General features: G+C 51.7%; 2 protein-coding genes across 13 annotated transcripts in view; one reads left to right on the forward strand and one right to left on the reverse strand.

Moving 5' to 3' along the window:
• Positions 1-12384, reverse strand: part of SPRY3 (sprouty RTK signaling antagonist 3) — a 23100-nt gene extending 10716 nt beyond the window's left edge. The window contains exons 1-3 of one of the 4 annotated variants that reach the window (XM_009690226.2): positions 12282-12384; positions 6518-7479; positions 1-5158 (exon numbers count right to left, since the gene is read on the reverse strand). The exon at positions 1-5158 is cut by the window's left edge and continues 61 nt beyond it. In XM_009690226.2, coding sequence (XP_009688521.1) covers positions 5153-5158; positions 6518-7432 — 921 coding nt within the window. In that variant the 5' untranslated portion in view covers positions 7433-7479; positions 12282-12384 and the 3' untranslated portion in view covers positions 1-5152. Of the gene's footprint in view, positions 7480-11875; positions 11946-12281 lie in introns of those variants that run through there. The other 3 variants (XM_068957036.1, XM_068957037.1, XM_009690217.2) reach the window with 3 other exon arrangements.
• A 26330-nt stretch (positions 12385-38714) lies between these two features.
• Positions 38715-60744, forward strand: TMLHE (trimethyllysine hydroxylase, epsilon). Of its 9 annotated transcripts, none has more exons than XM_068956695.1 (8): positions 38715-38808; positions 46735-46920; positions 48524-48700; positions 49502-49781; positions 50877-50996; positions 54744-54980; positions 56519-56657; positions 57819-60744. In XM_068956695.1, exons 1-8 carry the CDS (start codon positions 38739-38741, stop codon positions 57948-57950), a joined length of 1341 nt encoding a protein of 446 aa, XP_068812796.1. In that variant the 5' UTR covers positions 38715-38738; the 3' UTR covers positions 57951-60744. The 9 variants fall into 9 exon arrangements, with proteins under 9 accessions (XP_068812796.1, XP_068812801.1, XP_068812794.1 ...); XM_068956693.1 differs by lacking the exon at positions 38715-38808 and adding an exon at positions 38939-39230; XM_068956697.1 differs by lacking the exon at positions 38715-38808 and adding an exon at positions 39151-39230 and having other exon boundaries at positions 46739-46920.
• The last annotated feature ends 204 nt before the right edge of the window (positions 60745-60948 follow it).

Genomic DNA, 60948 nt, shown 5'->3' on the forward strand with positions numbered 1-60948 from the left:
TAGAATTACTTCTTTCATTTCAGCAGTGGTTCAGTAACAGTTATTAGCTTTGCAAAAGAAGAAAATCAAACAGAAGAGGGTGCACTAAAATAAATAGGTTATTTTTTTCTTATCTTTAAAATAAACTTTTCAAATAAATACTTTGTTTTGTTTTTCTTTTTTTTGTTTGTTTGTTTTTTTTCCCCCCTTAAACGTTACAAGAGTATTGTCAAAAAACAGCCATCAGGTTATAAACATGTATTATACCTTATAGAAAGGAACCCAGATAAAGACAGCCGGGGAGAGATCTCTTTATACACTGTACAGAATGCCTTTGTACCAACTAAATGGAGAATTAGATGCTTCGGTTCGTGGTATGAGACTCTCCTTTGAAGCCAAGAGGATCCATCTTCTAAGGAGAACTTTGTGCTAAGGACACCTGGGGAGACAGGAGGCTGCAGCAGCCACTGCCTGTCCAGAGTATCACAAAGGCCTGAGGGAACCATTGAGCAAAGGAAGGGTACAGAGGAAAGAGAGGAAGGGGGAAAGGGACTCCTCCAGAGCAGAGCAGCAGCATGGGAAAGGAGTGGGCTGGCTGTGCCTGGTCCAGGAATGATCACACACCTCTTGGCTACTGCCATAGTTGGGACAGAGACGCAAGAAATCTCCTCTCCCAAGGAGCAGGCCCGCTCACCAGGGAGGGGTTTGGTCCTGCTCCCACTGAAAACATCAAGGGTGTTGCAGTAAGATTCAGCAAGAGAGAAACCCAGGCCTCTGTCCTCACACCCTGGGCTCCTGCACACTGATCCTGCTTCCCTTTGCTTGGCATTCATACACTTGCTGATTTCACATGGGCCACAAAGAGGCATTGTTCTCTTCCCATCCCTCCAATATCCCTCCTAACTACAGTCCCTTTGCAAGGGGACCTTTCAGCCTCTCTGGCTAATGCCCTAAGTGGATTCTTCTGTGACTTTTACCCCAAGTAGGACAAAAAAAATCTCGCGTGGGCAAGCTCCAAGCCTGCAGTCTGGGAACAAAGAGCAGTTACTAAAAGGAGAAGCAGTTTACAAGAGATCTCAATGTTTATTGAGAAATATCCCAAAGCAGATTGAGCCAGATGGAGATTATAGCTCTGATTCTGCCCACATGGAACGGATCCCAACCAACGTCCTCCAACTGCATGCGAGTATCCAGCAGGTATGGGCTCTATATGCTCTTTGAAGGAGGCAAGCCTGAACTGGATGCAATTAAAGACTGAGAATGGACTTCAAGATGGGGTGTGGGTACATCCCTTCTCAACTTTCTTCACCTGCTGACCCAGAAAAGTCTGACTTTCCAATATCTGCCCACACCTCAGCCTTTCCAGGCTTAGCCAGCCTGGGCACACCCAAGGGCCAGAGATACAGAATGAACTAACAAAGCAGTGCTGACAACATCAGGTTTGGGGCATGGTGTGCTCATCCTTTGTTCCTTCCACTCATGTAAACCCTGCAGTGGATCCTCTCACCCCTCCACTCATCCCTCTCTATCGCGCTAAAGCGGCTCTTCACAAGCTGTTATTTTGTGCTTTGGCATATATTGGCCAATGGCACTTCCCTCAGGTCTTTGAATTCACATGTAGAGATGGGGAAGAGCCAACTCAATAGGATTTTATGGGAATCTGAGCGTAAAATCCCAAGGACCCCCCCCCCCCAAAAAAAACCAAAAACAAACAAAAAAACAACCAACTAACTACTCTCTGAGGTACTTGGCTGGAAGTGGGTGCTTCGATGCAAGGCACCGAGGATCATCAGGGAGGGGTGGCAGCCCGAGCAGCAACTCAAGGGCCCAGAGGACAGCTTCTGCCTTTCCACTGGGAATGCTGGGGGTGTTGGGATGGGAGGGAGACTCCAGCTGGGTCCCCAGTGCTCCCTCCTAGCCAGGGCTGGGACTGATCATGCACTTGCCCGCAGGAAGGAGAGAACTGGGGCCAAGGGAAGCCCTGACACAAAGCAGGAGCCAGCAGGAGCTCTTGTGTGGATAGGGCTGCACACCTCTCACATATCTTGCCCTCCAGGTCTCCATTAGACTTCTGCTAGGAAGAAAAGAGCAGGTTCTTGAATGGGGAGCAGAGCAAGGGGAGTTCAGGACCTGCTCTGTAGCTCCTGCCCTGTGTCCTGCTCCTTTGGCACCTGAGTCTCTCATTTCCTAAGTTTGCCCTAAAGCCCTTCATGCTTCCTGGCAAAGGGGCCCATGACCAGCACTGGCACACAAAACAGAGATATGTCCTCTCGCAAAGCATATCTGTCCTAGTCAAATCACAAGGGCACAGGGAAAACAGAGAATTCAGCATGTGACTCTCCAAAAACAAAATGAAAAAAGACACGTTGGGACAGAGATAAACCCAAACTGCTAGGACAAGCAGCTGCAAACAAACATCTGGAGCAGATGTCATCTGACTCATTGCAGGGTGGGGCAGGAAAGGGGCTCATAACCCCAACCAAAACTGAAGTCCTATCTAAAGGGAAACCAAACTATCTGACAGCCAGAGATGGGGAGGGAGCAGGAAGGACTGGAGCAGGAGGGAGCAGGACTCATCTGGTCTGAAGACATTGAGGAAAGCACAGAGAGCCTGAACCATGGCCTGCCTGACACCACATATGCTCAGGGAACTAGACCAACTAGACCTGGCCTCCTTTGGAAAACTTTTGGCAAATTCCAATCTGTCTTCTCTGCTGAGCCTAAATAACGGGAGCCAGCTGAGGCCCCTCCAGGAATGGGAAGCAGTTAACGTTCTGTGAAGCCACCTGCCTCCGTGAACAGTGTAGGGACCAGACAGCTCTAAACTGCTCTAGCCCCCGCAACAACCAGGCCTGGACATGATCTACATTTTACCCTCAACGCAGTCAAACCAAAGCCCTGCACCGAACTCCTCTGCACTGATCAGGGGCTATCTCCTGCTCCAGTTTCCTTCTGTGTCCCCTATTTTACAAAACATATTGCACAGGTTTGTCACTTCTTTGAGATGAGACATTCAAGAGACCTGGCCAGACTCCTCAGCCCTGCACCTAGGCTGTGGCATGATTTGCCATTAGCAACGGGACTTCCGCACTGACCCAGAAAAAGCCTATTAGACAGAAGGCTATTGGCAGGCATCCTGGCCTCCCACCAGTTATGGGAGGCAAATATGCTGCAATAGTAGTGCAGGACTCCACCTCACCGTGCTAGTGCCAAGCGAAACTTGCTGTAAGGATCTGATATGTGGACAGTGATGTTCTCATCCTACAGCTCCAGCACTTGGGGGAGGTCACCCTGTATGTGCATGACTTAGGAGGCCATGAAAATGATGAGACTTCATATGTTGAGTCATTCCACCATCAGGAGAGGAAGCAACGAATTGCAAAGATACAGAGGTGGTAACTAAATTTACAAGTAGGATTCATTTAGAAAGGCGGAAAAAAAAAATCAAAGTAGAGCAAGTTGGAAAATTCTGTTCATTAGTTTTCTTTAAAAAGTTTCAATGATCTATTTCACATTCTCATTGAAGTAAACTAGTTCCTCAAATCCTCAATGAAAAAAGGATCATCTCCCCTAAAAAGTTTGTTAGGAAGAAGGAGTTTAACTAGCACCAATAGAAAAGTGAACTGAGTGTTCAAAAAGAAGGATACCTCTTGGTGGAAGTCTCTCCCCCCAGACATCACTTGAAAATAGGAAGCCAAGCAATTATTGGCATATGGGTTAATATGCTTGCAATATATTTTATAATTGATGCCACAGAGACATGGACAGATCTTATGGGGGTACGCACACTTATACCTACAGGAAATGCTCTGAGGAGGTCAATGCCTTAAAACCCAAACGATTTCAGAGTCCAGAACTGGCCTCAGAGGACCTAAAAACTTCATGGGCACGGGCCTCTCCCTCCTTAATGCCAGGGAGTATTCAATATAACCCAGAGCATCATCCTGAATTCTCCACAGCTTATGGAAACAGGCTCTGCCTTTGGTCAGAGAAAGTATCTTTCAACAACCTCCCTCACACCCTAAGTGAAGTCGGTGTCAGGACTTTAGTCATGCAAGTAACACACACCAGACACAAGCTTCACGCCAGGGATGAGGTTCATCTCCCCTTCCTCAGGGAACTAAGAGCTCAACATTTTGATCTCTTACAGTCAAGGGAGACAGGCACCATCAGAAGATAATTTATCCCTTGTACTTTCAAATGGGATATACCACACTCTGGAACTGCCTTTCTCTGCAACAGAGGGAGCTTGGATCACCCCATATTTCTGGATAGCAAATGTTAAAAAAGAGGAATCCCAGTGTGATAGCTTAACTCCTGCCCCACCCCAGAGCCAGCGCTGAATCCTACCCACTCTCTGCAAAGCGAAAGCCTACTAGGACAATCTGTAAAACCTCCCTTTCCCTTTCTCCCAACTACCTAGGAAATAAAGATCTAGGATTATCAATAAAGAGACTGAGAAATCATCATCCAGCATGTGCAAGCATACCAGGAAGCCGAACCTTTCATCTGGCACCATTCACAGCAGTATCATGAATATTATTAGTAATAGTCCTAGCCATCCTAAAGTTATATTTATATATACAAAAATAGATCCACAGAATTCTACATAAAGAGGTGGCTGAGTGTATGCAATGGACAAGCCTTGGATGGCAGGGTCTTGGAAGAAGCTGAGGGACATGTTGCATATATTTCTCCAGGGGAACCGTTCGCTTCCCTCCGCACACACACCTGCACTCCAACGTCTCGGAAGAAGGCCAGGCAGGCAGGGCCAAGCACTAGAAAATCAGCCTGGCTCTAAATTCCCCAGGCCAATGTCAGGCGGATGTCAGCAGGGGTCACAGCTGAGACTTGGCATCACATGTTTGCAAGCAGAGATGGGGCTGGGTCTAGCTCCAGGAACTGCTCCCTCCAACTCCCTCCCAACTACAGGGACTAGGTTTGGCTTATTATAGTCACAGCAAGTAAACCATGAAGCACTGACCCAGATTCAGGTTTCCTTCTGGTCTGCAGATGGCCCAGCCTGAGGGGTTGGTTCAGACCCATCTCCAGTTTGCAGCAGGTGGCCACCCTTGCAGAATACCCTCAGCAATGCAGCAGGATTTGCCAGCTGGTGTGACGCTGGTGTTGGTGTGACATGCCAATGGGCCAAAACTAGGTGAGGATTCAGAGGCTACCTCTGTGGGGAGGAAAGTTCAAGTTTGCATTTGTTAGACACTTCCTTCTGCTCTGTTTCCCTCATCCCAAAGCAGAAGCCTCAGAAGTCCCTGCTGGGGAATCCCCCAGGATTGTTGTTAAATGACAAGGAAAGCAGTGTGAGTGGTCAATCGCAGACGGTTCAGTTCGAATTTTTTAAAGTGAATTCAGTGCTGGTGGAAAGTACCAGATCAGCAGGTCTCTACAGATTTAGAGAAGAGATTGGCAGAACTAAGCCCTATTCCTGCCCCCTCGGTGTACCTCACCCTGTCCTGGAAGGAGAATTCTGTGAGGGGAGAAAGGAAGACAAGCATCTCAGCCTGCTCTGCTCTTGGGGCTTGAGCACAGAGCGGCCAGGGTGGGCACTGGTGCCTGCAGCGTCCACTCCACGGAACGGAGCCTCCCAGCTTTGCATGATGCAGCCAGGCAGCAGCACTGCCCCTCACTCACAGCCCTCTGAGCGTGCAACGAGAGCTCTTTGGACGTAGCCCTTTAGCACTGCACCTCAAGGCATTACAAATTGAATGGCAATTTCAAAGCAAATTCTTGTTCTCAGCCAATTCCCCGAGGGGACCTTTCCCTTGCTGCAGCCGGGTAGAAGAGAGAGCGGGCCAGGCTGCTTCCAATACCTGCCCCTTCCTATGCCAGAAGGTTTCTAAAGCTTTCCACATCTTCCCTTTCTTTTTCAGACAGAAAAATAAAAAGTCACTTCATTTTGAAGCTCACTTGCTTCTCCCAGTGACTTCCAACTGCCATTCAGCAGGACTCTGCAGCATCCCAACCCCTCTGGGAAAGCAAACCTGCCACAGTGGGAGAGGAGACTCTCAGAGAGGCCACACAGGAAAAGTGCCAGAGAGAAAGAGAAAAGCCATGTTCCAGTTCCTGGAGGGCTCTCGTGTGGGGATGCACGAACCCACCTCTTCCCCCTTCCAGAAAGGCCCAGACCATACTGGAGGACAGGGATAGCTTCTAAGGCCTTCCGAGGTCAGAGTCCTGAGGTCTCCCCTCCTCCCTCCAGAATGCCCTTCCCCACATAGCTATGACTGGAGAAGGCATCCAGAGCTTGCTCTGCCTGTTACAGTCCCTTGTCGGCATGTGCAAAAACATCACCTCCCGCGTGCCACCAGCTCGGTCACTGCAGTGAGCTCTCCTTGCCTCTGAGCAGCTTTCGTGCTCCTGGGAAGCCGAGGGACCCATAGTTCATTTGTCTCATTCCCAGAAAGTGGTGATGGGCAGGGGGGAGAGTTGCAGAGCAGAGGGAGCCAAAGGAGGAGGGGGAAGGAAGGGAAAGGAGGAGGAGAAAGAGAAGTAAAGCCTGCTTCTCCTCCCGGGAAGGTCATACCGGCTTATCCAGCGTCTTGGGGAAGGGTGTGCCACTGGAGGAGGAGATTTTTCTGCAGACTGTGTTGGTGTGGTTCTGGCAGCGGCAGCCAGGTCGTTTCAGGCCATCATAACCCCGCTGGCAAAGTTTGAGGCACCCCAGGGTAGGAAAGTAGCAGCAGAGGCAGGGCATGAGGAGAGAGAGGAAGCTCATGGCAGCCCAGCGGGCACAGCAGGATCCCGGCCCACAGGAGCAGGGGTCGTCAGCACAGGTATCCTCATCGTCAGTGGAGCAGTGGTAGAAGAGACCCTTGACGCAGCAAAGGCAAGTCCCATAATCGAGGAGGCTCTCTGGGGAGCAGAGGCAGCGCTGGTTGCAAAGCCAGCAGGAGGGTAGGCTGCGGGCAGCTGTGCAGCGGGCACATTTGCACCTCCCACACTCCTCGCAAATGAAGAGGTGCCCTGTGTGGAGGGTTGGCTTCTCCACCACCCCCTTCAGCGGCGATTCCTCTGGCTTCAGCTCACCAGCTCTGGGCTGCGTGCGGATGAGGGAGTGTCCAGAGTGGGAAGGTGTGAGGCTGCTCAGGAGCCGCTGGTCCGAGGCAGTGGTGCTTTGGGACACGGAGCTGGCCGTGCTGGAATGGCTCATGTGCTGCTGCAAAGGTGGCATCTGGTGCTGTTGGCTGTGGCTGCGGTGCAGGTCCTGGAAGGTGGAAGACAGCAGGCGGTCCTGAGACCACTCCTGCTTGTGTGGTGTCTGTGACAGGGATGGATTGGAGTGAGCTTGCTGGAAGCAAACAGCCGGTCTCTCCACGTAGTTGTTGCTGGCACGGATGGAGCGGATTTGGTCAATGGACAGGACCTGTTGGAAGTCCTCAGCAGGTGGGTCCATTGTCTCGTCACAACTGAGTTCAGCCGCACTGGAAGAAAGCTGCATTTCCAGGAGTAAGGAGACTCTGTGGCATCAGGGCACATCTAAAAATCCTAAAGGATGAGGCAGGAAGACAGAGAAAGCATTTGTTACTATTTGATCCATCCATACAAATCAGGAAGTGAAGGTTGCCTGGAGAGCTACTCCAAGCAGCTAACAAGGTTAGTTATTTCCAGTAGCCATATTCAAGGTACTTCTGAGCCTGAAAAGACTTTGGCTGGTCATTTCCAAAAGACAAAGTCCATAAGATCTGTCCCTTGAAACAGGTGGACACAGCATCTCCCTGTGTTGTTGAGCTTTACATGTCCCTCCACAGAAGGCTTTCCTAGCTTCTTTCAAGCACTGATGGGACTTGTCTGACCACCTTCCCTCTCTTTCCTTATGGGAAGTGCCAGCCCTCTCTAGAGGAAGGGAAACTTGAGGCTGTGACTTATCCAGAGTTCAGCGACAGAGTCAGGAACAGGATATCCCCCAGAGCAGGAGGGAGGCTTCCCAACGCACCCAGTACAGGCCCCTAGTGCCATACACTATATTTGCCGGGGCTGAATTTCAGGGACATGGGGAAGGAGGTGAACATTTAATTTCAGGCAGCATCAGCAACAAACCACAACTAATAAGATGTGTGTTTGGCCGAGAACAGGCCCACAGATCTCCATCTCTGAGTCCTGGCAATTTCCACTGCAGTACCCAGGGTTTTCCCACTCGCAATCTAGTGACAGCCCAGGAGCCAATTTACCCCCTTCACAAACACTCTGAGAAAGGCAGGTTTCTTTTTAACCCCAACATAAATACATGGTGAAGCAAGGAAAGCAGATTTAGCAGCAGGCAAGCCCTGTATTGCTTCTTGCACAGAGGTTGCCATGATGTTTGCTTTTGTTGTTTTCAGGAAATGGGACTTCCTGAGTCGACAGCACTGGGAACAGTGACCACTTTTTCAGGAGTGGAGGTTAGCACCCTTGGAGGGCCGTGAGCTAGTGCAGGGAGGAGTCCCTGTGTCCAGCCACTCTTTTGGCAGACGACCACCAGCAGGCTTAACCTCACAGCATCAGCAACACTGCCAAAACCTCGGGCCTTCAGACCTTGCCACCGGAGTCTGAGTGAAACCTCTGTGGGGCTGGCCCTAGGTGAGGAAAGGAGGATCACAGGACTGGATCTGTCTGCCTCTCCACAGTGGATCCAGATCTGAGCCCTTATGAGGGAAGAGGAGAGAGAAACTTCCCACTTCAGCTACATGCAAAATGAAGCTATGAATAGTAGCATAGAAGCACACAGAGAATGGAAGCCATTAGTTTCATGCCAGACACCAGCAATGTAGCTGGGAAGAGTTTTTCCCCAGCATTTCGAGCCCTGATTTCAATATGGGGTACATATCTTTTGTGGACAGCCAACTTTCTCAGGACAAAGCCATTCTCCTCCAGCAGATCAGATGTGTGATCCATAAGTGATTCAGCTATTGTCACATTGCCCAGGCCCACAGGAAGAATCTGTTTCAATAAGAAGCTCCACACCATCATTATACATGGTCAGCAGGCCAGGTGGCCAGCAGTGGCAGAGGCTTTCAAGTAGGTGAGGGGCCACAGGTAGAATCTGCTCATGCAGCAAAGAGAGGCAGAGGGAAGATTGATTTTCATTAGCTAGGCTGACCTTGAAGAGCAGGGTAAAGCAAAGGCAACTTATTTTGACTGTTAAAGCAAGATCTGACCTGTCCCATCCCCCTCCTCAGAAAGAACAGGCAACTGATCTGATCATATTTGACTTTTTCTTTGCATGGGGCCCACCTGCCTCCCCCTCCAAGTGATCGCAAGAGAGATGCTTACCCCATCCAAGAAGACACAGGCAATGAATACGTTGTTCTCCCAGTGTGCCCATGACTGGCTTGGGAACCAATTTATTTAACAGAAACAGCAAGGTGAGCTAGGAAGGCACAGGTGTCCAAGACAAGCTTTTTTGAGAACATTGCTGGGATGGGAACGGGCCGCAGAGGAAAGCACGCTCTCGTCAGCAGTTACCTGCAGGCCCTGAGCTCCACATACAGAAAGCTCTTACAAAAGCACAGACTGGTGAACTAGAGTCCTCTGGACCCCTGAAGAGATATAACATGTACCTGCAGCTAGGGCAGAAAGCCAGGGAGCAACCTCAGTGGGCTCCCATGTCTCACAGGACCCAGATCCCATTTATCAATTCTAGGGGAGGATGCCGATTTACACTCACTGTGGTAGGAGCTTCTCATATCTGGGTTTCTGTCCCCTCTAACCTGTTCTTTGGGAGTTGGCAGCGCACAGACTTTTGGACTCTGCCAACGAGACTTGGGGCTCTGGGAAAGTTCCCACGTGGGGCCTGAACATAGTTGCGACCCAAAGGGAGAGACCTGGACAGCAGAGGGTACCACTGCAATGGAGTCAGTGGAATTTGGAGGTTAAGCGCATCCAAAGGGCGGGCCCAGTACAGCTATACCCACCACTCTGTGCAAGACTAGGACAAGGCACTCAGGAGAGACAGAGAGACCTGTGAGATCAGACCATGCTCAGGTGGTAGCAATGGGACCTGGGACACTGGGATGAGTGAGGTCCTAGGGACAGCAGGCAGATGGAGGAGCTGGGAATCAGGCCATGAAGTACGTTGCAACATGCACACTTAGGATTTGAGATCTAGCTTTGGACCCAGCATCCTGGGCAAGAAAGCCCACTCCAGAGGACTGAACTAGGACCTATGTGCTCCTAAACCCACAATCCCCAGACATAGGGCTCAGGCTCCAACGCAGACTCACTGGCCAGGGGGCAAAGATGCCCCTCTGGGACCTGAGCGGATGTTAGCCAGTGTGGTCACCAGGAGGCGGAGGATCTGGCAAGCGCTGGGAGCACTGAGACCCAGGCAGCCCAGCAGGATGGAGGAGAAGGGGGACTGAATGACCAGAGCCATCCACAGGTAAAAGTGCGTGGAAGAGCCAGCTTCAAGCATAGGTAGCGGGACCAGTGCGCAGGGGGCCAGGGCCTGGCACCAGGACTGGGCTGGCTCTGCCCGTGCCCGCCACCGTGCCCGTGCCTTCCTCCCACACCCAGCCCGCCCTGCTCGAGCCGGGTCGCGACGCCATCCGGCACAAGCGAGCCCGACCCCGGGGCTGCCGCCAGTCCCTTCCCCCGGGCTGTCCATCCGTCCGTCCTCAAGCCACACTGGTGGCCACACTGGCCTCGCCGCCTGGCTGCTCTCTCCCCGCCTACCTGGCCGAGATGCTGCCGGGAGCCTTCCAGGGGGGACCGGGGCAGTGTGTCCCCAGCCTCCTCCTCCTCCTCCTCCTCCTCACACCCTCCCAGCAAGGCAGGCATGCCAGCCCCGGAAACTGGGCGAGCTTTATGGCCGGCAGCAGCACCAAACATATAAAGTTTGTGTGATAATGGGCCAGAGGAGGGATCGTAAAAGCAAATGATTTACAGGCGCGTTCTGCGCTGGAGGTGGCTGTGAGCCGGGAGCGGTCTTCATAGAGTGTACAGGTGGGAGAAAAGGGCTTTTCGCCTGCGATCCCCTCGGAGGGGCACCCCCCCCCCCCATCACCCCCAGCACCTTGCCCTGCTCTCCCCGGCTGCCGGTGGCTGGAGCAGCCCCAGCCTCTCTCCGGGCTGCGCTGCCGGTCGCGGAGGACGGGCGTCTCTGGGGTGCAGGCGGGAGGGGACAGTGGGATGGAGCCGCAGAGGAAGCCTGATACTCCAGCCCAGCTCTGCCTGCAGCCCACGCGTGGTCCTGATTCCCCAGCTTTCCGTGCACACAGCCCACCCGTGTCCAGATCCGCTCTCGGCAGCCCCCAGCCCCGCAGTTCACCCAGCCCACGTGTGTCCAGGATCGCTAGCGCCGACGCACGCACCGACCACGCGTGACTAGTGGCCGGGGCCGGATCTGGAGGTTCCTAGCCCTGCCGACCACATAGCCCACGTGTGTCGCGGATCCCCAGCCCCACCGCACACACAGCCCTCATACGGCCCGGATTTGGCCCCAAGCCCTGCCATGCACCCAGCCCGTTCGTGTCCAGAGCCCTCTAGCCCCACTGCACACACAGCCCACGCGTGGCTCGGATCTGGCCCACAGCCGTGCCGTGCACACAGCCCACGTGGGGCCTGGATGCGGCCCCCAGCCCCTCCGTGCACATAGCCCACGCGTGTCCAGGACCTCCCAGCCCCCCACCGCGTTCACAGTCCAGGCGTGTCCCCGATGCCCCGGTACTGCAGTGCACGCATCTCACGCGTGTCCAAAAGCCCCCTCTCCGACCACGCACGGAGCCCACGCGTGTCCAGGACCCGCAGTCCCGCGGCGCACACAATGCCCCGCACGGCCAGGTCCCCCGGTGCCGCCGCACACAGAGCCCGCGCGCGTCCCAGCCACGCAGTCCCACGCGTGCCCCCCATCCGGTCCGCGGCCCCCTCTCCGCCCGGCCGCCCCGGCCGCGTCGGGCGAACTCACCGCGCCGCCGCCGCCGCCGCCGCCGCCGCCGCCGGTCCATCCGCCCGGGGCCAGCAGGACGCCGCGGGCGCGGGGCGCGGACGCAGCCCGGCCCCGGCGCTGGGGGGGCTGCCTAGGGGCCGGCGGCCGGCATGGGTGCGCGGCGCCGCCCGCTCGCCCTGCCCCTCAGCCGGGCCGTGCGCGGGGCCCGGGGGCCGGGGCCGAGCCGCCCGCGGGGGCAGCGAGGCAGAGCCCGGGAGGGCTGCCCAGCTCCGGTTTGTGAATGCAGGCTCGTCCCTGGCGCTCCTTGTGAATGGGGGCAGCGTGGAGGATGGGAGGGAGGGAGGGATTTATTGCTGCCCGTTAGCATCTCTCTCTCCCTCTCTCTGCCGCTTGCCTTCCCGGAGCTGTAGCTCTTAATGCTTACCTAAGTGGCGTCATCCAGCTGAAATTGAATCGGCCCATTAGCAGTCCCCATAGAGCCCTGTGCATCCGCTCCCCAGATAATGACTGCAACAGAGCCGAGAGCAGCGCCGAGGCTGCAGGATGCAGGAGGCACTATTTAAACGTTTCCGTCTGCCTCGGGCTCTGCTCCCCCCCGTGCCCACCATGACAGCCCGCCCTGGGACCCCACCGCCCGCTGCATCGCAGCCTTCCCCGGCCCTCGGGGACATCCATCGTGCCTGGCCACGCTGCCTGCTGCCGGCCCCAGGTGCAGGGCCCGCGCTGCTTCCGCATCGCTGGCCCCACAGGTATAATCTGATCCCATTGGTGCAAATGGGTTCAGTTCGGTCTGTCACCGTGTGCAAGTTGTGTCAGAAGAGCATCGGATTTGGCCGCCAAGTCTAGGTCTAGTATCGACTATCAACCTGCCCTGTCACCTTGCACAAATCATTTAATCTCCCTGCTGTAAAATGGGCAGAGACACACCTTCTGCCATTTCACACCTCTGTCCAGCTTGCCTCTTCCTGGGAGATCTTAGGAAACGTCTGGATGTCATCTGCTTTTTATAATACCAAAAAGTCCAAACTAATCTGAAACTCTGGGGCTCCTGTAACAGATGCTTGGAGCAGAGAGGCTGGAAAGGGGCTCTGCACTTTTCTGTACCGAAATCACCAGACTGGCAATACACACACGGAGCTAATCCACACGCTCCCCATTCTGCCGGAAACCAGAAACTCAGGCTCAAGGCTGGAACAGCACCTAGACCATCCATCCCTCTAACATCTCCCGTGTCCCGTGCAACGCTAGAATCACTGTGCGCTCCCTCCTTGTGCTGCTTTCTCTAGGCAACAGCAGATCTGCTCCGGAGCACTGAGAACCCTTGTGATACTCCCTCGGCCTCATCTTAAACAAAGTGGAACCCAGATTAATAAGCCCAAAGACACATGACCTCTCTTTGCTGACACTGGATGTGTGCTATGGAGCCTGCGGGAGCTGCCAGCCTCACCTCACTCCTCCTCTCGATCCCTCCGGAGTTCGTCACCCATTCTTTCCTGCAGCATTTGCTGGATGATCAAAGCAACGTTATCAGCTTGGGGGAGGGTGGTGGTGGTGGTGGGGGGAAGGCTGAGAGCCAGTCTCTGAGAAGTTAGACTGAAGCCACCAAGCCCTCAAACATCCCAGCCAAGCAGCTATCCACATGGGAACAGCTTGCAGCCACTTTCTCCCCAGGCTGGATTGGAAACGTGCTACGGAAAAGCTCCACAGAGCCTTGCCAATCTGCTGAGCCACCCATTCCCTCTTAAACAGACCCCATTTCGACTTTCCCTTTCTCCAGGCACTCCCCCCAGGGCAGGTTGCTGTCCGATGTCCAGGCTTTGCGTGGGCGTTCGCATTCCTGTCATTCGCTGCCGATGTGGTGAGGACATAACGTGCCAGGGCAGTGCAGAGCATGGGGGTCTGGGTGCGTGAGGGCAGGCAGAAAAGGGAATAGAAGGAGCCCGAATAAGGGGGATGAAACCAGCTCTACTGCTTGCTGCCCTAACTGATAGGCATAAACCAGTTTGATCCCACTGACCTCAGGGGCTCCCTTCCGGTTCATGCCATCAGCAGATCTGGAGTCCTCTCCAGCAGTGAGCAGTGACTCTATTCCCTTCCCTCAGGCTATCAGCATGGAAGGAACAACCCCAGCTTCTAGCCAGCATTGTCCAGCTCAGCCTTTCTAAGCTCAATTTAGGTATTTCTACACCTTCAAGGGAACCCTCCAGAGATGTGCTCGAAGGGTTTTCTTCCAGAGGCACTAGCTCCTGGCAGCAGCCCTCAGCTTAGGATACAGCTCAGAGCCATCCAGCCTTAACTCTGCACCTCTCTGTGCTCTGATCAGCCCCTCCTCTTCTCCACCAAAATGCACATCGCTTTGAGCTGGGTTTTTTTAAAGGCACAGAAAGGAATTAGTTGCCCAGTTCCTAGCTGCTGCCAGCTGGCTATGAGCACCTGACTCCTAAAAGCACATGCGAGTCCTCCGTTTCTCTCAGCCAAAATCTATCACTCCCACCTTGAGGTACCGGTGATTCAGACTTCCCTCCGCTGGTTCACAGCATCTCTACTGCAGCCTGCTTTGCGCTCAGCTAAGGCTGCTTTACTCCTCGCGCTCCCGACGAGGGAGGGCCAAAAGGCATGAATGCACAGATACCGAGACAAGTGGGAGGGTGAGAAGAGAAGGGAGAATAGCAACCTCCTGGTGAGTTATTGACCGCAGCATCTCTGAAGAGGAAGGCTGGGAACCAGAATGAATTTGCAAAGCAGAAATGTTTAAAGACACTGTCAAAGGAAGGGTCTGGGACAGAGCCTCCAGCAGTTTTTATGATTTTTTTGCTACAGGAAAATGGATCTGGTCCCTCAACCCTGCAGCAACATCAATATGAGCCATACTGGAGGATGGTGTGAGACTCCTAAGATAATACCTCCCTTCTCTCCCCATACGTGGTTTCTGGTAGCGAGTGCCTGCCCCAGAACAAGGGGTTTGACATCCCTCCTGCAGTGCTATCCTGACAGCTCACACTGTCCCCAGTGTCGCTGCTATTTCTGTTAGTCCTCAGCCGCTACCTGTGACAACTAGCTCAAGTCTGATCACAGCTCCTGTTAACTGGCATTTTGGATTGGTTTTACTCCTCCTCTCACTTTGAATCTGCCACCTTTTAATCCCTGGAACACCCTTAGGGTCCTGTCCTAAGAGATGGGGACAGAGGCAGCTCCCAGGAGCCCCATTCTCTGCTCTGACTTTAGAGGCTTTCAGCATGTCGCCTCCCATGACAGCTGATGCCACCAAGGACCTGGACAATGAGACATATTTCTGTGAGAAGCACTTTTCTTGTTGCTAACACCAACTGAATGCGCTCTGAGAGTCTTAGTCACCTGTTGCAGATATCCACTCTGGGGGAGCCCTCATCCTCGTCATTCTCAGTAAATCACTCATAATTTCTCATTGTTTTCCCTTTCTACTTCTCCTGCAGATCCCCAACATCACAAAAAGGTGGGGAGTTAATTGTCTTCCTTCCCCTCCTCAAAAAAGTGTTTCCAGAGATATACACGCGCACGCACACACACACACACAAACGTTAACACAAACAAAATAGCTAAATCTGGAGCCTGAAGTACTTAGTTACAAATTTCCATTTTAAAATAACAAGGATAGCCTGGCGCTCTTTGCTAGACACGCTGTCCATCCACCTCCAAGTCTAACCATCTCTGATTCTGCCTTTGCAGACAGTCTAACAATTAACCACTGTGAATCAGTCCGGAAGCAGGCGGTGGAGAGGAGTATATCCCAGAGCAAGGCTGAAGATGTCTGATCTTTCCTGATGCTATTAGCCAAGTTCGGGCACAGGGGGAGGGAAAATTCATCTTCAGTTAAAGACGATGCAAGAGAAAAAAGGGGGATAAAGAGAACATATGATTCCCCTGATTAAATCAGCCAGAATCAATGAGGTGCTGGTGCCGTCTAATTTTTAGATTCACAGATTTTAGGGCCAGAAGGGACCATGATGTTCATCTAGCCTGACAGTCTGTATTATGTAAAAGCCACTTGAAGCCAGACAGTGCCACTAGCTTTTTAGAAGCAACAGCAAGCACTGGCGAAGTTATTAAAAGACTGTGATTCTCCTCGGGTGGAAGGCAAGTGTGGCCAGCTCCCACAAACACACGCTTTGGTAAAGAGCAGGCCAGGTACATCCACCCTAATGGGCACAAGCTGAACAGACAGCAGTTCTGGCGGAAAAAGAGACATAATTTCCCGTTTATATCATGCAGTTCCTTTGCCCCGCAAACAGGGATAAGCAAGCAGAAGAAAAGCCCTTTTTTGTGTATTTTCCTTTTGAACCTTCCCTAGCATCCCTGGAAAGAAAACACTGTGCAAGCATTCTGGCCCAGAGACCTCTCTTGGCTGCTTTACTGTAAAACCCCACTCTGCTAACATCGTTTGCATTGATGCAGTTTCATGGCAATTGGAGCTGACTGGCCATGAGAGCCAGATCCTGAGCTCCTTATTCAGCCTGCAACATGAAGGTGTAGTCATTGACTGCAATGTGAGTTTTTCTCTGAAGATGGAGCCAGGCAGCATAAAACATCAATAAAGAGCTCAGGATGTGTCCCTTTAATGAGCTGAGATTGTAACACACTGATGGAGTTTGCCAGAAGCTGCCCATTCTGTTAGGAGGAGTAGATCCTGCTGGAAAAGTGTTAAGTGGGTCCTGCTGACTCATTGATGCAGATGGCTCCATCCCCACGCGGATGGCGGCGAGGCAGGAGGTGCTGGCTCAGGGGAGAGCAGCTAGCGCAGGGGCTGAGCGAAGCAGACGGAGGAGCCCTGGCAGCACCCGAGCGGGGCTAAGCTGGGTACCCTGTGCATGTAAACACAGCCAGGGGCTGAATGCAAAAGGAGCTGTATTTTCCCCCTGCCCGTTTGGGTATATTAAGCACCTGGCCCAAAGCTTTGCCCAAAGCTCAAGGGTGTCCTGGTACTCTCCTGCATACAAGCATCAACAGGCTCCATGTGGGGGCTGTTCTTCTACAGAAAACGTATTTAGCGCTACAAGGTCCCCTACCAAAACTCACATTGCCTCCCAGCAGAGAAACCAAGGTGCGGAGCAAAGACATGACTTGAACAGCAAATGCCAAGCTAAATGTGCAGTGCAGAGACCCTCACCCCTAGACTCCTCAAACACCTAATCAGCCAGGCCCCCAGCTTGCATGCAAGTACCATGGGGTAGGGAAAGCCAGAAGGTGAGTTGGTGATACGGATAGAGATATTAGGAGACCTGTATGTACAAGTGTCTGCTGCCGAGAAATTATCTCCGTCTTCCAGTTCCTTGGCACCGTGGCCAGGACTGGCATATGCCTGGGCATGCATTCTGCTCAAAGCGTGGGCGGCCAGCTCAGGAATTGAAGTCATTGCACCGTATCAGCCTGCTGGCTGTGTGGGGGCCTCCTTTCGGCAGATGAAGAACGCAGAACTGAAGTTAGCCAGCAGCAGGCGGACTCCCTCACCCCGCCATGCCAAGAGCCCTCACGCCTGCTGCAGGGGATCCACTGCTGGCAGTGAGGGAAGAGATTTGCTCATTCCTCCCCAGAGCTTTCGAGCCACCAATCCAGAAGCCTCACGGATGTTAGTCTGCGAGGAAAGATGAGCAGCCACAGCTGTCCTCAAAGAGAAAAGTGGGACAGCCAGGATGAGGGACTCAGGACTGTCCCAGAAGGTGCTGTCACCTCTAGAAAGAGGCTCTCCTTAGTAAGCGGTGCTCCTCACATCAAGCAGGCTTGAGGTCTATGTGGAATGCCATAGGTGGGCGCCCCCCGTGCTGATGTCCAGCACCTAGCCGCTTTCTACTGCTCTAGTTCACTGGAACACCCAGTCCCCCAGCCAGGTGACTTCCCTGCAGCAGCCCTGCCGGACACTCTGCTCTCTGCTAGCACCCAGAATATCAGCACTGTGTGTTTCCCCATCCAACACCCATTGCCAGACCCAATGGGGAATGAAGTGCACAAGGACTGCCCCTCTGATCCATCTCCTCACAGCCTCCACTGATCCCCAGGTCTCTAATGTGCTCTTCCTGCCCCTATACACCCTCTGCTAGCCCGTGCAATTCTGGTTCCTCTTGACAGACCTGACCTTGCATCCTTAGGACACGTGCTCTTCATCTGACCTGTCTCTGTGGGGCACATTCAACCCCTGGCTCCCCGGCGCACAATGTTCCCATGACAGTGTCTTTTCTATGCCCACGTGGCCATGCCCACAGTGCCAGCTCTTTCCCTGGCTCCTAAGCCCTGCACTCCCTGTGATGCCTCTCCACCATCCTGATCTTTTCCAGGAGCAGTCACCGCCTGCTTTTTCATGTCTCCTGACTTTCCAAAGATCCACTGCATGTATCAGGCAACCTGCCTGCAGATGCACAGAGATAGCCAGATGTGCTCAGCTCTCTGCATGCATGCTGTGGAGCTGGTCCATGCAGCCATCAGCAGATCTTCCACTTTTTGCTCCCCACCAAGCCCAGAGCAGCACCGAGCTTCCCGAGCACCTGACTTGAGCCTCTGCCCCTTGCCTGATTAATACCCTTCCCGCTCCAAATCAAGTCCTCTCTTGCCCAATTAGGCAAGATTCATTCCCCAGTTACAGTGGTGGGGGGGACAGTTTTCCCCAATTTCTGTGCTTTCAGCACTTTGAGTTCCAGTTTCAATGTCACTTTAACTTGAGTGCGTGTGTGTGTAGAGGAGAAAGGCTTGGTATTAAATTGCCAATCTGGTCACATGTTGCCTTAGATTTGGCCGTAGCTAAGCAGCACCACCCCCGCATTCACTTTTTTGGCTGGTGACTCCTCTGCTCGGCGTAAAGCAGAGCCGGTGAAGAATAGGAGAAACTGGAGGGGGAAAAAAAAAAAAGGCGAGTCATTGTGAATGTCAGGAGCTCCTCAGCTGCGGGTGTGACAACGATCCTCCCCCTCCAAACTCGCTCCGGGTGAGAGCCAAAGAGAGAGGATTTCATGAGGATCTGGTAGCAAGCTATTTTCAGAGCTGACATCCTACCCATTGCTAAAAATAGCTGGTCCCCTCCACACAAACCAGGGTTTCTTTTCTGTTAAACTTTAATAAACCTCAGCAATGCTCAGACCTTGCTTTCTCCCCACACTTTGCTCCCTTGCTCGCTCCACTCTTCTTTCATCCATTTCTTTGCCCCTCATTTCCCTCTGCCCAGGTTTTCTCTCCATTTTCCTCCCACCCCACAGCCCTCTCTCCTGGTCGCCTCTGCTAGCTCCCAGGGAACAGAGCGGAGATATCGCCGCTGCAGGGCTGGGGGGAGAAGAGGGCTCTGGCAGGGCTGGCAACAGGGGGACACCCAGGCTGAGTGCCCTGCACTGCAGTCCTGACAACCGGTCAAAGTGCCTCGCACCTAGGGTTGGCCCACGGCCTGCCTAGTCCAGGAGAGGGTCTCTGGCCCTCCCGGTCATGGGACTCAGCACCTTCCAGAGCAGGCAGCCAAGAGAAGCAGCAAGGGCAGCTGCCACTCTCACATCCTGCTCAAAAGTAATGTCTTATGGGGTCTTCAGGAGGCAGGGCGGACAACAAGGACTTCAGACCTGACTTTGCACTGCCTGTGCTGTCCCCAGCATGAGCTGGGGCTACTGTCCCCAGCTGATCTGCTGCCAGGCAAAAAGCAAGGAGCCTCAAGCCTCCTTCCAGGAACTGGGCAGCTTGGCACCGCTCCCAGAAGCTTGCCCAAGCACCCCGAAAGGAGGCACCGGCTGCAGCTCCCCAGAAGGGTGCAATAGCATAGCTGGAGCCCAGGACAGAGCCAGCCCAGCCTGCACCCCCACCGAGCAGCCCTGCCATGCTGCACCCCACACGGCAAGTCTCTGCCACCAAATCAGGGCAGAAGTTGCAGGTAGGACCTTTGCTTTGGTCTATGGCGCTCCCAGCTCCTAGTTGGGGGTCCTGGTCTCGGAGATGCAAAGCTGGCTGCACCGAGCGGGATGTGCACACGTGCCGGGGGCGTCAATAGGGTGAAGGAGGCAGGGGCCTGGGCTCCGCATCAGGCATATGGAGGTGAGAGCACCTGGCCATAGACATCGGGGAACTGGCCAGCGATAGCAAACAGCCCACTCATCCCCCTGCAGCCTTACTGGTGCTCAGGGAGCCAAGGGCACCCAGCTGGGCCTGTCGCTGAAGGTTAACAGTGGGAAGTTCTGCCCACCCATAGAGACTGGAGCCAGCGTTCAGCCGCAGTCACCTCTAAGAGGACTCCTAAAAACAACACCTAGCCTAAAAAACTTGCACCTCCCTAAGGCGCTCGGAGTCACTGCTGCTGGCCCTCGTCTCTCTGGGAACTGTTCATAATTCCCTACCTTCATTAGTACTGCTACCTTGGAGGTATTTATAGCAAGCAAACCTATACCCACCTCCAGTCTTTTTTAAAGACAATACAAATTTAACTCTTTCCGATGTTCTTCCTCCTTGTAACTCCAACCCAGCCCGGCAGTCCAAATCCCCACTGCTGAAGTCCAAGTTGGGCATAACCAAACTGCGGAGCCTTTCTCCATTTGGTGCATATGCCCTCCCTGGCTCATTGTCACATCTTCTGCCTCTCTTTGGCCCTCAGCAGAGGACACAGCCGATCTGGGCTCCATCACTCCTGTGACGGAGCAGCAGCTTAGTGAACAGCCACCTGTTCCAGCTGAGGAGGACTGGAAGGGCTGGACGCTATCACTACCATGCCATGGGCATGCTTTGGGCTTCATACGGAGCTTGTCAGCAAACATACAGCAGTAGAAAACCTGAACATGGAAGTACTTAAGGTGGGGGTGAGGTGTTCATTGGATTTGGGTCCCTTTAAAATTGCTCTCATTTGGCATGCAAGCAGGGAAATCTCTGTGTGACTGTACTGGAAGACTTCACTGCCTTAGGGGGGAACATTGGATAACCCCATAACTGGCTGAACATAAACATAGGGCCTGCTCGGCTCTCCCCAGCCGCCCCAAGGAGCCACGCACCGGGCAGGGAATGGATCCATCGCTGCCAGGCCTGAGCATCCCTTGCATTTGGCCGCCACATCGCAGGGCAGCCTTGTACCAGCGAGGGCAGGACTGAGGGCACAGAGCAGGTCTGGACCAGAGAGGCATCGGCAGAGCCAGGTCGGGGCCGGGCTGGTATGCCGAAAGGAAGGATGGGCAGCTCCACATGGAGCCGGCGCTGCTGAGAGCCCCATGGCGAGCGGGGGCAGGCTCGGAGCAGGTGCAAAGCTGAGGGCAGAGGAAGTTTGCAGGCTGCCTTCCCATGCAGACAGCACTCAGGTCCAGCCACGGTCATAAATAGCCGCTGAATCCCCAAATCTGTTAACGGAGCAACGCAAAGCATCTCTTTCCTGCTGCTCAGGGCCTGGCTCTGCCTCGCCTCCCCATGCAGGGCTGCATGGGGCTGCCCCTCGCCCACGCGCTCTCGCTGCTCAGCTCCGCTCCTGACGCAGGGGCTTTACGGCGGCTCAGCACTGCGCCCATTAGAGGGAACAGCTCGCTTTGCTCACCTTCTCCCTCTGCCTTGTGCTGGGTGTGTGCTGGCCTTTAAGAGGCCCTGGCTGCCCGCCAGACAGCCATTTCCTGGTAATCTAATAGCTGCAGCAGATGAACTGCAAATGCATTTCCTGCCACCGTGCTGTAAAATTTTTATTAATGTAAGGAGAGAATGCATCGCTGGCTTGCGTTGCACGGGGCTGTGCGGGGCTGCCGGGGCGGAGGGGAGGATGAGCGATGGCAAAGCAGCCGGGGCTGGGGGGAGGCAGGGAACGCAGAGCAGCAGCAGTGCCCTGGCAGCGCAGGAAGGGCTGGCGCAGGTGGAGGTCAGGGCGGCTGGCGGCAGAGCCGCTTTGGAGGAGGCGACAGGGCTGCGTCTCCAGCCTGCAGCATCAGAGGCTGTGTGCTAGCAGGAGGCGTGGGGGGATGTGGGTGCCTCATGCTAGCAGCGGGGAGCTGGGGGTCCTAGAGGGGAGATGAGCGGCACCCATGAGAAACCCCAGCCCGCTTGCTTCGATGCGTGGCAGCACCTTTAGCGCCAGCAGGGAGGTGAAGCAGTGCACCTCAGGTCCGGATGCTGAGCCCACATCTCTCAGGCCAGAGATCCCCTGGGGGCACATGCCAGAGGGAAAGAGAGGCCGGGCTGGGATTAGTCTGAAATTCAGCCTTTGGTCCAGCTCTGGCTTCACAGGAACATCAGGCCCAGCCTGTCTCAGCGATGCCTTTTTCGGCCACCCACAGCCTCGCTGCAGAGGGATGCACAGGCAGGACGCACTGACTGTTGGACCCACGGGGCTCAGGACAGAGATGGGTCTGGGCTGCCCCCTCCCAGGCCCTCCCAGGCAGCTCGTCATGCTCCCTCCCTGGGCTCAAGGACATGTCCTGGCTGCTCACCCTTGGGACCCCAGGGACAGTGTCTCACTGCTGTCCACAGTCATCTGCCAACTCCCTGCCCGGCCCGGCAGCTGGACCGCTGGACCTCCCCTTTGGGAAGCCAGGGATCGAGGGAACTTGTTTTTGTGCTTTCTCCCCATGGCTTTTGTTTGATTTTGCTAATCGTGAGCCATCCTGTGTGGGAAAGGTGGACAGGTCTGTCAGCACCAGTAATTTCCCCCTTGCCTTGCTGCTCAAACCCAGGTGGGCTTGCCAGGCTGCAGCACACAGGATTCCCCAGCTCCTGTTCAAGTGCGGGAAAGAAAATCTTGCAGTTAGAGCTTTGCAGCTACAGGATTTGCAAAGCCAGGCATCACTCATAAGGAAACTGAGGCAGAATCAAGGAAAGCGCTTCCTCTGGAGGTAAAAGTGGGATGTAGTCCCCCAGCAACTTTTCCAAGGCAAAAGACAGCCACAGGTGGGTTTTGCTCAGCATTCCTGACCCCACCTTGATGGCTCTCTCCAGCCACCAGAGAACTGTGTCCTTGAAAGCCACCTGAGACAGGCTCATGTACAGTCACTGCTTGACAGATCGGCCAAGACCCACTTGCCAGGCAGGAGTCTCTTTTTTTGGGCGTCCTCGCTCTCCTCCTTTGCCCTCAGCCCCCAGCACGACACGCACATAACATGCTCAAAGCAGTGCTGTGCTGTACTGTGGTTTTCCTTGTACCCGGCCTCCCTGCACAGCCAGAAGCCTGCCCTGGGATCTACCATCCCCAGCTGCACTTAGCACAGGCGAAGGGCATCCTGAATCTCTGTGAGGGATAGCTGGTGGTGTTGGTCCATCTCTGGCATGTCCTGTCCCCCAGCGTGGCAGCAAGTTTCACGCTGCAATGTGGTACGTGGCTGGAAAGTAGCTCCCCGAGGCATCCGCATCCACAAGGATGTCAGCCAGCAAACACAGTGCGAAGGGGATCGAGGCAAGGTAAGACGAGCTGGCGTGCCCTAGCAGATGGACAGATCAGTGGGAGACATGCCACAGATTCCCTACCTGCCCTCGATACAGCATTTAATCTACCTCATGCCTCCACTGATGGTCTGGGCTGACTCCTGCCCAGCTGGGGAAGGGACATCCCAGCAAAAATCCCCCATTAACTTCAAGGTGCAGTGCTCCCAGGTAAGAGACAGCCTGCACTGAGCACTAAATCCTTTGACATTGCCTAGAGAGCATCCCTAGCATGAGGCTTCCAAGCTGGCCCAGCACCATATCAGATGGGCCAATATGTGTTAAACCCCGGGATGGACAATCACAGCCCTTCTCTGTGACATTGGGAGGGACTGCAGCAGAAGTTCCCTGCTCTGGAGCAGGCTCAGAGCGCAGCTGCCCTGACCCCATGCTGAGATCGCCCAGTGCTGTGGAGGATTTTGGATGTCCAACTCCCTCTGACGTTGACAGATGAAGGGGTGCTGGGAAGAGCAGAGGAGGCCCTGCTGCCACAGAGCTGGGAGGCCATGGGCTCTCCATCCCTGGAAGGGATAGGTGATGAAACCAGCTGGTGCGAAGAGGGTGGTTAAATAGACTCCTAGTTACTGGCATCATTTTGTCTATTTGTGATCACTGGAGAAGCTTCTTGACCCCTCTCCTCCTTCTCTCCATTCATGGCCACAGAAATGCTGAGTTTGCCAGTCAGCACAGCAGAGGAAGCAGAAATCTTTGCTGGGGGGGGGAGGGGGGGGAGGCCAGGAGCAAGGCACAAGAGCTGGGATGTGCATGTCCTTGAGTCTCTATTTTGGTAGCAGTTGATTTGTTCAGTGCCCCAGACACAGATGCTCCTTGCTGCCTCCCACAGCAGAGGTTTGTGCCCCAGCTGTGCCAAATGCCCAGGCATGGGTGCGTGGCCACTTGCCAAGGGCAGGTGGGATCCTCTGGCAGCAGGGGATGGGGACAATAGCTCTCTTTATGACTTTTTATAGATTTTTTTCCAAATCAATTGAGAGTTGTGCCAACAAGCATAATCCAAGCTTTCATGGGGCAGGGTTTGGAAAGGATGCACAGAGGCCAGTAGCAGGTTCAGCATCCCCTTCAAGATCCCCCCAGCATTGCCCCCATTCACCCAAACCCAAACAGATCCAGCCCAGTAAAAATCCTGGATCAGACCTGCATGTTGTCACCAACCCAGAGCATCCACCTTGCAGCTGGGCTGGAGACATCCGAGCATCTTTGCTGCTGGGAAGCGTCCATCCCAGGCAGCTGCATCCTGCCTCATCGTCCCCGGCCCGTGAGCAGCCCCTGTGCCAGAGGGGAGCCTGGAGCCCTGGGGCCAGGGAGCTGAAGACATATGCGCAGCCCTTTTACCACTCGGAGCCTGCTCCCTGCGCAAAGGCAGAGCTAAATTGGAAAAACACACACAATGACCTCTTGTGGAATGTAGTATGAATATTTGATAGGTCTAATGTAATCATATCCAATCGATAAAGGCAGGAATATCTCTCCCCACTCCTGCGCTCTCTCTCTGCCCTGTCCCTTCCTCTCTTTTCCTCTCTCTCCCTCACTCTCTCTTTCATTAATGCATTCTCCATTTTACATTATTTATTAACTTCCTTCCTTTTTTTATTTAGAAAAAATAAATTAAATAACAGTGGTTATCTGGAGGCTCAGACCCTCCTGCCTAAGCGCTTTTGGGCCAGGCAAAAACTTTGCTGACCTTCCCTCACTTTCTTTCCTTTCTCTGTTGAAACAGAGAGGCCCTACCCCATGGCCATGGCCACCTGACACCCCTGTCCTCCGCCTGCTCCCCAACACGTACTGCCTCTTGGCTCTGCCAGGAACCAGACTGCAGGTGACAGGGCTGGCGAGCGCCGATGACCGTCTGTGATCCCAGAACAATGCTGGCAGGAGCTGGTGGGCTCGCCCAGTCCACCTCTCTGTCCCAAAGCGTTTGCATGAGCTCCTCTGGGTAGATGTTTGTTCAATGTGTTCTTAAAACCCTCCAGGTGAGCAGGGCAACTGCTCCACCTCACAGCCTTTGGTATCAGGAGCCAGGACCTCTGGGTGATGCTGGGAGGAGAGGGCATGGGCCCTACCCAGTGACATGTTCCAGTCCCCCAGAGCTGTTTCACAAGCCAAGCTCCCAGGGCCAGGCTCAACTCTGGTTGCAGGTGAAAGCAGGTTTTTCCCTCCTTCGGGAGGGTAATTCACCCCATATCAGCCAGCTGGATGCAGCACACGGAGATAGCCCTTGGCATGCTCTGAGGGCAAGAGGTGCTTCCCTGCATGTGGCCATGCACAAAGCGGGAATAAGTCCTTCTCCTGGCCTGGATGAATTTGGAGCTTTTCTTGGGGCAGGGTCAGTGCTGGGAGGTGGCAGTAACTCCTCCTATGCTGGCAAGCCCACCTTGCCTATTGTCGTGAAAGGTGGCAGCAGGGAGCTGGGTGGCTTCTTTGTGCCATGCAATGGCTTGCCGGAGACATGACAACGCAGGAAGGCAGGTCGAAGCACTTGAACTGGCTCCAGTGCCAGTGGTAGCGATCCTGAGCTCTGCTCCACAAGGACAGGGACACGTTCGTTTCCAGGGACTCTGCCCATCCTATAAACAGGGATTCGTAGGCAAATAATCCCTTCTTAGGTATGAATCTCTCCTTTCCTACCAGCCCAATGTGGCTATGAGAGTGGATTGGCACCTGGGTCTGTCTAATGCAGTATCTTTGTCAGATCGGTCTGTCTTCCTGCCCTTGCTGCAGCAGGTCCCCAAGGGCAGCATGGGGTTGGATAACTGGTTCTCCTGCCTCAAGGGAACCAGGTTGCGCTTGCATGCCGTGGGGCGCTGGGCAGGCTGTAGTCAGTGAAGTGGGGAGAGGAGAGGTGGTCATACCCCTGGTGAGCTAAAGGTTTGCTCCAGGAGCTCAGGACTGGACTCACAAAGTTAGCTCATCCATCCCTCACTGTGGTTCCTAGGAAAGCCATCTTCCACAACAGGCTTTGGGCCTGATCTGCAAGATAGGCAGATGCCAGTGTCCTCCAGCCACCCACACTCCAGATCTGGGCTGGGGCTGAGGACAGCACAGTGAAACAAGGAGATGTCTCCCATTGGGAGCTTCCATATCACAAACCACCTACACCAAAGCCAGGGTTAACTCCACCCCCTTCCCCCCCTCCCCGGCTCATGTATGGGCAGTGCATCACTTACGTCATTGCCCATGGGATTTGAACCACAGGAACCTTGCTGGGAGGGTTGCCGGATCGCCTCTCAGCATGGACGTAGGGCCTGGTGGGGAGCAGGACCTATAAGGACAGGGCTAGGGAATTCACACAGTGGCACCTACATTTTGGGATTGCTGGTCTGACTGGGGCTGCACTGGAGCTTGCAGCAGCTCCGGAACAAGTGGGATGGAGGAGATATGGGACAACAGCTCTGCAGTGGTGACTGCAGCCACAGGCCTTCCTCTGGCCTCATGCCCAGCTTAGCCTTGTGCAACGCCCCAGCACCACAGCCCCTTTAGGGTAGCTCCCCTGGAGATGGCCATAAAGGCTCCGGGACAGCTGGGAACTGAACCCAGGAATCAAGCTCAGTGCACCATGACAGAGCTGCAGAGAGGACTCAGGAGACCTGGCTCCCTGCCCCCCACCATGCTCCACTGTCCTCCAAGGTGTCCTTGTTCCCAGGGCAGGATGCCCCAACCTTCAGATCCCCCTCAGCTTCCCCGACTCCCACCTCCTCCAGGCTACTTGCTAGGGTGCTGCGCGCCCATGGCCTCTGTGGGGATGAGCATGCCAGCATGCTGGTAGGCCCAGGGACTCACTGCTTGCTTTGCAGTGGCAGTGTGGGAGGAGGCAGTGAACAATTCTTGGCTACCAGGCTCATGACAATAATGCAATGTTGTGTTTTCATTCTTGCATTTCTTCATCACTTGGAGAGAAGGGAAGCAAGAACAGCCCTTGCATGGGGGATCCAGCCCCATCACTCTCTTGGCAATGACTCTGAGGATGCTCACTTGACCCTGGCATAGTGACTGAATTATGGTAAAGGCTACAGCCCTAATATTATTTGATGAAGCCCATGGGGGTAATGCTGAATGTAATGCTGAAACATTTGTGGGCTCTGAATGCCTTTCAGTATGTTAAAGTCCCTTTGTTGGAGGCAAAGTGCTTCAGCTCATAGACGCTTAGGGTGGAAAGTCCCTAAAGGTGCTGACAAAGGTAACCAAGCCAAAAACATTTGTCAGGAGGAGTCTGAAGTTCCCTGAACTTCCCTAGGGCTGTGCTCTACCCTAGGTTACTTCCAGGGCTTCCCAGAGAAGCTGGGAACATCCTGGCAGTCTGGGGATACTCCACCTCTGCTCCTGGCCCATGTTGCCCTAGGAGGGCATGAGCTGAGCATGAGTGCTTGCCTGGATGGAGTAGACTCCTCTGTCTGTCTGCATGCCAGATACCTCACAACACTAGGGCTCCCCAGGGCCATATATTAGGACAGAGAGACCCCAAGGAGAACGACAAGCAGCAACAACAGCCCAGGCAGTGAGAGCCTGAGGAACAGACCACTGTCAGCCTTTGATGGCTGAGAATGGACTGCACCTTGATTTCCTCCTGGGCCTGCCCTGAGCCAGCACCAGGAGGCCATGGAAAGGCTGGGGTATGGCCAGGCCCGGCTGCAGTGGGAAAGTTGTCATGGACGGGAGGAAGGGGTGGCAGCGGAGCCCCTTGGCAGCCAAAGCAGCAACCCCAGGGCAAAGGGCATCCCTGGAGAGTGGGGGGTGAGGCAGAGGGTGAACCCAGGGCATCCAGAGGGGGACTGAGCAGAAGGGCTAGCAGGCAACCCTCTAGAGTCATGTTTCTTTCAACACAGGCTGAGCAGCCCCTGCCTAGGAACAGTGCAACCAGCTGCAAGGGAGGACCAGCAAGCTGGACAGCCTCTCCAGCCTGCTAACACACCTCTCCATTCATTCATTGACAGCCCCTGCTGTCAGAGGTGGAGGGCATCAGGATGTCCCATGCTCGGGACAGCAGCAGGAACCCTTTGGCCTGCAGAGGCAGCCTTCAGCCAGCCCCACTGGGTTGCCCAGAGCAGATCCCCAGATAACATCTTCTCCACCAGTACCAGCCCACAGCAGGACCCAGGGACATATCTGGCAGAGCTGGCCACCTTGCAAGGAGCGATCATTTGGTTGGGTGGTTTTGAGCAGGGGAGCCCCACTACATGACTGTGTCCTATCCCAGTGGCCATGCTGCTCTGGGGTCCCAGTTGAGCTGGAGAGCCCCCAGTACAAGGGAGCTGGGCCTGGCTGGTGGTAGTGGGGTGCCGCTGGGGAGCCCTGCAGGCTGCCCAGTGCAGGAGCCATTGGTCATTTGCTTACCACAAGGACATAGCACACAGGTCCTAAAGGGGCTCTGACTCTCAGCTCAGTCAGTCAGGTGGGAGAAAAGAGCCCAGGACACATAGAGTCCCTGAGATCCTGGGTATGATATGTTCAGCCTCTGCACGGCTTCTGCCTGACTCATATCACCTTCCCCCACTTACCCCTGTGAGAGGCTGAGTTGCTAATCTTCCCTTCCCCTTCCCTTCCCCAAATATCTGCTCTGAGAGGGCAGGAGGAGCATCTACCCACAGCGTGTGGAGCGGCCAGCTAGGGTTATTTTGGCTGGACACTCACCTTTCCCCTATCCTTTCCATGAGGAGACACAAGAAGCCTCAGATGCTGTCCTGTCCTTGCAACCTGGATGTTTCCTCCCTCCAGAGACAGCACCTTTCCCCAGAGGTCCCATATGAGGCTGGGGGTTTTATTTCAGGGCCTTACAATCTCCTTCCTATGTGTCTTTCCTTAGCAGCCCCAGTTGCTCTGTCTGGCTTAAAACCTTGGATTTAGGTTGGTTATCAGAGGCAGGTCAGGATGGATTCTCCCCTCTCTCCTGATCAGGTTGGTAGGGACTGATAGATTATTTCACTGGGCATCTTCAAATTAAGTATCTATTCCATGCTTCTTTGTGATCAAAGCCCTTGGCTCTGCCAGGCCATCTTTATCCCCAGGCTTGGATAGCTTGCAGCCTTTTCCATGAGAAGAGGGTGTGACAGCATCCTGGAAAATGACCTGCTGCTTCACAGTTCAAGGTGCTCACATTCCCTGTTGCTGTGCTGTCATCCCATTGTGGCTGAGCTCTCTGTCCCCCAGGCTGCTGGGGACCCCCAGGCACTTTCAAACACAGCGTGCAGCCACACTGCCAGGCCCTGTGGAATCAGGCAGTCACTAGGCTAGCTGAAATCTGAGGAGATAACAGAAAGTTTCTGCCTTAAATAGCGCACTGTCAAATACACAAGTGATACTGGAGCCCACTCTTGCAAGGAGCTGTAAGTTTTACATTCAAGGAAATGACTTGTCTTTGTCCGTGCTAGTCCGGGCCAGCCATTCCCTCCTTTCTGGTGTACAGCACCATGCACGCATTCACAGCACTCAGGAAATTAAGTTGGTTTATGTTTGTCCCAAACAAATTCCCAGCTAGACTATGTGACCCTGTTTTCCCCTTCCGATCGGCATGTTGGCTTGCTCTTGGTCTGCAGCAATTAGGGAAGGCTCCTTCCTTCTCCTACGCTGTACAAATTGCTGTGAGATGTGGGAGAACCCCAGGGCACGGGCACAGGAGGAGACTGGCTGCAGCTCTCGCCTTGTTGGGAATCTCATATTGGATGTAGCTTCTTTCCCATCCCCAGTATCCCCAGGCAACTCTGAGAGGTATGTGGGATTTCAGCTGGGAATGGGCTTGAGGAATTTATGGGCTCCCTGGAGAAAGCATTTCTGGATTAATTTGGGTTCATTTGGAGAGAGTGAAGGACCAGTCTGCCCCTAAGCCAGGGAGGGGTGCAGGTTTCCTGCTTCACCTCTGAAGGGGCTCCAGAAGTGCCCTATGGAGAGGATGCAGCCCAGCTGCATTTCCCCTCCACTGGCTCTCATTAACCAGGGGCACTCGGGGCATGGGGAAGAGAGGGTTTTCCCAGAACTGCCCAGGTCTCCTGGCAGGCTCATGAAGCTGGATGCAGCACTGATGGAGACCTCAGGGGCCACAACAGCCCTCCCCTGCGCAGCTCCCACATCACCCTCATGCCCAGCTTGCAGACTGGTAGTACTGCCATTGCATGTGTCCCGCTGCCTGGCCCTGTCTCTCACTCTCCTCACAACCTCGCCTCCCGCTTGGGTTTTGCTGAACCAGGAAAATCAATAGTGGCTGTCTGCTGATGGACAGAACAGGGAGGATGAGATGGAGGAGGAGCAGGGGCTGAGGCAAGGGTGAAAACAGAGGAGCGCAGCAGCCCACGGCAGAGGGAGAGAGACAGCAGCAGCCACATGGCAGGAGAAGGCTTGGACAGGGGAGACCTATCGGGATTTGTCTCCCATCCCCAGAGGGTCTGGAGGATTCACCCTCTTGATGCTGCCCCCACACACATACCCATACCCACACACTCCCTAGCAGAGACTGGGCTGCCTTAGACACACGGGAACCGACAGACTCTGCTGTAACGCGAATCACTTATTGACCCTGCAGAGCCAAGGGCGGAGGAAGATTGAAAGGAGGAAGTGTAAGGAAAGAGCTCCAATTAGCAACATCAAAGCTATATATTATCCTCTGGAATGAGTGCCCTGGCCAGCAGGCAGCAGGCCAGCATGGTGGCAGCTGCTCCTTATGGTACCAGTGGTGACCTGGCCTTGCACAAAGTCCAGGGACCCTCAAAGCATCCCCACTCAGTCCCCAGGAAAGAGAGCCATGCCCACCACCCTCCTGCATCCTCTTCCAAGGTAAGAGGCTGCTGTCGCTCACATAGGCCACCTTGCTAAACACACAGGGCCTTGAGCAAGGAGCCAGAGCTGGGGAAATCCCTGCCTAGTGGCTACTGGGATCATGGAAAGGGCAGGTGACATCACGCTGAAGGATGAGCAGAGAGTTCCTGCCTTTCTAGGCCCTCATATTCCCCTTGCTGGACCCAGGTTCCCACGGTGGTGTTCCCTGTTTGGGCAATGCCCTCCCAGTTTCCTGGGCACTGAGAACTCCTAGGGTACTGGAATAGATAAGGAAAATGAGAGAAATTTGCTGGGAGCCCAGGGAAAATCTCAGTAGCAGAGGAGTAAGAGCCCCAAGAGCAGCCAGGATGTGGGGCCCAGGGCATGAGTTTTGGGAACTACCTGCCTTGCCTTTGCTGGGAGGGAGAAGTACAGGTCCTTCCTCTCTTGCACAAAGACATCGGCAGCATTGGGGGGTGGCAGGGGACACCTACATTTCCTACCATCCTCCCCCAAGGACAGGACACTAAAGCACCTCAATGTCTTCAGGGTCCCTCTACTGCTGCAAAGAAAAGATCCTCGGGAGCAAATTTTGTATTCCTACTAGAGACATCCCGAGGTTGCATTCTTGCCCCAGCATTTTCCACCTTGCCTGTCACTGCAGTACCTCCAGTGTTTTCCCTCCAAGGGTCCCGAAGGAGCTTCACAGAGAATTACCTCCCCAGCCCTACCAAATGTGTCTCTAATGCCAGAGAGACTGGGATGTGAGGCAGGAACTCACCTCCCCCACAGCCAACCCAACGTCCCTGGCCAGATGCTTCTGCTAAGAGTGCTTCAGAGCAGGCGCTTCATGAGCTGGACATGTCTGTGCTGCACTTTCCCTTTCTCTTGGAACCGAGTCTCTGCTCTTGACAGAGTGCGGAGAGTGAAGGGGAACACAAAGCCAGGCCTTCCAGCTCAGCCAAGCAAGCTACCCCCGTCCCCATCACTCAGCGGTGGCACAAATTCAATACTCCATAAATACTTGCCTATTGTAGGCTGTGTCAAATGTATATTCCAGCTCCGAGGAAAAGGAGACTTCATAACCTAATGGCTTGTATTGAGAGCTGTGGGAGGAGTTCCTGACAGATTGCTCAGACTCGTGAGCAGCCCCTCCTCCTCTTTCTGGGGTTTATAATGATCCTGGCACGTTTGAATCCAGGACATCACCTGGACACCCGGTTGAGCAACCCCAGCGGGGTCTGCTGGCCACGCAGCCTGGGCAGAGGCTGAGTCAGATAAAGAGCACCTCCTTCAGCTCATCCGCTGCTGCAGGGCCCTGCAAGGGCAGCCGGCTGCCAGCACAAACCACAGGCTGTGCTGCTCCCCGTTCCCACTGCCCTTGCTCGGGGAGGAGCAAGAGAGGAGGAGGAGGAAGAGGAGGAAGGTCTGTTAGAAAGGCACACCTCGGACACTGTCCACCTCAACCCTTGCATCAATTTGCATTCCTGCTAGGGAGATTTTCCCCAGAGGGAAATTCTTGCTAGAAAGGGAGTTACAGTCACAGCTGGCTCCTCTACTCCCTTCCAGATAAGATGGGTTCAGCAAAAAAGTAGATCCCATCTTGCTACGTTGGCATTGAGGTGGAAAAGGCTCTCCTCGCCGCCACACTGCTGGTGCACAGGGCTCCCCAGCCAGGATCCTTCATTGGCCCTCCTCCTCCTCGGTCCCACAAGCCACAGGCAACTTGGCCAACCTGACCTATGGGTGAGGGACTCTGGCATAATGGCCCCCGGAGAGGGAACACACTGGGAAAGCCTTGTGAGAGAATCCCACCTTCTCACTCCCACTGCTCACAAGGCCAGGTGTGTCCCTGCACCACATAGGCAGACACGCCAGATGTGTCCCTGTGTCACCCAGCTTGCCTCACCAACACATCCCCAGGTCACATGCCCTGACACGTAAAGTCTCACAGCCTCAAGAAGACACCAGCGAAGGATGGGCGATCAGGGGCTGGGGAGCTCTTCTGGATTGTGGGGACATGCTCTCCTTGCAGACATCAGGCCGTCTTCCTCTGAGAAAGGTCCAGTAAGCCAGATTTAGCTTATAGCTTGGGGGATCCCAGCGCTTTCTGCCTAGTTACCAACCCAGCTCAGGCCCTGGTGGCTCCTGCAAGTCAAAAAGTGTCCTGCTGGTGAGGCCCTGCGCTAGCCACTGGGCTCCCCAGCCACTGAGGGAGGCCTGAAGGCTTCTGCTATAAAATTACCTCTGCCAGAATGACATTTCAGCCTCTTTCCCATGCTTCCCACTCACCTCCTAGGTATGGGGGAGATGCTGGTGACAAATACCCTGGCAGTCAGACGCTGACTGTCCGAGGGGGGAGCAGAGGAGTGAAGGCAGCTGGCAGCATGCAGCCCCCAGGCCAAGCCTATCACAGAGAAATTGTGACGTAAGGCCAGAGGAAGCAGGGTCCCGGCCTTTCCCAGGCTCTGCCGTGCTCCACGCGCCAGTTCCCTGCCAGTTTATCAGCCACTGGAGCAAGACCAAGGGAACATCGGCCAGGACAGAACAAATAAACATCCGAGTTTGGGCTTCCTTCCTTCCTTCGAATAACCCCCAAAAGGGGGGAGGGGAATTAAATTAAATTTTTAAAAAAATGAAACACGGAAAATAAATAAGCATTTGTGTTTCCATGGGGATGTGATGCATTCTTGGGAGTGGGAGTTTGGCCTCAGGGAGAAGTAACTCCAGAGCAGCAAAGCCCCATTCTGGGAGAAAAGCCCTGAGAGCCTCCAGTCAGCACTGCAGACAGACCACCTCTGAGCCTGGTCCACAACCCCCAAGAGGGACCCAAGGGTCTTTCCCTTGACTTTGATAGCCCTTGGATCAAGCACTGCAAAGGCAGCTGCACGTTGCTTGCAGTCAGGAACACTGCTACATCAGGAGTTTTGCTTTGGTTTTTAGCCTGCTTTCTCAACAAGGCTGTGCGCTCTGTATTTGCCTGGTGGGCTCTGTTCCCCCGGTTACTTTGAAACCCACTGACCAACATCACTTGCATGAGACAGACTTTTAAATGTGAGCTTAAGCCTAATAAGGCCCGTGAAAAGAGAGAGTTAGGAAGAGCAAGGGTAGCTCAACACCTTCTTAGATACCAGGAAATCCACCTGGACTCAACTGCTAAACACACACATTTCACTAGTTCTACTGTTCACAGCCTATTTAGAGGGGAAGTCTAAGCGAGTAGAAGTTGTTTTGCTTTTTCAACTGCTTTGTTACAACAGCTTTGCAGCAGGGGCAGGTTAGGGTCAGTCAACAAAAGGAGCTGCACCGTGGACTCTTCTCTCCTTGACCTTCCTAAAGGTCTTCTTGATGTTCTTTCAGTCTTGCTGTGCTATGTTGTGTCATTCATGCTGGGTTGTGTTGAGTTGGGCTAAGTTGCATCGTTCAGGCTAGGTTGTGTCATTCAGTTTGTGTTGGGTTGGCTTGGGCTGGGTTCCATCATTCATTTAGGCTGAGTTATGTCAGGCTGTGTCATTCACATTGTGTTGGGCTGAATTGGGCTAGGGTGCATCATTCAGATTGGCTTGTGTTGGGTTGAGTCGCAACCTGGATTGCGACGTTCAGGTTGGACTGGCTGTCCACCAAAATAGTCCTTACACCCACACTGAACTTGTTAAGAATTTCTGTTCTGAAAAACACTTCCAGAAATATTCCCTATCTGCTCTACCATTCTTTGTTCTTGCTGCTCTTGTGGAAACTGCAACGTTTCCTGTACACAATGAATTCCCTGTTCCGACCTGCGGAAATATCCCCCAAATTTTGCTAGCGCAGAAGCCACATGCAGAGAAACCTACCATTTCCTCAACATCCTCCAGGAAATCTGGGATTCCAGGAATGCCTCAGGCCCTGCTGTAACCACTGTACAGCACTTCCAGCCTGCTAGGAATGACAGGCTTGGGTGAAGAGCTTCATCACCGCCACGAAAGCCACTGCTGAGGAGGCAGCAAGGATGCCCCGTGCCCTGCACATCACAGAAAATGCCGTGCCGTTTGCCATCAGGACTAGCAATGCAACCTCCAAGAAATCCAGTGACCAGGGAAGAAATAACTGATTCCTCGCATGCCAAGTTATCTGAGGGGGCTTGAGCCAAAAGGAGGATACATCTGTAGGATATGGAGTCACTTTCCTACCCTCATGACGACGCGCTGCTGACCTCAGAAATTAATAGTGCTAGAGCCGCAGGCAAGGCCTGCCAGGGCCTTTCCCAGGCAGAGGGCTAATTCTGTATCTTCGAGGCCGGATGTGATATCTCGTCACCAGCACCCGACAGAGAAGGAAAGAGTATTGTGTGGGCTGCTGCTTTTTTTAAAACCGTTTGTGACCCAAGGACCAGAATGTGAATGAGAGCCATCGCTGGAGGAAGGAGGGGAGGGGGGACAGAAAATTCCCAGGTCCTGACTCTGCCTGGGAAATCCTCAGAAAGCTCCCAGGCATTTGCTTTCCCAGAACACAAGATCCTACAGCCCAGACCACACAGCAGGTGCATGTCTGGAGCGCCAGGCACTCAAGGCGGATGGCAGCCAGCCAGCACACCTCCTATGGGGGCCGGGACCCCTTTGCAGCTGCAGTGCAGCCTGACCCTGTCCCGCAAGCCTGCACAATGGACACAAATACGTGAGGGACTGCAGCGGATACGTACCAGCTGCCTCCAGTGCACGGAAGCAGAGGAGCAAAAAGCCCATGCACCACGCTGTGGATGTGCAATACAGGCTTAGCTCTGCAGGGCACAGGGATAGAAGGGGGATCGTAACCCCAGAGACCATGCTCCACTCCCCGAGGGGTAGCTGGCCTGAGAAATAATCCTACATGGGACATGTAGGATATACCATGGGACATCCTGATGCTGCTGCATTGCCCACCCCAAATGTAGCCAACAAAGACACCATGAGAAAGGAATCTCCCTCCCTATAGACGCAAATCTCTCTTAGACCCCTGGACGATAACCCTACAGCTGATTCATTATTTACTTGTATGTCCTTGCATCCATCGTTCACGTCAGGAACACGCCTGGATGCTGCAGACACTTGGGCAAGTCCCTGTTCAGCTCAGGGGCTGTGTCAGAGCTGCTGAGAGTGCCAAGGTAAGGTGGGAGACAGGCCAGGGCGTCCTGCCAGCGCCACGGTGCGTGGAAGAAGCAGGTGTTCGGGACAGATGACGGGCAGCGCACAAGCGTGAGGAACACAGAGCTGGTCATCGTCTGCAGACAGTGACTGCTCCTCCAGGGAATCAGCACCCGAATACACACGTACTCTAGCATCCCAGGAAGGGCCTGCGACAAATTCTCATGGAGGCCGAGATGCCTCTGCCATGAGCTCACTGAGTGACTAACTTGTTTATCTCCTCTGGGAGCTGCACCAAGTTTTTGGGAAGCAGCAGATCCCCACCAGCTCCTCTGCCGGTTCCAGGCGCCTCCCCCTTCCTGAAAAACACTCTTGAAAAACAGAAAGCTAGAATGACACACCACTGTATCCCCTCTGCAAAGTCAATCATGGCAAACTGCTGCCTCTCTTACTGCATCCTGTCAGATTAGCATTCCAAATAGCTTGGCTGCTCCGCAATGGCAGGAAAGAGGGAAGGAGTCAAAGGCCTGAACTGTGGGAAATCACGCATGACAATTACAGCACATGCATGCACAGGGCACATCATGCTGGAAAAATGGAGGCAAGTGTAAACAAGTGTTTACACTTGGCTAGGAAAGCAAGTAAACATCTGGTTTGTCTACACAGGCAATACGGACAGGTAGGAAAGAGGCACAACTGAGATCTCATCACATTTCACCTCCAGCAAATGAGACAGGGCTGCTGCCTTCCACTGTCCAGGGATATGGCCAATATCCCAGAATGACCCTGTGACCAGACATGCAGCACTTCTGAGGACCCAGGTGCTCCGCACTGCTGTAGGCATGGCACATTTCAGTCCCTGAGCAATCCTACGTTGGACATGGCCAGGTGATTGCAGGGCCATCAAGCCCGTCAGCTCTGAGGAGGTTGTGCCATCCCCACTGGACGTTAGCGCTGCCAGGGCAGTCAGTCCCAGGCTGATGGAGTGACTGTTCCTCAGGTGTTTGGGGAGAACCTGAGACCACCTGCAGAGAGGAGGGGGTGGTTTCTGCTCAACACTACTCACCCACTACAAGACCACAGAGGAAACATGGACAATTTTTGCCTGGAAGTCGGGGGAGATACAGGGGAAGGACTATACACTGCCTTATCATGCTAAAGCATGTGACTGACATGCTTTGGCTAACACACCAGAGGGCTGTGCTGCCATTCAGAGGGACCTGGACAGGCTGGAGAGCTGGGCGGAGATGAACCTCCTGAAGTTCAACAAAGGATGTGAGGGTGACAGAGCATTGGAACAGGTTGCCCAGAGAGGTAGTGGAGTCTCCTTCCCTGGAGATATTCAAAACCCGTCTGGATGTGATCCTGCTCTAGAGGTCCCTGCTCTAGAGGTCCCTGCTGGAGCAGGGAGGTTGGACTAGATCTCCAGAGGTCCCTTCCAATCTAAACGATTCTGTGTGATTCTGTGTGAAAGGCAAGTGCAGGGTCCTGCACCTCGGGAGGAATGACCCCAGGCACCAGTACAGGCTGGGGGTTGACCTGCTGGAAAGCAGCTCTGCAGAGAAGGACCTGGGAGTCCTGGTGGACAACAAGTTAAACATGAGGCAGCAATGTGCCCTTGTGGCCAAGAAGGCCAATGGTCTCCTGGGGTGCATTAGGCAGAGTGTTGCCAGCAGGTAGAGGGAGGTGATCCTGCCCCTCTCCTCAGCCCTGGGGAGGCCTCCCCTGGAGTCCTGTGTCCAATTCTGGGCTCCCCGGTACAAGAGAGACATGGCGCTACTGGAGAGAGTCCAGCGGAGGGCTACCAAGATGGTGAGGGGACTGGAGCATCTCTCCTGTGAGGAAAGGCTGAGAGAGCTGGGCCTGTTCAGCTGGGAGAAGAAAAGACTGAGAGGCGATCTCATCAACGTGTACAAGTATGTGAAGGGAGGGTGTCGAGAGGATGGGGCCAGATTCTTCTCCATGGCGCCCCGTGACAGGACAAGAGGCAGCGGGCAGAAACTGAACCACAAGAAGTTCCATGTGAACCTGAGGAAAAACTTCTTTACCGACTAATGGGTTAAAACTGTTCTCAGGGGAAACGGCACCTCCCAGTGCTCCAGTGCCGCCATCCAGCCTTCGTCTGCCACAGGAGAAGATGAGCAGGGAGGGCAGCACGTCCCCCACCGCGTACTACCAGCCTCTCGTGCCACCAGCGCTTCCCGTGCACTCCAGGTTGAGGTCCTGTGCATCAGAGCCATCGCAAGACCTTCCCAAAGGCCAGCGGGCACCTTCGCCCTGCCCTGCCCTGCCCTGCCTGGAAAAACACCAGGTACCGGAGACCAGAACTGCTGCCCACCAGGAGGCCCCCACCGCAGCCAGCACCGCTCATCACCCCAAGCCCGAAAAGGCTGTGCGCGCCCGCCGGCTCCCTACGCCGGACGCCGCCGCGGCAGGTACCGGCAGCGCTCGCAGGCCCGGCCCGGCCCGGCCCGGCCGCCGGCCCCGCTCAGGGAGCAGCCGGGCTGGAGGCCCACGGCGCCCCCCGCCGCCGCCGCGACACAGGGCCGCAGTGCGCAGGCGTCATCCCCCTCCCCCCCGCCCCGGAGACCTTCTGTGCTACAGCGCGTCTCTCTATGGTTAGGAGGCCGGCCGCTCGGTGCGCGCTCTCTATGGTGAAAACGAAACGGCCTCTTTCCGCTCCCATCCGCGGCACGCTGGGCGAGTTCCGCCTACTCTATGGTAGAAGCCTCTCTCTACAGTCCGTTATCTCCTCTCTATGGTCTGAGACTTTTCTTTTGGCCGCTCTTGCCCTCTCCGTGCGCTCAGGCGCCCAGCCTCAGCTCTATGGTGTGCGGCGCTCTATACGCCAGCCTCCCGGTTCTTTATGGCGGCCTGGGTTCGGCAGCGCCTTCTCCAGCCGCCTACAGTGGGGGGCGCTCTGCTCCTCCCCACCACGCTGCCTGCCGCGCGCGGCGCCCTGCCCCACCGCCTAGGTGCAACGGGCACAACTTCTCACATAGACCGCTCTCTATGGTGGGCGGCGCTCTGCCCGGCGTCGCCCTCTCTCTATGGTCAGACCCCGCCTCGGGGCGGGCCGCCCCGGGCCGCCGTCGGGGGCGCGGAGCCCCTCGCCGCGGTGTCCCGGCGCCGGCGGCTGCCAGGTGGGTCCCTCCCTCCCCCTCCTCCGGTACCGACCCGCCGCAGCCCTCTCCCCGCCTCGGGGGGGGGGGGGGGTCCGACGCGGCACAAGGGCCTGGGTCCGCGGCCGGAGCCAGCCCCGGCCCCGGGCGGGGCCTTCCTCGGCGGCGGGGCCGCGCCGGGAGCCGGCCCGCCCGCCCGCCGCAGCCAGCGGCGCCTGCCGGGGAGCCCCGGAGCCCGGCGGCCGCGCCGGGGCCGTTACGGGGCTCGGGGGGCGGGTGCGGGAGGGGGCACCGGCCCCACGGGGCTCGTCGCGTTTGTCGCTTGCGCGGCTGCCGAGGCCGCTCGCCCGGCGCCCCGGGTGGCTTTCAGGGCGGGCGGGCGCTCGGTGCGCAGCCCTTGCCTTCGAGCCCCTTGCACAGCCTCCTCTGAAAAAGCGCGTAGCCCCCAGTCCCCGTGGGTTTGGAGCACGGCCGAACTGCTCGCGGGGGAGCCGTGAACGTGGGCTGCGTCTCGGCTGTGCTGCCGACCTTCTGGAGCTGGACCTGGAGGAGCGCTGTGGTTAGCGTGTGGGGCGGAGACCCGCCGGAGCTGCTGGAGTTCCCGGCCGGCCTGTAGCAGAAGGAATGACCGAATGGGAGAGGTGGCTTCCTGGCTCCCTGAGGTGGTTTTAGTATGATGCTGGTGTCAAACTAGGTATGGCCGTGCTTGCCTGTTGGACCTTATTTGCCAGCCTTGGTTTTGGGGATGAACTTTGGACTTAAAACTTTCTGAACAGTTGGGTGAATACAGGCAAGGCTACTTTCTGAGCTAATAGATAACAGTTGGTATGTAAAATGGGTTGGCTGGACAAGCAGTTGTTGGTGCGTGTCTTATATGGCTTTTAATTCACTAGGCAGTTTTCTCCAGATAATTCGAGCCAAGCGATTGCTGTGGCAATGTAGTGAAGATCTAACAAGACTTCTGTAGTCTGCTCCCACGCTGCTTCAATCAGAAATAATGTTATTTTGCAAGCACAGAGAACACCATTCCTGCAGGTGTGACCTGGACTTGTAGACAGTCTTCTGTGTAGGACAGGTGTGGTGGAGAGAAACGTGGGAAATGGATAACTGAACCGTTTCTTCCTCCCCTCTCCAGAGCAAGTTGTGCCATTGCCAAGAGGGGTGGTGGGGTGGGTGCGTCATGGGTGAGCAGTGACTGCTGCGGGTGGAGGTGAAGAGCTGCCAGCACCTCGGAGGACTTCAGCACCTCGGGGAAATGCTCTCTCTGATGGTGCTCTCCTTGACATGACTAACTCAAGGGATTGCGCTTCTTGTTACAAAGCTGTAGTGGAAGTAGTCTCCGCTGGCACAGCGGGAAGGGAGTTGTTCCTCCTTGTTTGTGCTGTCTTTGAGCTATGCAGGGCAGTGTTAAGTAGTGCTGAGATTGCCCTGAGATTGAACGTGGCTTGCATCTGAGAGAAGCAACCTTGTGTAGGGGAAGGGAGCTAATAATCTCAAACAAGCCATGAATGTATCTTACCCGCGTGCATGCCAGGGCTGCTGGAGTGCGGTGCCCTGACTGAACTTTGTTTGCGTCCCTTCTGATAAGGGAAGTGAACCAGAAACCGAGGAGTGCAAGATGTAAACAAACTTTTTTTTATTTAAAAGATCCTCAAGACCCTGATTTAAGAAGGAATTTCAGTTCCTTGGGAAGCATCAACTTCATGAAGTATGTGCACCAGTAAAGCTGTAAAAGCTTGCAAGCAATGTTTTTGGTCTTGTAGATGCAGGTGATGGGGAAAACGAACAAAACAAGAACTATGAACTCCAGCTTGGTTCATAATTCTGGAGCGCCCTGGACGCGTTTGAAGTTTAGTTCTGTTTTTCCCTCACCTTAGACCTATGCTAGCACGTTCTCAGGTAACATTAGTTGACCTAGAGTTCACACAGGGATTAAGATGTCAGATGCCTTTAATCTGTGAATCAAAGTTTGCAGCTGTGTATGTCTTAAGGGTAGCTCGTGGGTAGACTTGTCCTCTCTCCCTCCCTGGAAGATGGCCTTCCCGGGACAGCGGGCTGGCCCTCAGCCCTGGCTCCTCAGCCTGGGCAGGCCTGAGAGCAAAGCGAATGAAGTGAAAAGTAGGCCAGTACAGTAAGAGGCGTTTACTACAGTAAGTATCCATGCAGAGGGCATGCAAAGGGAGTCAGCGTCTTTGCTGGAAAAGGGAATTAGAGGATGGACTGTGCCCACTTCTAGCCAGCTGTGCATCCTATAAAGAGGAGGCTTGAGAAAAATGTGAGTAAGGTTATGGGAAGGGACTCTGGAGTCAGGTGGTTGGTGTTAAACATTGGGTGAGCAGATAATTACCTTCATTTCTAGGAAAATGAAATAGCTGTGAAGCAGGCAGTGTCTGTGAAGTCTTTATTATCTACTTAAATTAACTGAAATCTCTGTTACTGGGAAGGGCTGGAAGGGAAATCTGATATCCTATAGCTGAGATCTAACATAGCTGTCTGCTGCAGCAGTGCAGTCTGGTGGGGGCAGGAGCCTTTCTCAGCAGGGGATAGCCACTCTGCTTCTTGTCTCTTTTGTAATTAATAGGTAAGCCATGTGAACTTGGGTCTTTAAACCCTTAGCTCCACGGACAAACAAGCATTCATGTATTCAAGATGCCTGTCATCCCAGGGGACTGAGGCGCTCTTGGCCTGCCACTGGGGTTTTGTCACCTGGGTTACTTTAGTTCTCTCATCTAACACTGGTGCAGCCCTCAAGGCAGCAGCTCCTTCTGAGCCTTTGCAGCAGGCCTCTTTTTATCGGTGTTCCCTTCGTAAAGGTTATCTTCACTCAAACAGCGGCGCTGCTTGATATTTGGGTACGTCTTCTAAAGCTGATGGCAGTGTCAGATTAATAATAAGCTGTAGTCAGAAGACTGGTAGTAAGCGTGTCCCCTGTCTGAGATTTGCAGACAGAGTAGTTCTCAAGCTGCCTTGAAGAATAGTTCATTTTCTCTTTCTCTCTTTCTTTTTCTTTTTTTTTTTTTTTTTGGGGGGGGGGTAAGAGACATGAAGATTTCAGTAGCACAGTAAGCCTTATCTTTATAGGTCATGGATCAGAAACCTTTGTGTAAGCTGGATGCTTATAGCAAAGGAAAAGGATGACTGTAAGCAAGTTGATGTTTTGAAATACTTAATGGAAAATAGTTGTATTTTTCAATTGGTAAATAATAGGAAAGCCTGAAAAACAGGCTGGATGTGCTCTCACAGAGTGGTGAAGACATGTCTGTCCACAGCACTGGCAGACCAGTATCTCCGTGTTCTTGGAAGGTCTTTATTAGGAGCTGGATTAAAGACCACAGATTTTTGCAGTTTCTCTTTCCATATATACTTTTACTGATGAAAATGTTTGGATGCTGATTTTTTTCAGCTCAGTATTTTTCTTTGCTCGGAGTGGGAATTGTGGCTATTTATCAAAGAGCCTAAATAGTGTTGTTTACTGCGAATGCATCTTGTATCATCAGAGAGACAAGCTGGGGAAGGGGGAAGTCTTTTGGACAGACAAGCCCTTCAGGAGGCCCACTCTTCCTTCCTCTTCCTTTCACAGCATGTTGCTTTTCTTTATTCTCTCATGATATACTTAAAAACACAATATATTTGAATTTTCTGCATTTTCCTCCTGCACCTGCTCCTCTGTTTATCCTGTTCACCCTGTCACCTCTATCAGGGGCTCTGTAGATGCTCCTGTTTTTCGCTCATGATGTTGTGGACTACTGGACAAGATGAGCCATGCATAAGATATGTTCTTGTGTTGTATCTTCAAGCAATTTTGTCTTGCCTCAACAGAGAGGCAGGATTGATGATTGAAGCTCTCTCCTATCTCAAAGTCCACCTGAGTTTACATGAGGGGTAGTTTAATGTCGTCGTCGTCTTGCTTGCTTTTTTTGAATTTCAAGGGAAACTTTGTCTTGGAACCTCGCAGCTGCTGCATTTCGTTGCTGTTTGGATAAGCTGTGTGAAAGTGTAAAGGTAAGGCAAATATGAGGACGAGGGTGAATACGTAACTGTTCAACTCACTCATTCCAGCCAGGGGAGAGCTGTTGGCTTTGATGATTCAAGAACAGAGGTGAAATGTAAATCCTCTCTAAGTATATAGATTTTTGTTTTCACCTCCTTCTAGTTTTAGTATCTCTTGGAAAGTTACAGTTTAAGGGTTCACTGTGAACTGTTTATTGTGGTGCCTGTCTCCATCAAGAACAGCAGAAAAGCAAGAGTTCTCATTGATTAGATTAAATATCCAGGTCACTTGCATTACCTGTGTTTATTCTCTGGCAAATTTTGATGTTGGAAGAGGAGGGAGATAAAAGGAACATGTGCAGAAAGAGATAACTTCTGCTAGAGCTGCCCAAGGCAGTGGCCACTCTAAGTGGGTTTGTAGATGAGCATTTCCTATCAGTTTAGTGTCACGTACAGTCGTGTGTGTGTAGATATCAGACATGTACGCAAACAAGCTTGCTTCACTCCCCCCTACTCCCGCCCGCCCCAGTCTCTTTTTGTTGAGTTGGTGGTATCCTTAAACGGTCCAGAAGCCCAAATGGACTGACTCTTCATTCATCCATCTTGCATTTCACAAATCAAATATTGTTCTTATGAACAAAAGGGTTTGCATGAATATGCAAAAGACCTAGTGATAGACCAGACCCATATGTGGGTTTTTCTGGCCATCTGTGGCTTGACTTCAGGGAAGACATTAACCAGAGCCCGGCCTTTTGCCAGGCCATGTGCATTTAACAGCAAAATAAAATGAAGCCATCTTTCTTCTCTAAAAAGCATGTCAGGTAGAACAGAGATGTGTGTATATGTATACATACCTATCTATATCTCTGTATTTACTGAGCACATCTGTAGGTGTTGTAGCTGTTTCTCTTAGAGTGATGGTCTTACTCTTGTGTAATACATAATAACTGACACGAAATATGGAAGTACATCTTGTTGACAGAATCACCTTATCCAAAATGAGTGAATTCTGCGTCTGTCTGGCAATCCAGTCTTGTACAAAAACAGACCTAAGGAGCAGGTTTCTACATGATTCCAGACAATCTTAAGCTTTATGAGAGGCAACACTCATTCAGTGAGTTAAATCATTTTTATACATATAAGTGTGTGTGTGTGTATATATATATATGTTTTAACTATGTTACTAATATAACTATCTAAATAATAATTACTAATGTAACCGTATTTAACAGGCTGGCATTGTAAGCCTGTAATAGTCAACTCCTGTTTTTCTGCAGGTGCTCTTGCAGATTTGCTTTGCCTAGTTTTTATTAAGTTGCCATATGAAATTTGGCTAATTCTTCTTTTTTCCCCTATACTGTACCTGTAAGTTTTCAATGCTCTGGGAGTTTGGAAAGCACTCTCCCAGAACTTAGCATTGGCATAACTACTTCCTAAATTGTTTCCGCAAAAAATGATGTTCCTGCTGGCTGGTGACCACCAAAGAGAAAAGCAGATATTTTTTGTCCGTCTCCAGATACGCTGTAATTCTGGCTAAAGCTCCGTAAGTTCTTCAGTGACCCAGTTTCTCTGCCTGTAGTGAGAATGCTGTAGTCTTTCAGGGTGTCAGCAGCTCAGTCAGCATCTATAAAGATTTTTACAGGCTTCATTGCAGTATTTGAAGTGTGAAGTCAGTCATGTTAGTAGAGATCTCAGTTACTGCAGGTGCTAGGCTGTGAGCAAGGAGCTCCCCGTGCCCCCGCTCCTGGTATGAGGAGTTAAGCATCAGCTTCTGATCTGAAACCAGCACGTTTGCAGAACAGCCTGATGCCCTGCAGCCTGCTGCGGAGGAATTGCTGCGTTTTTAGCAACCACAGAAACTGGAACCTTCTGACCTGAGATTCTTCTGTGGCCCTAAAACTATAAAGGGCTTGTAGGCAGCGTGTGGCCTAGCACCTTGCAGCTCTCTATACTGCTGATACACCTGCATCTTCATCTGGAGCCATGTTCTCTTTATAAAAGTTTTCCCATTTTTTTTCTTAGGGCTGGCAGCCGTCAGTCTGTATTTTTCTTTCTACTTGGCAGACTGTTCTGCAACCTGCCACCTCTGTGCTGATTTTATTGTTCTTACCAGCATTTGGGGTCTCTGCGCTAAGTAGACTATGAAGTAGAGAGGCAGGTGGGACAGACGAGACACCGGTGTCCGTAACCTTCAGATAAGAAAATGAAGTTCACAAAACTAGAGTAACAAATTATAGATATATCTGTGTCTCATTCAGTGATACTGGCTTTCTGTGTATGTCAGAACAAAGCGCTGCTAAAATCCTGCTGGTTTTAGACCTGACCTGCAGAACGTAATAAACAAGTGATAGGGCGTTTAAAGTGTGGCTTCATATGTTAAGACTTGTAAGGTTTTTGCCTTTGCTCTTTGTGCTGAAGAATCATTACAAATTTCACTCTGAGAAATCACTTTCTAAACTCTAACCTAAAATGAGCTGTGGTTCATTTCTCTTCCATGCCTGCCATGTCCTTCAGTATAAGAAGAGATCTTCCTCCTCCTTGTTGTTTTGCATCCTTTTCCTAGGCCTGACCTAATTACTGGGTTCCTTGAGTTTGTATTTCTCTAACCAAGGTCACTCTTCTCTGCTTTCCCTGATCACTTTAGCACTGTCCAGGAGTGGTGAATTCAGATTGGGGTGGGCAGAGAAGGGGACAAGGCTTGCAGCCAGATAAGGTCTTGTCAGCATTTTGCGCGATAGCACTGAATACACAGCTGTCTGTTCTGGAAATGCTTTGCCTGATAAATCCTAGGATCTCATTTGTTTCTTCGCAGGACCATTTTCTGACTGTAGTTTGTATTAGTCACAAAATAAGCAACACACCCATGTCTCTCTTCTCCTCCTTTCTTCAGCTAATATGCTTGGATTGGATTAGCTTGTTTAAAAAAATTCATTGACCCTCTGGTTAATTCCCTGCTACTTCTATTACATGCAGTTCTTCAGGGCAGCCAATTTTCACTTGCAGCTTTGTGGTCTTCCTGGTTTTTGATGTTGTCTGCAAAAGTGTTTACTGCAGCTGATCTAACTGAGAGTAAAGCACCCAGTTTTGTGGCTATGGCTGCATAGTCAGTGTGGTGTTAACGATAAATGTGGGTTCCAGGCACTGGAAAAAGCTTGGCAGCGTGCCTGATTGCGTTCACACTGAGAGGAAGTCAAAGCAGTTCTGTTGCTCAGACGTGGCATTAAAGATGTCTAATATGAGATTCTGCCAAGCTGCGTTGTGTTTAGTAATTTTCATGACCAAATGGTGCTTGGAAGAGAGGTGACTTGCTACTCTGGCCGGACTGCCAGTCAGCGTGCTCATTTCTCTTCTTTCTCTTCGATGGACTTGTTCTCGCTTGCCTCTTTTGTCAGTAAATTATGAATTGTGCAGGACAATACCAGCTTTGCCATACATATTTTCAGTGTCTCATGTAAGAGAGTGCGGCGATCAAGACCTGGATATGATGCAGTAATACAACTGAGTCACCTTGTTCTTTCTCCTCTCTCTTGGACAGTCAGGATGTGGTGCTGGCGGCTGACGGGTCTGTTCAATGTGCCGTGCCGGCTGAGTAGAAGCACTAGCCATCGCTCTGCATGGCTGCCTGGTTGCGGAAAGATCTTCTCTGCTGCTGCAGCTCGCTGGCATCACACAGCCCCAGAGTCTCTGAAGTGTGCCTGGCAGTTACATGGTGATCACCTAGGTAAGTGTGTATGTGTATGTCTGCTTTTGAGTCGGGGAAGAGGAGAAAGGTGTGTATGTGTGTCTGTGCACGCATGTGTATTCTCCACACACACACCCTGACCTTGTTTCCCAGTAGTGATTCTCTTGTGAAATGACCTGTATTGGCCACCAGTGCAAAAGAGGAATGCATGTTAGAGTCTGTGTTTTATGTTTGCTTTGGGAATTCCCAAAGACAGGACAGAGCAGGTTTGTTCTCCAGCAGTAAATGTTTCATGACAAATGAGGCAATGCTAAATCAGAATCAAACCCAAGGATTCCTGAACTCTAATTGGGTCTGTACCTTGCCCTGTTGGTCAGTGGTTTCTCAGGCCATGACTCGCCGGTGGGACGGCTAATTTGATGTGTCCCCAGCTCTCTGCCTTTCCCCACTTGTGAAGTGGCTTCAGAAATACCCAAGTGTCCCAGGCAAACCACAGTTAGTGCAGGCTTTCCTTAAAACACTGATCTGTGAAATGCAGAGCGGGTTTGCAAGCAGCCCAGCTGGTTGGCATGAGCAGTGGGAGGTTAGAGGGCATGGAAGCCTTTTCAGTGCAAATTATACCCCTCTGAGAGATTGCTTAAGGAATAAGCAAGGAGGTTAAGTGTTTTAGTGTGAAGCAACCCAGCAAGTCAGCTGTAAGTGCTGTCTAATGATAACTTCAGTCCTTTCTCTTTTGGAGAAAAGTTAGCAACTGAGGCAAATGTTTTACCGTGGCCTGTATGGTACATGCACCACATCCAGTATCTGCCTGAGTAATATCTACTGAGGATACTTAGGAGATATTGGTTGCCTAGGGAAGTGCCTTATAAGCATATATCTAAAGGGAATTGCTCAGTATTGTACCCAACACAGGGGCCCCAACAAAGGATATTGTTATTTTCCCACTGCAAACTGACCTCAGGTACTGGGATTTCAACACTGAGCAGGACTAGAGCAGGAAGGGCTCTCCTATTACCTGTGCTGGCTCTGATGTGCTTCTGAAGGGCTTGGATATTCCTAAGTTGTCCCAGGATGGAAGAAAGAGGAGAGACTTTGCTGTACTACAGGTCCAACTGAATAGATGTCAGAGCTTGGTGTCCAGGTCTTGAAGTTGTCTGTAATGTTCGTGTAGCTTGAATGTTGCTATCGTTGTGTGGTTGATTCTTATCTATGTTCCTGTGCTGGGGTCTAAAACTACATGGAGCAGGGGGGACCTTGTCATGCAGAGCAGTTGCTAGACAGCTGTGGATTTACTGCTTGCTAAAGAGAGAAGATAGACATAGGTATGTGACCAGCATGTTTTCAGCTGCCCTCCTTCCTGTTGCGGGATGAGATTGCTTGTAAGCTGGTAGCATGGGAAACCACAGTGAGAGCACTGACAGCCAAGCGTTCTATGAAATCCCTGGCACTTCTTCAGATATTTGACCTGGTCTTCGTAACAGGACAAACTAGCTTAATTTGTGCAAAGAGGGGTTAAGTCTAACGGACCCCACATCTCTTGTAAGTGGGATCATAGCTTGTGGGCTCTCAACTTCGGTTCTTTGCCTTGCTATTTCTCACTGTTGGGACCCATGAGTCTTTTGAATCTGTCATTCTTTGCCAGAGCTCAGGTATGCGAACACACTGATGCGCTTTGATTTTGTTTGGCTGCGGGACCACTGCCGTTCAGCTTCCTGCTACAATACTAAGACTAACCAGCGCAGCTTGGATACAGCTAGTGTGGACCTGGGCATCAAACCCAAGGCTGTCCGAGTGGATGAGACCACACTCTTCCTCACATGTAAGTAGCAAAATGCCTCTACCCTGGGAGTTTTGTGGAGCATCAGCCCTTGCTGGAGGGAGTCGTCTTGATGGATCTCACCCTTAAGGCTGTCCTCTCCCAGCAAGCTTATCTCTAGATCAGTAGCTGTTTTGGGAAGAGACCTAGCTGTAAGCAAATCCTAAACAGTGCTGTTCTGAGCAGTGCTGTTACTGTAAACATGCCTCAGTCTTGTATTTGTCTGTTTCCTTCCCCCTGCCCCTCCTTTTGGGTAGAGATATGTGCATCTTCAATGTCTGGGTAGTTTATTGGTTTGTTTGAAAAAGGCAGCAATGCAGATAGTAAATAGGTCAGTCAAGAAATAGTTGGTTTTCTTAACCCTGTCCTTGAACTGGTGTCTCTGATCAGAATTCACATAATCTGTCCTTTCTCCTTTATTTCCAGCTGCTTTCTTCCTTCTGCTGTGAGGAATGATTGTATGCTTCCTTCTTTTGAAGCTCAGTAGTTTATTTATAATTTACCTTTATTTATGGGCTTATCTTTGAGTGCTTTACCTCTCCATGGAGTCCTCTCGCTAGAAAACAAAACCGCTACCACTGAAGCTGAAACACTTAGTTATAGATTTGGAATTGCAGCAATGACAGTATTTTAGGGCGTATAGCCTTAACCAGATAGTATCAATACCTTGTATGACTGGGTGCAAGAAGACAGTCACTAGGCAAAATTAAAAAGATGAGGACTTTCCTAGGTTGATGGTAGTAATGGAACATCAAGCTGTTCATTGTGACTCCAGTGACTGAAACTCTTCCCCCTTTGTCATAGGGCCAGATGGGCATGTGACACGGTATGGGCTGGAGTGGCTGGTGAAGAACAGCTACGAGGGGCAGAAGCAGCAGGTCATGCACCCACGGATTCTCTGGAATGCAGAAATCTACCGCCAAGCCCAGATCCCATCTGTCGACTGTCGGAGTTTCCTGGAGACAGACGAGGGGCTGAAGGAGTTTCTGCAAAACTTCCTGTTATATGGGATTGCTTTTGTGGAAAATGTCCCTCCTACCAAAGAGGACACAGAAATCTTAGCAGAGAGGATCAGCTTGATCAGGTAAACAGAACTGCCCCAAGAAGGCCACTGGCAGCTCTCTAAGAGAGCCATCAAGAGTGGACTTTCATTTCCCTCTTGTCTGGAAAGATAACTGTCCTCGTATCTTATACGTTATGCAGCGTGACTTCGTTTGCAAACAAAGGGTCTGGACCTTATACTGTCTCTGGCCAGTCCATTTGAACTGAGATGGAGTATTGCACTGTGGGATCTGACCTCTTAGGAAGAGGACTTCCTAGGATGGCATTTGTGGTAATGGGACTATGCATAGAAAAGAGTGACTGAAGGAAGTAGCCTGTCTGGGAAGGCTTGAGCTTTGCAAAGACAGAATTTCCTGTTATGATCTGAAAGGTTAGGAGGGCAGCCCTGGCCCTGGGAGCCAGGGAGATCAAAAACAATTTGTAGCTCTCTCTAAAGAAAAATATTGGTTTCTTCTGTGATTGTTTAAAGTGCACCCATAGCATAGCAAGTGTGGTTTCAAGTTTCGCATTTCCTCCAAGCCAAGAAACAGCTTAACTTGCCTTGGGCCTTTAGAACAGGAGGGATTTTTATTAATGAATAGCTCCTCCAAATAGAAATGGAGGGGCTCCAGGGAGTGTCCAGCCAGCTCTTTTCTCCAGATTCTGACCCTCATCCTGTAGCCTCCAAGTGCTGTGCACCTTGTAGGGGGACATGGGTGAAAACTGAGGATCCTCAGAGGAAGAATGGGGAATGTTAGGAATCTTAGTGGTAGGCACGAAGAGGAGGAACCTGTACTCTGGTGATTCCTAATGTCACTCAGTGTTTTTCTTGATTTGACTGAGCTAATGTTCGGTATGGAAAGATGGCCTGTGTCTTCTGAGGAGGATGGAGAGTCATTACCATCAGTCTTAACACGGAGGAGGGAGAGTAATTGAATACTGGAGGAGGCATTAGAAGCACCATCTCTTGATATTACAGTGTAAATTTTGTTAAGTTGGCTTGTTGTACTGTTTTAATTTACTGTGTATGTATTCTACATAGGATGGAAGGGAATAACCTCGGATGCAAGAGAGGATCTGTTTTACCACCGCAGTAATCCCTACAGCAATTTGTGATAACTGCCCACCTCTTTTATAGGGAGACCATTTATGGTAGAATGTGGTATTTTACCTCTGACTTCTCTCGGGGAGACACTGCCTACACTAAGCTGGCTCTGGATCGTCACACTGACACTACCTACTTCCAGGAGCCCTGCGGGTATGTGCTTTTGCTGGTTTGCAAGAGTGATTCACAGGGCTGCGGTTTCTAGCAGGAGCTTCTGAATTATCTCTAGCATGACTGATAAGATATACCAGTCACACAGTAATTCTGGATCCTGTTTGATTCTTGTAGAGCAGTGTATTCTGTTGATTGCTTTTTCCTATGCTTGTAACTTCTAGTTCTCTCAGAATGCAGGCTAAAAAGGACTTGGATGTTAGATAGCTGGCTTCTTTGTACTGCTGTGGTTTAGCCTTTATAGCCACAGAAAAAGCTCAGCTATGTATTTATTTTTATGCTATCCTTTTAAAGTTTATGTAACGATCTCTTCTGAAATTGCCCTCCTCAGTCTGCTAGGTGACACATAGCATTGGTCTTCACAGGAATAAGCAGCTGATTTGTTTTTGGGTACAGATGGCAATCACAGCTCTAACTGGCACGGCTCCTCCTGTAGCAAGTGCCCCTTGTCAGCTGTTGCACAAAGTTGCTGCAAAAGTTTGCTTAAACTTAATCCTGCTGACCTGGGGGAAGCCTTCCTCACCTGCTTCAGCACCATCTGTTTTACCGGCTGAGCAGTTGCCTCTGGGGAAGGACGGATGTTGGCACGGCCCTGCAGTCACCGTCTCTCTGCCCTCCCAAACTTTATGAATGGTACTGACTTACGTGCTGTCGTCACATATGCTCTGTGCGATCACTCCACTTCAGTCAAACTGGTTGGGATTTGCTTTTTGGCAGCGGTGCAGTCCTGTAGCTCATTAGAAACTAGGCTACTCCAGCCCTTCAAAGTCCACACTTGTCTTAGATGTTTCTGAAGGTTGTAGCTATGACATTGTTTCCAGTATAGCGTCTGGGCTGCAAGTTTTATGCCCGCTTGGAAGAAGAAAGGCAGCAGGCCTGATGGTAGTTGACACTGAAGTGCAGGAGACCCAGGCTTAATTTCTAGATTTTTTTTTTTTCCTACTGTGATCCCAAGAATGGCACTGGAAATGGCACTGGAAGAACTAATGGAAATGTAGTGATCTTGTATGGAATTAGGGCTACATAGGCCCAGAGGAGTCATCTAGTTCATGCCTCCTGCCTTAGGGCAGGATAAGGTCTTCCCAAGTGAGGCTGTTAAATTGCTGAAAGTCTTAATGGGAAGGGTCTGTGGTATAGAACCGTGAAGGCAGAGGAAGGATTAAGGGGGTGAGATCTGTTGGCTGCATGTGGATTTCAGAGCAGCCCTTAGGACCAGGAGAGGTAATGTTATCTGGGTGGCACCCTGAGCACTGTCACCCGTACCCAACCTAGCATGAAACTTTTAGCGTTTACTCTAAAACAGCTAGGTGTCAGGAGCAAGGTATCATTTAGTGTGCTTTGTGAAGCTAGGAGTACATGCAGAAAGCAGAGGTCCTGCCGCTCACTTCAGTCCAGATCTAGGTAGCTTCCCTGTTGTGACTGAGCAAGCCGACTGTTTGCAGACCCTGTATGCTTTCATGGGCTGTGCAGTGTTACTTGCTTGGCTGGCTTGCTTTAGGAGCTTTCCCACAAAATCTTCCCCAAACCAAATAAGGAAATCATTGGTAATGAAAGCCCATTTGAAGGTTGAAGTTCTGGTTAAACTGCTCAGCATAGGAACTATAGAGCTGATCAGCTCTTTTTTACCTTTCTTTTCCACATGGAGTCTCCCCTTCTTTCAAAGAGGTGATGCTTGTCCACAGCTGGCCAAAGCGTATCAAGCAACGACAGTGTGGACTAAGCTAGCAGGACTACCTGTTAGTGCTTGCAGTCCTGCAGAACTGTACTTGTGCAGGAAGAATACGAGTTCTTGGTTTTCCTGAGCCCCCATCTCTGCCAGAAAGCTCCCTTTCTCAGACAGGTTCAGAAGACTTTCTTTTGAAATACTTGAAACAGTATGTGACCTGCTTCTAAAGGAAATGAAGTGTTTTCAAGCAAGACATGTTCATTTGAATGTCTTCTTTCCCCTGCCACTTTGGCTGAAATCAGCCAAATCTTCCAAGTCTCAAAGAAACTGAAGTACTGCAAAGGGGTGGAGGAAAGGAACTCTGCCAGAACTGCCCAAGGTGTGGGTAAGACTGCAGTGTTACCTTACTCATCAAGCACCAAGGAATCCACCCTCAGAAGAGACCTTTCAGTGCCCCAAACTGTAGGAGGCGGCTATCATCTTTGGGACACAGAGCCATGAAGGCTTGTGCGTCCTTTGCTCCAGCACTTGTGGACTGACTTGCTAATGTTGAACTGCGCCTGCTGTAGGTATGAGGGATGGATAAAGCCCAGGTGAAAGAGTACTGGCCCAAGCAAGGCTGGAGCTGGGAGGTCCTGCCAAATCATTTGCTGTATGAGTGAGTTATGAGGCCCTAAAGGGAGGTCAGGAGATAAAGGCTGTCCCGAAGTGTCACGTTTGGTAATCTGACAAGTGAAATTGTTACATCGTGAAAACTGGCATTTGGTGGCTCAATGCAACTGCCGGGCATTTGTCTCTAACAGTATAGCATCTTACACACTTGAATGAATGAAAGGAAGGAAGGAGAAGCTTCAGAAACATAATAGAAAGGCACAAGGTGTTTAGCTGTGCTGGACAGCTTCCCACTAAGTATCGAGGTGAGGGATGTCCCTGTAAGCTTCTCACCTGGTGCACCTCTATTGCAGGCTTGCAAAGGGTTCTTTAATATGTGCCTCTGGGGAATTCTTCTGACTTCCTGGGGGAGACCGTCGTATAGGTGTCTCCATATGAGTCACCCTGGACTCCCCTTGTTGCCGGAGATTTCATTAGTATCAGTATTGCCTGGCCCAAGGGAAGGGCTTTGTGCCTATAATTAGACTCTAAGATGCAGTGGTGGGAGACTTCAGGAAAAATGCACCCATTTCTCGAGTGGAGCCATAGATTTGTGTTCCCTATGCTTCCAGAGTTTCTTGAATTGTCTTTTTGTTTTGAGATGTTCTAGGGAGGTTAGTCTTATGCTTTTGAACCTCTATGTCCTAGTGCCTAGGCGGACTTGTGTGACGCGGGCACGGTCCTGCAGCGTTTGAAGTCTCCAAGACTCATGTCACTTGATTTGGGAGGCAGTAAGATTCACCCCTCTTTTCAGAAGGCTGGAAGACAGCTGGGCTTACCAGGAACTAGGGGAGTATGAGCTGGTCCCTTTCCAAAAACATGAAAACTTTGAGATTGTTTCTGTTGTATCACTCTGGGAATAATTTGTAATACCTCAGAGTAGCTTAAAATTTCTACAGTAACTCAGTACTGTAGCATCTTGGTCCTGGTCATAAAACAGCCACCTGTAATCTAAGCATGTAAAGCAGTTTAGCTTGTTCTGTGTCCAGACCAGCTCTTGGTGAGAGGAGCTGCATACCCTCGAACCCATGAGTTAGCCAGCCCTGCCAAGGGGCAGTGTGTATTAATGCAGTGCCATGCCCAAGCTAGCGGTCTGTCTGACTTCTAGACCAGCAGGCGGCTCAGCTTTGGCCGGGTATTGGGGTGTTCTAAGGATCTCTGTCTGTTTGTGTAGACCTACCCTAAGCAAAATGTGTGTGACTGGGCCTGAAGAAACAGCAGGTACAACCGTGTGCTGCTGGGCTGTTCCTGTTCCCTGGCAGGTCTTGGTGAAATGAAAAGTACTACAACAGAGAGTCCCTCAGAACTTCCCTCAGAGAGGTGTGAGCTATCCTTCTACTTCTTTTGAAGCCTGCGTTCTCTCCATGGGACAGGCAGCCAACGGGTTTTCTCTTGTGCTTTGACCCACGCAGCATCCAAGTGTTCCACTGCCTCAAGCATGAAGGGACAGGTGGGCGGACGCTGCTAGTGGATGGTTTCTATGCAGCGGAGCAGGTTCTCCAGAAAGCCCCTGATCAATTTGAGCTGCTCAGCAAGGTGCCGTTGAAGCATGAGTATGTTGAGAACGTGGGAGGCTGTCACAACCACATGATTGGAGTCGGGCCAGTCCTCAATGTTTATCCCTGGAACAATGAGCTTTATCTGATCAGGTAACGTTAATGTGAGGCCTTTTGCTTATGGGGAAGAGAGGGGCTTGTGACAGACAAAAGTAGTTTGTCAGAAGATACCTTAAACTAAAAAACAACGTACTTTTGAGGGAGAGGGACAACAACTACAAAAACACCCTGCAGTTCCTCCTGGGCTGTATGTTGCTGCTTTTGAGGAAGAGACAACCGCCAATATAGAAACAGGTGTCTCTGCTGGGCTTTGATTTTACTCCTGCCACCCTCCCTTCTGCTCTCTGCCACACAGAGAGGGACAGTTCAAGGGCTTACACTTCCACCATCTTGATTCTACCACAAGCTATGGCCAAAATTTCTAGTCAGCTGGACTTCTTCAGATAGAAAAGGTGCACCATGTCATGCTACTGTCCTGTGTGATGGTCTCAGCCGCTTCTGTTTCCTTCTGCTGCACACCATGTCTCTCTCACCCTCGCACACGAGTCCTCTGTGCTAACAACTGGGAGGGTCTCTCCTTAGGAAGGCAGCTCCAGAGACTCCTAGAGCCTTTCTCTGCTCAGTTGGTCAAAACATCTTGAATCTGTCCAAGCTAGGAGACTGTTGCATTAAAGCAAAGCACACATTTTGTGTAGTGGTGATACCCTTAGATCTGGGTATGAGCAAATGCCTGCCTGGCTGCTGACCGTCTGGGCCTCTTTAGGCAAACCCTGCGTGACACAGGCATGATCCTGCCCCATTTGAAGTCTCCAAGGCTCATGTCACTTTGGGGGGCAGTAGGATTCAGCCCTCTTCTCAAAAAGTCTCTCTGGAAAGTAGCCTGGCATACAAGGAACTGGGAGAGTGCAAACTGGTCCCTCTCCAAAGGAAGCTTGGGGTGTTTTGGGAAACTCCAGCTTGATTTAGAGCAGGAGACTGTCCAGCACTCAGCTCTTATTCTGAACGATGATCAGTCATGTTCATTGCTGCATCTGTAGCACCAGCTAGTGTGCGTTGCTGGTACTTGTGCCTGCTGCTTTCATTGTTTTAATGATCAGGCCTGCTGTCAAAGGCCTGTGTCAGTTGGTTTAAAGCTTAGTTCTTCCTTAATGGGTTACTGATTAACCAGAGTGCAAGCTGCTGGATTGTGTGGGCTCCATTTCTCTTGGTGAGAAAAGTTGTCAGTACCCCAGGGTAATGAGGAAGGTTAGTGGGTGGGGTGGGGGTGGAGTGAGTTCCCCAAACCAAGAATGTATACCTCTCACCAGCCTACAGGTCACTGACAATACCATGTCCTGGGGTTTTTTTTTTTTTTGCTTTTTTTTCCACTGCTGAGCAAGGCAGTGCAGGGCATCCTTCCATTAAAAACTAGCAAGAACTGTTTTATACTTGACAGTAAACTCCTCCTTGCTCAAATGCTGTGTAATCTCCTTCCAGTCCTGTACTCAGAGCAGAACCTCCCTAGTCATCTCTCTAGCCTCCCTTAAATACTGGCTGATCCTACAGGTTCCCAAGGTTCCCTCTAAGAATATTTGGCTGTGCTGTGCTCATGGAGACACATGGGCAGTTTCTTCTCTTGTCTGTGCTTCTAGATACAATAACTATGACCGTGCAGTCATCAACACAGTGCCCTATGATGTTGTGCATCGGTGGTACACTGCTCATCGCACGCTCACCACAGAACTCAGAAGGCCAGAAAATGAGCTGTGGGTCAAGCTAAAGCCAGGCAAGGTAGGACTTGGAGCTGGGAGGCCTATGTGTGTTTGGTATGGGGAGGGAGGCAGGGTACTGAGTTGGTTGTGCGAAACAGTTGCTGCTGAACTGGGGTTGGGCTAAGGCTAATGCTTCAGGCAAATTCCATGGGCTGCAGTATCCTTCTTTTACAGCTGTTTTAAGGTGCCTTATATTACAGTACTGGCATCTGCTGTGTGCATTGTCACTGCCATGAAAGCATATTAGCTTCCAGACAACATAGAAATAAATAATTCAAAATCGGTCTCACAGGAAAGGTTAGTCAAGACTGGGAGAGAGAAGGAAGATCTTTTCAGTCACTGAAATAATGGCCCTCAGAAACAGAGAGACTGGAAGAACTTAATATTCAGCTTCTACCTTTTCCAGAAGTAGAAAAGCTGCATTTTGTTTGTTTGTTATAACAGAAACATAGAGGGCACATGAGAAAAGTTGGATTTATGTTTGTTCTGAGGCTGTATGTTATCCCTTACATTGACAATGAATCACAAGAGACCCACACTCTCTTTGCTGCCCCAGAAATGTTACAAGTGTCTTAGCCAAATCTTTGTGATTGAAGGGGGGGGGGGGAGGAAACTCTGCCCTGCATTTGAAAGGCTGGTACTGGGTGCAGATTTGGAGGAGCTTGAAGAACTAGGGCTGCAGTCACAGATCCGGAGGTATTATGGTACATGGCTTCTTCCTTCAGCTGTGTTTGCTCTAGAGGGGTTTTATTCCTATAGGGTCTTGATTCAATTTGAACCCAGAGCCTGAAAAATGAAGAAGTCCAGCAGGGAAGATGATCACATCAAAGAGCCCCTACAAGGCTCTGTTCTCAAGGATGCCTGGGGGAGAAGTGATGGCCCCGTCCAAGAAAGGCAACAGCGACACCTTAAAGGCTGAAGATGGGCAGTTTCTGTTGCTGGGGAACTATCACCTAGCCTCTCCAGTAGAAAAGGACAGTGCTCTCTGAAAGTGCTGAGGAGGGAGGGCCATGCCCACAGTGATCTGCCCCTTATTTGCTCTTTCAGTCCTGGGGGGATATCCAGCTGCAGGACCTGTCTTGTCAGTAGGGGTATCTGAGTCCATCTGCTCTTGCCCTCCCCCTCAAACTTGGCAAATCACTCTGAGTGCAATAGTTGTCTCTTTTCTCTTTCCATGCAGGCTCTGTTCATAGATAACTGGCGGGTCTTGCATGGACGGGAAGCGTTCACAGGATATCGCCAGCTCTGTGGCTGCTACCTGACAAGAGATGATGTGCTGAACACCGCGCGCTTACTGGGACTGCAAGCTTAGCCCAAGCTTCCTGCTGTGGAGAGGCAGTAAAACTTCCAGCACCGCTGTGCTGGTGCATCACCACGACAAAAACGTTGCACATACCTCAGACACCTCCACCCTCTCCAAGCAGTTCTCTGTGCCTAGTCAGGGGAGGGAGCAGGTGGAAGCCAAAGGTTATGAGAAGTTTGTGACTGTATTCTGCCTTTGACGGAGCACGAGCTGCTTTTGTTGCCCGTACACCATGCCTGGTCTTACCACCTGGCCCAGTCTGTCTCAGCTCTGCTAAGTCGGAGTTAATTACACTGTGGGGAAGTCTTCCCAGCACCTGCCGATGTGAAGTGCTCCTCTAATCAAGTGCCTTCAGGGTTTGACATCTTTGGAGTTTTCCCTGTTGTTTAGTCTTTTTGTCAGCTGGCGTTTCCAGGTTGGGCATAGTAAAACAGAACGGATATTTTGGGGGTCTTGTCTTACCCTGGGTTGGACTTTATCCCTTCTAGAGAAAATGAGAGTCTATTATCCCTATTTGAAAAAGTTAAAATGCCTCTATTCTAGCTGAGGAGTATTGGTATATTTCAGTGATTTCTTTCTTCTTGAACATACTGCATACCCCTGTAACAGTCACAGATACGAGCTGTGGTACTTGAGGAATGGCCTGGTGAAAGAAGCTGGTATGGTTGGGATATCTCTGAAAAGGTTCAGGCTGGAAGGGAAAGGGGAAATGGTGAGATCTGAATGGCAAGAAGGAGAGATGGCTGTGTTAAATGAGGGCTATATTTCCCACGTTTTTCCTTGACTTCCAGTAGTATCATGTTTCTGCCTGTTGCACCATGCTTGCATCAAGGGTGAAGGCTCAACTGCTGCAGTGTTTGCTTATGGATTTCCCACTGTGCCTCTTTTTACCTTTTCTGAAGGAAGAATTTGTTTTACAGTATCTTTACACTGGCTGCTGGATGAGGCTGATTTTCACCAGATTTTCTTACGCAAAGGTAGCGAACACAAAGGTGCCTTTCAGCTCCAGGTAGCAGGAAGGCTAAATTGGAGTGTCTGTCACATTAAAGGGCCACAGTATAATGGACAAAAGGAAATCCTTTATCATTACTAGAAACCTTTGAATTTTAGAACCAAGAAGGGATTTTAGATCTTGTTTATTTTTCGTTCTGCCTTATCTTTGAGGATGTTCACTCTGCTCTGACTGGACCATAAAACTGGGCTGGTCCCTGTCACTCCTGTCTTTCCTGTTCAAGCAAGATACTGTTGTGTCTAAGGTGTGAGTGCAGTATGGATGCATATGTGCTAACCTTGCTGCCTTCGTTTAAGCTAAATATTGAATGTGTAGATCCTAGTGCTAAGAGACACTTTAAAACTTCTGTTCATGGGGACTAAGCTCCCTGACGCTATCTTCTGCGGCATTCCCTGATTGCTGCAGTCCCACTGCAGACATCAGGAGTTGCAAGGGGTTTCTGAGGCAAGGCTTGGTGTGAAGCTGCTGACCAGTGGATACGTAAGGAAGTGAAACAATAGCAATGACAGCAGGTAATGCAAGCGGGATGAAGCTGGTGGCTTCTCAGGTATGTTTCCCAAAGCCTGTGAACAGGGAGCAGTTGGAGTATTGGCAGCCTCAGATACAGGCAGGAACTTAATTTTTTCTCTAGGCTAACCTGATGGATTCCTCAAGCAGTCTGCAGAATATATTATTTCTGTTACTTTCTTTATCAAAGAAAACATTTGTTTATAGGTTCTCTTTGTATGCCTGTTATTACAACATAACATGCATGTGAAAAGTTTTATAGCTCTTAATCATGTTGAAGTAGCAAAACTCTGCAGTTACATATGCAATTCCTCACGCAGCTCAGCTTGGACACACCTGAGTTGTTTCAGCCTGTGCTTTTTTTGCACCACTGTCCTGAGCTAACAAAATTGCCTCGGTAACAGGGAAAGAGCTGGTGACAAAAGCCAACCTCTGTGTTTATTGACACAGAAGGGGGCAAAGGAGCCCAATCAGTCTTTCAAAAAGCCGGTGTGTGAAACCCTAAAACTTTTTTCAAATGGATTGAGTGTCAAGGGTTCCTGTGTCCTTCTCGCCTCCCCGTGCCCCCAGGATGCTAGGGAATGGGAGAAAGCACTTGGGTCATGTGGAATCCTTCCCTTGGTCACAGATACCAGCTTTGCTGCCTTCTGCTCGGGATCCCCGCTCCTATCAGCCGCAAGCCAGAATTCTGCCACTACTCAGATGGAGCACGCAGGACTATGACTAGCACAAGGGAGACCTAATCAAAGCGTGTCGGCAAGAGACTGAAGTTACCCAGGTGCCTTTCTGACAAGCAGCATGATTAGTCCAGCCCTGTGTACCACTGAGCAAAGTGGGTGTGCAGCTGCCAAGGGCTGTGGTCTTGATGCCAAAATCCTCTTCTGAGCCAACTCCAAGCCAATACACTCCTCAAGGTGATTGTGTAATGTGTTTTGGGGAGGTTGTTCACCATGAATGTATAAGAAGCACATTTCCTCATAGATGGTATTCAACTTACTTTGTCTGCCTGAACAGTAGAATGTGGAGTGGAGAGGGTTTGTTTAATCTTGTACTCCACCTTTCCCCGCTTCTCAGAATTCAGTCCACCTAAGCAGCTTGTGAGTGTCAAAAACTTATTTGTAGAAACAAGACTTCTTAGGAGTTGCCATCTGTCTGATACAGGGATCACTGCGCCGTATTATGGAACAGGTTGAGTTGCTGCAACGATCTCAGATCTGTTTTTGTAATCAAGCTTTGTCAGTTCTTTCAGCCAATAAATGAACTGCTTTCTTCTTCCTCCCCATAGTGTGGGGATCCAGTATATGTTTTTTTTTTTTTTTTAAGACATTTATTTCCAAAAGTAGGGTAGGAAATCAAGTAGGTGGTAATATTTTTCAGTAAATAAACTATAAATTGAAAAAAATCTAAATTGGCAGATTAACAAGACCTAGTTAAAGCCATCATGAACTTTAAAATAAGTCTGTGAAATTTAGAAGATTTGTGAAATAG

Source organism: Struthio camelus, chromosome 11, assembly GCF_040807025.1.
Source record: "Struthio camelus isolate bStrCam1 chromosome 11, bStrCam1.hap1, whole genome shotgun sequence".
NCBI classification, from domain to species: Eukaryota; Metazoa; Chordata; class Aves; order Struthioniformes; family Struthionidae; genus Struthio; species Struthio camelus.

What these genes read in the sequence shown, in the direction of transcription:
- TMLHE (XM_068956693.1), top strand. Translation starts at nt 38,954, where the DNA reads ATGGCGGCCTGGGTTCGGCAGCGCCTTCTCCAGCCGCCTACAGTGGGG. An exon ending in GAGAGGATCAGCTTGATCAG is followed by an intron (nt 49,782 to 50,876) that starts GTAAACAGAACT and finishes CCTCTTTTATAG; the next exon opens with GGAGACCATTTATGGTAGAA. An exon ending in TACTTCCAGGAGCCCTGCGG is followed by an intron (nt 50,997 to 54,743) that starts GTATGTGCTTTT and finishes TGACCCACGCAG; the next exon opens with CATCCAAGTGTTCCACTGCC.